At 38.1% G+C, this 72,089-nt stretch overlaps 1 pseudogene; it reads right to left on the bottom strand.

The window, feature by feature from the left end:
* Positions 1–46,426: 46,426 nt before the first annotated feature.
* On the bottom strand, positions 46,427–69,350 carry LOC149211617 (dynamin-related protein 4C pseudogene; annotated as a pseudogene).
* Between the last annotated feature and the right edge of the window lie 2,739 nt (positions 69,351–72,089).

The raw sequence follows: 72,089 nt of genomic DNA, 5'->3' as shown, positions 1-72,089 counted from the left end.
AGCACGTGGGTTGATAGGGATGTCTATTTCTCCAGATCTTCGATTCCATATTGCAGAATTTGATACTCCTGAAGAAGCAATGAAATAGATCACTAAAGTTTTTGGAATTAAAAATGAACTTAAAGCCCATCAACTCGAAAATGAGTTGCTTACATTAGACCCCAATAATTTTTCTTGCATTGAAGATTTTTTGTCCAAGTTCAAGACCCTTAGACTTCTCTTGGAAGGTGTTAAGGTTAAGAAAGAAGATAGTAGCCTTATCTATTCCATTCTTACTAAGTTGGGACCAGCCTATTCTGTGTTCGTTTCCACCTTCCATTCTACAAGAGAAGCCTTCATTTCTCAAGGACAAGCCTACAAGTCCCCTTCCTTTGATTCCTTTTGTGATTCTTTAATAAGAGAACAAGAAAAACTCTTACACCTTGGTCTTCTTAATTTTGGAAACTCTTCTAAGAAAGCGTTAGCCGCCCAAAAACAACCAAATTCAAAGAATCCTAAGAAGTTGTATCCTAAAAGGAATGGTCCTAAACCAAACAAGGGTCCTAAGCAATTTCAGCCTCAAAATGAATAATCATTTCAACAAAATGATAAGACAAATAAAAACAAAGGGAAGAAGACTGATAGACATTACAACTTTTATAATCGAGATGGCCACTTAGAATCCAAATGCTTTAAGAAGATGGAAGCCTTGGAAGCAGCAATGAAGAAGCATAATATCCATTTGGAGCACTCTTCAACTTCAACTTCATCTTCAGGAATGGCACTTTCTGCATGTGTTTGTCAAGCATCTCGGTCTGGCTATGCACTAAAAGTATCGTCTTCTTCTCATTCTCATGAGTGGCTCATTGATTCTGGAGCTTCTTATCACATGGCCAAAAACAAAGCCATGTTTTCTTCTTTAAATGATTGTAACACCAAAAATATATATGTTGGTGATGATAGATTTCTTAGTGTTGTAGGGACTGGAACTTTTCATATAGACAATGGTCAATTTAATGATGTATTATGTGTTCCAACCTTATCCTGCAACCTTCTATATGTATATCAGATAACTCATTCAGGTGAAGGTAAAATCGTTGAACTTTCACCTCACGATGTTGTAATTAAGGACCTAAGAGATCCTAGACAGATTTTATCTACTGGCATTGCTAATGATTCTACAAGGTTGTATAAGTTTCACAACTTTGGGTCATCAAATCTTCCCTCAGTATTTGTTGCTCATAACGATGAAGTGAGCAAACTTTGGCATGAGCGATTTGGTCACTTAAACTATCGCTCCCTTCAGAATCTATGTAAAGAAAATATGGTGACAGGTCTTCCAATGGTATCTTGCAGAGATGGTGTTTGTTCCGGATGTGTACTCGGAAAACATCATCGGGATAGTTTTGAAAAACATGCCTCTTGGCATGCCTCAGCCCCTTTACAGCTCGTGCATAGTGATTTATGTGGTCCACTTCCAGTTGTTTCATTCTCTGGCTACAAGTATTTCTTAACTTTCATTTATGATTTCTCCAGACGCACTTGGGTATACTTCTTAAAACTTAAGAGTGAAGTATTTAACATGTTCTTGGCCTTTAAGGCCTTTGTTGAAAAACAATCTGGACATCAAATTCTTAAACTAAGATCTGATAATGACGGAGAATATGTTAACAACAAATTCATCAACTTTTGCACTGAGAATGGAATCCAAATGCAACTTACTGTTCCATATACTCCACAACAAAATGGTGTAGCTGAAAGGAAGAATCGCACCTTAAAGGAAATGGCTAATTGTATGCTTCAATCTAAAGGACTTAGTCTTAATTATTGGGCAGAAGCAATTAACTGTGCAAATTACATATTGCACTCCTACTAAGGTTTTAAAGAATATCACTCCAGAAGAAGCATGGAGCTCAATTAAACCAGATGTAAGTCACTTTCGTGTTTTTGGAAGTGAAGCATGGGCCCATATTCCAGATGAGAAACATAAAGCTTTAGAACCTAAGAGTGAAAAATGTATTTTTGTTGGATATTCTGAAGATGTCAAAGGATATAGACTTATTCCACTTAAGTCCAAAAATATTATAATTAGAAGAGATGTAAAGTTTGCTGAAAATATATCGGCCTACGAGCCTAGTTCGGTGTATGTGCCACCTCTCCCTATCTCTTCTACTTTTGAAAATATTCCTTCTTCAGATGATGAAAGCGAGGATGAAAATCCTCACCCACCTTCTCAGGATCCTCCTTCAGCTCCTCAGCTTCCAAAATGGGTCCGTGCTACTCGGGATGCAGCAGGTGATCTTGCTGGTGATCCTACAGATCAACGACGTACACGTTCTCAGTTTGATAGAGCCTCTTCTTTACTGGCTCAAGCCTCAGTGAATTATGATCCTGACACCTTTGCAGAAGCTTTAGGCCATCCAGATTGGGAAGTAGCTATGAATGAAGAATATCATTCATTATTGGCAAATGATACATGGGATCTTGTTCCTCTACCAAAGGGACGAAAACTTGTTAGATGCAAATGGGTTTACAGAGCCAAGTATGGACCAGATGGGAAAGTTGATAAACCTAAAGCTCGTCTTGTTGCTAAGGGTTTTTCACAAGTTGAAGGCATTGACTACACTAAAACCTTCTCCCCTGTTGCCAAAATGAACCCTATCTGCCTTGTTCTTTCCCTTGCTGCCTCTTTCAAATGGGAAGTCCATCAGATGGATGTTAAAATATGCCTTCTTGCATGGGGACTTGCATGAAGAAATCTATATGGAACAACCTATTGGCTTTATGCAAACAGACTCCAGCCTTGTATGTCGGCTTAAGAAATCTCTTTATGGTCTCAAGCAAGCTCCTCGAGCTTGGTATGCCAAAATGGAGAACTTTCTTTTAGAAAATGGCTTTTCTAGGTGTCATTCTGACAATACTGTCTACACCAAGAAGTGGGCAAGTCTCTTATCATTCTTGTTCTTTATGTTGATGATCTTATCCTGACTGGTAGTGATCCCAACCTTATAAACCATGTGAAGTCTAGCCTTAAAAGGAAGTTTGAAATGACAAACTTAAGACACGTACATTATTTTCTTGGTCTTCAAGTCTTGTAATCCAAGGAAGGTATTTCCCTTTCCCAGTCCAAGTATTCCTATGATATTCTACGCCATTTTGACATCGAAGACTGTAAGCCATCCCCTTCTCCCTTTCAGTCTGGAGTCAAACTTTCAGTCACTTGTACTTCTCCTGAAGTTGATGCTACCTTATACCTTCAACTTGTAGGAAAATTTTTGTATCTAACCCATACTCGTCCTGACCTTTCCTTTGCTGTTGGCCTCGTTGCTCGGTTTATGCAAAACCCACATGAAAGTCATTGGAAAGCAGCTAAAAGAATACTTCGTTATGTTCGAGGTACAGTTTAGTTTGGGATTCATTACAGTGCCGAAGCAGCTCCTCTATTGGTTGGTTTCACTGATTCCGATTGGGCTGGTGACCCTGATGATCGGAAGTCTACTGCAGGTTATGTGTTCACTCTTGGTTCAGGACCTATTACATGGGCTTGCAAGAAACAAGGTGCCATTTCTCTTTCTTCAGTAGAAGCAGAGTATCATGGTGCCGTAGAAGCTAGTAAGGAAGCCTTGTGGCTTCGTTAGATCCTGTCAGAGTTTGGCTTTCAGCAACAACATCCAACTACACTTTGGTGTGATAATCAAAGTGCCATTCAACTATGCAAAGATCCAGTCCAACATCAGCGCAGCAAACACATTGAACTACACATGCACTTCATCAGAAAGCTCATCCATGACCATGTTCTTGAAGTGCAATATTTTTCAACAGATGATCAAGTTGCAGACATCTTTACAAAGGCTCTCACAGAGGTGAAGTTCACTAAACTTCGATTTATGGTTGGAGTTCAGGAAGTTGTCACTAAGGGGGGATAGGCTCTAGTGCCTCCTTCCTTCTCCTATTGTGTCATATTTGTAAATCCTTCAATCCTATCCCAAGTTGTTCTTAAGGGGGGATGTTAGGATATTCCGACACATAGGAAATAGTTAAGTATAACTTGGTCTAGTATAGAGTTAGGTAAAGTGTGTTTCTTTACTATGTACATTTTGTAACTTACAATCCGACGGTTCATTCTCTCCTCGGTATTACCGACACTTGATCCGTGGCTTAACACTCGATTGGTCCATGATCTCTATTTAAAGAGCATGGAGGGTCATTTGTAGGTTAACCGTCCATGAGAGAAGCTTATGTAAATTTTCATTCTTTTATTAATAAATTTCCTGAAGTGGCCGCGTTGGTTCAGGCCATGGAATGTTTCCCTCTTTGAGGGTTTTAACGACGTCAAAAGTACTGGTGTATTGATCTGTGATCTGTTTGTGAGCGGTGTCCTTTGCTGTTCTGTCTGAGGAACTTACCCTGTAAATTCCTACAATTTTTAGCGTTAAAAATGTTGGCCGCATACATATAAAAAAGAGTCACTTCTTCTGTTTTGTTTTTTTATTTTTTTTAAGGGAGGAGGTTTTTTTTATTTAAAAAAAAAGGTATATATATATTTTTTTGCAACCAATTAAAATATTTTTTTTGGAGAGCACCCTTTTTTTTTAGATTTTTCTTTGGATCTGGAGATAGATCTATCTTTTAAGTGTTGGAGGTTAAAATTTTATGAGGGAGACTTGTCAAGATGAATAACCAGATGGTAGAGGCATATCTAAACAAGAGCAATAAGCTCGACGGTTCCAATTACTCCAATTGGACATTTAAGTTGAAAACCCTATTAGAGGGGCCAAAAGCATGGGTGATTGAAACCAATTATGAGTTGAAGTATACCATAGCTATAGGTGAAACAACAGAAAAAATCCAAGATTGGGAAAAGAGGGAGAACAAAGCAAAAGCGATGTTAAAATTTTCAGTGAAAGACTGTATTATCCCTCACATCCAAGAATGTAAATCACCAAACGACATCTGGAAAACCCTCAAGAACTTGTACGAGATCAAAAACACAAATTTCCTGTTGTTTTTGAAAAGCAAGATTCTTTCCATCAAAATGGAGGAGAATGAATCAGTGGATGCATTCATCTCTCGAATCAAGGAGCTTAGAGATATGTTGGGTGACATAGGAGACACAGTATCAAACACTAATCTTGTCACAATTACCATGAATGGTATGAATATCAAATGTTTATCACAGGCTTGAATGTGTGAGAGAAAGCCCCTAATTTCGAAGAATTGACAGGAATCCTTATGCAAGAGGAAATGTGGATGACTGTAAAACCCCAGAGTTAAGATCTCGCTCTAATGGCGAAGTAGAAGCTCTTCAGAGGGAAGGAAAATGTAGGATAGAAAGGAGGAGGTACACCACAAAGAAAACCCCCTCAAGGTATGTCCTCAAATAGAAGTGATTCAGGACCCAAATTTTTTTGTTGTGGTAGAGTTGGTCACATAGCTAAAAATTGTTAGAAGAAGAAGTTTGATGAAGGTCGTCATAGACATAAGAAGCATGCAGGACACTTTGCTGATGAAGATCGGAATCAGAATCTTAGATTGTTTGTATCTAATTTTGTGCTCTCTGCTGAGAATGATGAAGTGGAAACTTGGTTTGTGAACTTGGGAGCTTCCACTCACATGATACATAACAGACATTGGTTTGAGAATTTTAAAGAAACCAACAGTGGTGCAAATATCTGTCTTAGTGATGATAGAGGGAAAAAATCAAAGAGTATGGTAATGTTCCTTTCATTTTTCCTAATGGAAATATTAGACATATTAAAAATGTAATGTATGTACCTATCATAAAAAATACCCTAATCTTTGTTTCTATGATAACAAATTAGAACGTTAAGTTAGAATTTTTTAAGTTCTATCATGTTATTAAAGATTTGTTGGATCGTATGAAGCCAATTGCATCAAGTATTCGAGTGGGAGGATTGTATAAGCTGAATGTAAGAAGCGCACCACACTAAGCCTTGACCTCATCAATTATGACTGCAGAAGACTTATGGCATCAAAGATTTGGTCATATCAACTTCAATGGCTTGCTGATACTTTAGAAACGAGGCATGTTCAATAGTCTTCCTATTTTAAAGAATTTTCATGTTGATCGTGAAGCATTTTCTCTTGGGAAGATGCATAGAGATGAGTTTCCTGCAAATTTAGATAGAAAGAAGAGAGATATATTAGAGCTTGTGTATATTGATTTGTGTTAGCCGATGCAAACAAGGTCATTGGGAGGTGTGTATTATTTCCTATTATTTGTTGATGATTGCACAATATTTAATTGGGTATATTTTCTCAGAAATAAGTGTCATACTTTTGACAATTTTAAAGAGTTCAGAAGCATGATTGAAAAACAGACAGGAAAATTCATCAAAATTCTCTGCTCGGATCAAGGGGGATCATATCAGAATGGTGGTTTCATCAAATATTGCAAGGACCATGGGATAGTTTAGCAGTTGACAGTACCCCACACTCCTCAACAGAATGTGGTTGCAGAGAGAGAACAAAACCCTTGTGGAGTGTGTTCAAAGCATGTTAAAAGGTAAGAATTTGTCTAATGGATTTTGGGCAGAAGCAATAAATATTGCAGTATATTTGAAGAATAGGAGTCCAAGAAAAAGTCTTGATTTTAAAACTCCTTTCAAAGATTTATTAGGTTTTAATCACGCAGTTAATCATTTAAGAGTTTTTGGCTCCAAAGATTTTCTCATGTTCCAAAAGAGGATAGGAAGAAACTGGATTCAAAGGCCATTAAATGCATTTTTGTTGGGTACTGCACAAAGTTTAAAAATTATAAATTGTTTAATCCATCTATTCATAAAGTTTTTGCAAGTAGAGATGTGGCATTCCATGAGCAGATTGATGATGGAAACCATGAAAGAAGCAATGAAGAAGGACACATGCCTTTGTTGGTGGAAGATGGAAGTGATGATAGGGACAACCATGAGCAACAAAAAAAACAACAATAGCAACAACAACAAAAAAGGGATGATGTGGATGGTACAGATGCAGGAAATAGACCAAGTCCACCAAGGGATGATCAGATCGAATTTGAAGCCAGTCCATTGCTCAGGAGACCAAGTAGGAAAACTCAGTTGCTAGCAAGATATAGGGATCATGCTCTTATAACTAGTATGTTAAATGTTGTTGAACCCTCTAATTATAAATAATCAATTCAATATAGTGAATGGAGGGCACCCATGGAAGGGGAATACGAGTCAATACTGAAAAAAAAACCTGGGATCTAGTTGAACTACCTGAAGGTAAACAACCCATAGGTTGCAAATGGTTATACAAGCCCAAATTTAAATCAAATGGGAGCATAGACAAATATAAAGCAAGGTTGGTTGCAAAGGGGTACTTGCATAAAGAAGGCATAGACTATGAGGAAACCTTTGCCCCTGTAGCTAAATTAAACACAATTAGAATGGTAATTACCTTAGCTACTAGACAACGTTGGATGATACATGAGCTAGATGTGAAATCTACATTCTTAAATGGGGAATTAAAGGACGAAGTGTATTTAATGCAACCTGGGGGACATTTAGTCCGTAGATTGAAGAAAACATTGTATGGACTAAGATAGGCACCTAGGTCATGGTATGATAAAATTGATTCATTTTTCCTACATCATAGTTATAAAAGAAGCATGAGTGACCCTAATTTGCATAATGTGTTTGATGAAAAGGGGAAAATAGTTTTGATTTCTTTATATGTAGATGATCTTATCATTACAGGAAATATTGATGAACTCAATAAAGAAATCAAAGAGCAGATGTCACAAGTTTTTGAGATGAAAGACTTCGGAGAGTTACATTATTGTTTGGGTATGGAAGTCTAGAGGAATTCTAGCCAGACCTTTTTGTCTCAAGGAAAGTATGTTAGGAGTTTATTGTAAAAGTTCATAATGGATTAGTATGAAGCGGAATCGGTGCCTTTACAACAGAATACAAAACTTCAGAATAATGATGGTTCAAAGGAGGTCGATGAAACATTGTATCTACAACTGGTTGGGAGTCTAATTTAATTGACTACAACTAGGCCATATTTGGCTTTTGTAGTCAGTTTATTGAGCCAATTCATGTCAAATCCTCTTAAGAATCATTGGGTTGCAGTGAAAGGCGTCTTAAGGTATCTTCAAGGAACCTTAGACTTTGGTATTAAATATACTAATTTGTTTGATGTTAGATTGATAGGTTTCTCATACTCAGACTGGGCCAGAAATCTAGATGACTAACAATCCATAATAGGTTATGCATTTAGCATTCATTCTAGGGTCATTGCATGGAGCAACAAGAAGCAGAACACTGTATCCTTGTCTTTAGCATAAGTAGAGTAGCGAGCAATGTGCGCAACAACATGTGAGCTTGACCATAGAACAAGGCATAATTGATCACATGTTTGGGTTTAGCCAGGCCAAATTCATATTACAAATTTTACTTTTAGATGATTTGGCCAACATTGACTTACTAAAGTTTTTTTTTTCAGGTTTGACTGGTATTTTACTTGGATTATTAGAAAAAAATACTATACAAATTATTGATTTAGAGAAAGATTTCGGCGAAAATCACATGGAATGTCATTTGTCGACGCGTTTCGAACCAACCAGTGTGGTTCATCGTCAGGACAAGTTGAAGAACAGATCTAGCTTAGCATGTTAAATAGACCGAGCAGAGCCTCCAACGGCTAGTTTGACCAACCGCTAATATTGACCAAAGGACCAGGATCAAAATACTAGTTTAACAGTAAGTAATCAAAAAATAAAGGTCAATTACTATTAAAAGAAAATTAGTTGCAACAAACCACTTCTAAGAATAAATTAAGGGAGAATGAAATAACTAGCTGAATAAAAATAATAAAAAAATAACAAATTAAATAAATAAATAGATATAAAAAGCCCCGAAATAAAAATAAAATAAAAACAAATGAGATCAGATAATAATAATTAAAATAATAAATAAGAGTTAAAACGTGAATAAACAAAAATAGAAATAAATAAATAAAATAAAACGAATAACAATAGTAAAAATAAAAATAAAAATAATAAAATAAATTAATTAATTAATTAATAAAAACTTAGTAATAATAACAATAATGGTTAAAAAGAATAATAACTGAAAAATAATAATAAAGCACTAAAAATAATAAAAAAAAATGAAATAAAATAATTAAATAATAAATAAATGGGAATAAAACCTAACTGAATGACTAAAAACAAAAATAATGGTAAAGAATAAATACCTAAATGGATAAAATAAATAATAAAAACAAAAATAAAAATAAATTAAACTAAATAAATAAATAAATTAATAAAAATTAATAATAATAATAATAGTAGTAATAATAATAATAAATTAATTAATTAAAATTAATAATTAATAATTAATAATTAATAATAATAATAAATGAATTAAAAAAATAACTATAATAACACGAAAAATAATAAAAAAAGGAATAAAATTAAATTGAATAACTAAATGAGAATAAAACAAAACTGAAAAAAATAAAAATAATAGTATAAATAAATAAATAAATAATAATAAAATAAATTAAAATAACTAAATTAATAATAATAATAATAATAATAATAATAATAATAATAATAATAATAATAAAGTAAGTAAGAAAATAAAAGGGAAAAACTAGGTGTATAGAGTAATGTATACAGTTATTATTCTTAGTGAATTAATAAAAATAATGGTAAAGAATAAAAACCTAAATGAATAAAATAAATAATAAAAATAAAAATAAAATTAATTAAACTAAATAAATAAAAATTAATAATAATAATAATAGTACTAATAATAATAAATTAATTAATTAAAATTTAAAAATTAATAATAATAAAAATAAATGAATTAAAATAATAACTATAATAATACAACACACTAAAAATAATAAAAATAAAAAGAATAAAATTAAATTGAATAACTAAAATTATTGATTTGTAAGCCTTGCCGAGAATAATTTATCCTAAAGAAAATTTGTTGGGTTTTCTCCCAAAATTGGGTTTCCTAGGGTAAAAAGGGAGGTAAAAAGGGAGGTGGTGATTATTCTAGGGGAGCTAAAGAAAGAGGAGGACATATCGTAGTCATGTAAATGGGTGGAGATCACATAGATTCCCTCTTTCTTCTGTGAGGAATGGATGAGACAACACTTGATTTATCCATGTGGTTTTATATTTCGTATACTATGGTTGAATTTTGTTATTGCAATGTTGAGTAGGAGTGGGAGATCATGTGTGTTTTATACCAAATTGGATTGACTCATCACAATACGTACAACCAATTTTTTTTGCCTACAATTTAATTGATCACAAGCGGGATTGGATACCCAGTTATCTTAAAAACTATTTAAGTAAGAAAGAACCAAATAAGTCTTGGAGGGAGGAGATAGAAGAAAACTAACCTTGTAGGGAATTACACAAAGTTATAGCCTTTGAACCAAAACTACATAACAAAGTTAAAAAAAAAAATTGATTTGAAGTAAAATTGCTTGAAAATTTAAATTTAGATATTAGAAAATATTAAGTTTAATATTAATCAATTTTAATGAATTTTATAAAATGATATATTATCAAATTAATGTTAAGGAGATATTTGACTTTCATTTCTAAGTTTCAAATTCTTTGTCAAAGTTTTCAATCCTTTATAAAGGTTTATATATTTATGACATGCCTCCATATCTATGGACTTTACCATGACACCCCCAAATCCTTTCCATCCATTTTTTTTATACATTTCATTTTGTAGGATCTAAATCCCCAACAAGGAAACTTTTTCTGAAACTCTCTTTCAAATTAAATATCTTTTACCATAATATTCAATACTCATCTATAAAATTGTTGTAGCGGCTACAATCACCCTCCAAAATTTTTCCTTAGCTTCATTTTGTTATATTCTTTCCACAACTAGCCCACGTAGTTAACCGGGGGGTTAGAAGGGGGCGGAGCCCTCCTTCGTTGTGCCGATTGCGTAGCAGGGGGAGTCACAGGGGTTTTGAGGGGTGCAGGTAACCCCACTCTATGGCGTCTGGGGCAATGCCCTGAATTTTTTTGTTTTTGGACCCTATATTAGGTTGGGCGGACCCACCTATGGTTTTGTGCATGATTTTTCGCACATGGTTTTGGATGCGATGGTTTTCGGTCCATGGTTTTGGATGTGATGGTTTTCGGTCCATGGTATTGGATGCTTTGGCATGTATAAATATGTATTGTAACATTGAAAGGAATATAATGAAAAATCAAGTCGGTAATCCCGGTTTTGGGATCCACGAGAAAATCTCTATGTATATGTGTTTTATGTGTTATGATTTCGCATTGTTTATTTTCTGTGTTTTAGAATTCGTATGCAAGTAATTTCTGTACGGGGTTAAAACCTACATTTGGTATCAGCTTTGTTTTGGTTTCAAGGGGACGCCTTTGTTGATAAGGGGTTTCGCTCGGGCTTGTGGTAGACCCTATTCAGTGGGAGATCTGCGAGATTGATTCTGGTGGTGAAAGAAGATGGCTAGCAGTGGAAAGATAGAGATCGAGAAATTTAATGGTCAGAGTTTTGAGTTGTGGAAAATCAAGATGGAGGATCTGTTGATGGATAAAGATCAGTGGACCACGGTAGATCTGGGTACTAAACCAACATGAGTTTTCGATGAAGAATGGAAGAAGTTAGATTGGAAGGAAAAGAGCACAATACTATTGTGTGTCTCAGATTCAATATTGCTAAATGTATCAAGGGAAGCTACCACTAAGGCTTTGTGGGACAAGTTAGGGACTTTGTACCAATCTAAGTCTTTGGTGAATAAACTATTCCTACGGAAAAAATTGTATAACCTAAGGATGAAAGATGGAGACTTGGTGACAGAGCATCTGAACGCATTTAATACTATGGTAAGTCAGTTATTATCTGTTGATATTAAAATTTCAGATGAAGATAAGTGCATCAGTTTGCTGTGTTCTCTACCAGATTTGTGGGATAGTCTGGTTATTGCAATAGGTAGCAATACAACTGCCTTGCAGTTTGATGAAATAGTCTCATCCTTGTTGACAGAGGCGATGAGACGAAAAAACATGGAGAGCCAGAATGGTGATGCCTTGTTTGTATGAGGATGGTCCCAGAACATAAACAAAAATAAGTCATCGAGTGGGAGATCTAAATTTAGAGGGAGATCTAAATCTCCAGGAAAAACTATAAAGGTGGTGTGTTGGAAATGCGGAAAGCAAGGGCACTACAAAACGGACTGTAAATCTAAAGCTCCTTATAAAGGAAAGGGATTTGATGATGCTCATTCTGTAGAGGCGAAAACCACCTCAGATGAAGGTGGGGATGTGTACTTGGCTTCTTCAAGTACACATGTAGATCATGAGGCATGGTTGATTGACTCAGGTGCATCCTTTCACTTCACTCCCCATAGAGATTGGTTCTGCAAGTATGAGAAATATGATGGTGGTGATGTCTTCTTAGGGGATGAAACGAAGGCTAAAATCATTGGTCATGGAAAAGTAAAGTTGAAGTTGCAAGGTGGAAGGGTTAGAACACTTCCGGGTGTTCTGCATATTTCTGCATTAGCCAGAAATCTGATTTCTACAAGCAAGTTGGATGATGCATGTGTAAAAATAGTGTTCGAGAAGGATACCTGTAAGATGGTTTGGGGGGCACTGGTATTGATGCGGGGAGTTCGAATTGGAACTCTGTACAAGATGCAAGGCAACACTGTTGTTGATGGGTGCAATAGTTCCATGGTTCCTGAAAGTGGAGCAGAAAATCTAGTGGTCTCTAGAGAGAAGACCATGCTGTGGCATCAAAGGATTGGACATATTGGAGAGAAGAGCCTTCAAATACTTCATGGTAAAGGTATGGTAGAAGGTATGAGTAATAGCTCTCCGGATTTTGATTTATGTGAAAATTGTGTATATGGGAAGCAGAATTAGGTGAGTTTCCTCTCTGGTGGTAAGAGGGCGAAACAGATATTAGACCTTGTGCATTGTGATGTGTTTGGACCTGTGAAGGTTCCATCATTGGGTAATTTTGTGTACTATGTATAATTTATAGATGACTTCTCAAGGAATACATGGATATATTTGCTTAAGAAGAAATTTGAAGTCTTTGACAGGTTTAAAGAATTTAAGACTCTGTTGGAAAACCAGACAGAGAAGAAGATAAAGGTGCTGAGGACAGATAAAGATGGAGAGTTTTGCAATAAGGAATTTGAAGAATTCTGTAAGAAGTATGGTATAGCATGGCAAAAGACTACTCCATATACACCTTAGCAATTGGAATTGCAGAAAGAATGAACAAGATGTTGATGGAAAGGGAAAGATGCAAGTTCAGTGGTGTCAGTTTAGGACATGAATTCTAGGTAGAGGCGATGGAGACATCATGCTACCTCGTAAACAAATCACCTTCATCAGCTTTGGAGGATAAGACTCCACAAGAGGTATGGATTGGTAAGAAACCCTGTCTTTCACATCTGAGGGTATTTGGATGTGATGCATATGTACATGTTCCAAAGGAGAAACAAACCAAGTTGGATAGTAAATATGAAAAGTGCATCTTTATTGGGTATAAGGATGGTTTAAAGGGTTATAAGCTTAGGAACCCAATAACAAGGAAGGTTGTGTACAATCAAGATGTGGTGTTTAGAGAGGTGAAAGTTGTTATTAAACATGAAGTCCAACCAAAGGAACCTAAGAAGATAGAATTTGAGCTAAAGGAGGAAGAATCAGACTCTGAAACAGAGGAGGAATCAAAAGATGAAGAGCCACAAACTTCGGGTGTGAGAAGATCAGTTCGAGAAAGAAGGCAGCCATAAAGGTATAGTCCATCTGCTTTCTGTTCAAATTTTTCTTTATCTATTACTGATGATGACCCCAGAACTGTGAAGGAAGCAGTAGATTCAGAGGATGGAAAAATATGGAAAGAAGCCATGGTTGATGAAATGGCATCTTTACACAAAAATAAGGCTTTGGATCTGGTGGAGTTGTTGGCTGGAAGGAAACCCATTGGCAACAAATGGGTCTTGTAGAAGAAGAAAAATGCAGAAGGAAAGGTGGAGAAATACAAAGCTCGGTTGGTAGCAAAAGGTTATTCTTAGGCGTTGGGAATTGATTTTGGTGATATTTTTTCTCCTGTTGCCAAGGTAACTTCTATTAGATTACTTTTATCTGTTGCTGCTGCTTTTGATTTCGAGGTAGGATAGATGGATGTGAAGACAAAATTTCTTGACGGGGATCTGGAAAAGGAGATCTACATGAAGCAACCTGAAGGCTTTGCGGTGAAGGGTAAGAAAGAACTGGTATGCAAGTTAAAGAAGTCTCTGTATGGGTTAAAACAGTCACCAAGGATGTGGTATCAGAAATTTGATACATTTATACGGGGACTTGGCTTCACCAGAAGCAAAGCAGATCATTGTGTGTATTTTAAATTAATTGGTGACCATGTTTTATATGGTCTTGTATGTGGATGATATGTTGCTGGTTGGAAATGACAAATAAATTATCCAGGATTTGAAGACCCATTTGTCCTCGAAATTCGACATGAAAGATATTGGTGCTGCAAACTATATTTTAGGCATGGAAATTAAAAGAGATCGGACAAAGAGGAAGCTCTGGTTAAACCAAAGGAAGTATGTTGAGAAAATATTGCAGAGGTTTAATATGCAGGATAGTAAATCGATGAAGGTTCCTATTCCTATAGGTGTAAAGTTATCTGATGAACAATGTCCCAAGACACAAGAAGAGGAAGAGGACATGTCTCGTGTTCCATATGCAAGTGCAGTCGGTAGCTTGATGTATGCGATGGTCTGCACTAGACCAGACATTGCACATGCAGTGGGAGTATTGAGCAGGTTTATGTTAAAACTAGGGAAGAAGCACTGGATAGCAGTGAAGCGGGTTTTCAGGTATTTGCGTGGCACTAGTGATTATGGTTTGTGCTACCAAGGAAGACCAAGATTGGACAGAGTGTTGGATATTCGTGGCTTTGTTGATGCAGACTGGGCTTGAGATCTAGATTAGGGATGATCTACAACTGGGTATGTGTTTAACCTATTTGGAGGTGCAATCAGTTGGATGAGTAAGAAACAATATGTAGTGGTACTATCAACTACAGAGGCAGAATACATGGCAACCACTCATGCAAGCAAGGAAGCAGTTTGGTTGCAGAGATTGTGTTCAAGTATGGGGTTAGTACATGGAGCTATAAGGATAGACTGTGACATCCAAAGTGCAATTTTCTTGGCAAAGAACCCTGCATATCATTCAAAGACAAAGCACATTGATTTTTAGTATCACTCTGTGAGGGATATGATAGAAGACAAAAAGGTGTTGCTGTTAAAGATGGACACTTTGAAGAATACTACAGATGCATTGACAAAATCTGTGAACTCTGAGAAGTTCTCTTGGTGTAGAGAAACAATGGGCATTGTAGGGTTGGATAAATGACTAAGCTCTCTTGGGGCCTCCTGTGGAAAGAAAACAACAAGTGGGAGAATGCTTCCTTCCAACCTTCATAACAACTTTTCTTGCTTCATGAGGTTCACAAGCTTTAGTGTTTTGCTTGCACAAAGGCAGCCTGTCGATCACAGCTTGATGCATTCCCCTCACAGGTTGTTCACCCAGACTTGGTTGAGTTGCAGGTTGAGCAACTTCCCCAAGAAAATTGCGCATTTTTGAGAGGAACACAAAGCCTTCTGTTCAAAAATTGCTCAATCTTGTATGGAATCTTGTTGGGCTCTAAGATTGCGTAATTCTTCCAGTTAACACTCCTAGCAAGAATTGCGAAATTTTCCCCAACAAGACTTCTTAGCCCAAAATTTTCACAAATCTCCTAGGAAGCTAGCCGAGCTCCTAGCCAGAAATGCACATTTTCTCCTAGTAGTCGAGAAGTCTCTTGCATGTGCATCTGAGTTGACCGGTTCCCTCCAAGACTGAGAAAAAATGACTTTCATGCATGGGCTTCTTCTCCCAAGGCAGCATGCAAAGGCATCCCTTGTTTCAGGGATATTTTTCTAGCAGTTGGAGGTTACATGCAAGGATCATTTCAGAAACCTCCCACCAAGTTTCACTTTCCCTAGATTTGTGGTATGCGCGTCACAACCTCGATGTTATCGAAACTCATCAACCAGATGCTACAGAGCTCATTCCTAAAATCAACCTTGTAGCTCTAACATGCCACATCACATCTAGGAGCTGTTAGCACATTAAGCTCAACTGTTTTGGGTTAAGCTCGCTTCCCATGCCTTGTGTTGCATTTCTATCGATTTTTGTGTTTTCACTTGTGTGAGTACTGTTTGGTTGATTTCAGTGAGCGCTTCCTGTCGTTTACATGTATATTAGCTTTTCCTAGCACTATTTTAGTTTTCATTACTATCTCACTGTTATCGCATGCATGAAACTTTTTTTCACGAACGGTCACCGATTCGGCGACTCGCATCACCCACATGCATGTTGTTATGTTTTCTGAATTGACCATTCACCATTTGCATGCATGATCATTCACTCATGCTTACACTCAGTATCACCATGCATTTGCACTCACATTCACTTTCAGTTTCCTGTTAGCGAGTCTGGGCAACCTTGGCCCACACTCTGCCTCACCAAGACAACATTGCTCAATCCTGAGAGGGAAGGCTCTGCCTTCCTCTCAGGAAATGTTCATTTATGCCCAATGATTATCCCCTAGGACTTTTTTGCGCATTTCTGAGGGACAATGACTGCTGGCCTAGAAAATTGCATAATGCAGTCACTGACCCTGCAACCATTGCCAGCCGAGATTGCGCATTGCGCAATTCTAGTAGTCAACAGCCAGAATGGACTGCACATTGCACAGTTCTAATAGTCAATCAGTCTCCTAGCATCCCAGACCATGCCTTACATAGTCTTGGCAGTTAGTCTGCTGACCTCTTGACTGAAATTGCACAATCTTCATGATTAGTCACACAGGTATGTTGCAAGTCATTTCTCAAGTTCATTTTGGTTTTTGACTGACAGATTGCTTGCCATGAGTTTTTCCATGTCTCCAGATATTGCAGTTGTTCATCTGCCTCTCAGCAGTGTAGGTGCAATGGTTTCCAAGGGGGCAGAGTCAAAGATACCACTCAGAGCACACCTGGAGATGTAGTCAATCAAATGTCTATGAGCTTGCCTACTCACGAAGACATCAAGTTGTTTGAAGAAAAGAACATCAGGATATCATAATGAGAAGCATCATGAACTGCAGCTGAAGGCAACATACCGAATGTAGCGAGCGCAGTGAAAGCAGTGAACGCAATGAATGCAGCAAATGCAGTGAACACAGTGAATGAGATGAATGCAAGAGGAAGGTTGTTGAAAACATAGAGGCAGAACAAAGTTGCAAGATCAAGCAGATCCATTGATGATGAAAGAAACACGGGAGACTCAGGCTATGAGGTGATGGTGCGACATGAAGATCACGGGAAGACAGAGAATGGAACAAAGAAGGAGTTGCATGTGATGAAGCAACAACTCAAGGAAGAACATGAAGCAGCAGAGACAGACGAATGAGTTGTAGCAGGAATATGAACAACACTGGGCGCAACATGAACTCACGGATGAAACTGCGCTCGTACAAGTTAAATATCCACCCCTGTAGCTGGCACAGAGAAAACATGGTGAGCAGTGTTGTTGTTCACATGCAAGAAATTCAACAGCATGCATATCATTTTGTGCACGCATGCAATCCAACCCATTTAGCACACTCACCAAGGCGAAGATAAGAAGCAAGTCCAACTGGAGCTGAACATGTACCTTGACAAGTTGATGTGCATGACCACTAGCACACACTTAAATATCAACACAAACACTATGCATCAGTGTGTGTCGGTTCAGTCGCACCCAAGAAGGCCATGTGCATGTTAGCAGACGAGTTGTATGAAAGAACCAAATCAATGCACCAGATACAACAGAGGCAAGAGTTCGCTTCAACAAGATGTAACCATGGGGTGCATGCACACCATCACGGACGACCAAGCTTGGCATCAGTTCGCCACCTTCACCATCACAAGCATGTCAAATAGTTGGTCTCATCACAACAGACCAAGTGTCAGGGATGTCTTGCATGGCTTGCTCAAGCCATTTTGTCTCACATGGGAACATGTGCATTGTAATGTTAAGTCATGTCAAGTGTAAGTCAAGTGTTAATAGTCGGATGTAACAGTCATAGAGTAGGTGAAGAGTCATGAGGGTAGTTGAACAGTCACAAAGGGGAATGTCAAGGGTCACCCCACCCTTTTCTATAAATAGTCCCTCATAACTCATTGTAAGCGCTTTTGGTCAACCAAGCTTCTTTTAAGACTGTCTTGAATAAAGCTTGGACAGTATTATAATGCGCCCTGGCTTCTCCACTACATCGAGATAGTACATCTCTTTGGAGGAGTAGGCGGATGTGGCTGTAACACTTCACTGTTGGGGCTACCAGGTTTACATGGATGTATTGTATGATTGGGACTTACACTTCTTTATATAATAAGAGCTAGCATATTTTCATGCATATGTTGTTATTGTAGTTGGGCTGCTCCGGTTGCTTAGCAATATATGTTGTTTAACTTACATATTTGTGTATGAACTGCTTCGTATGCGATTATATGAATCTTGTTGCAGATGTGTTGTTGGTTTAACCATCACTTTGGATTGCCAACTGATCTTCTTTCCAGCTTGTGATGCATCTTCACTCGTGTGTTCCCTTCTCAGGTGATTAATGCTATAGGTTGCTAAGGGGCACACTCATTTCACCCCATATGTGTTAGAACCTCTCATTCACCTTCCTTGACTCACTGCAGCGATCACACCCTTGCTATTGACATAGTTATCCTACTTGCCTCTGTGTGACATCGCGGTTAAGGCATTGCTTTATGACCCACTGCTGGAATCCTACACAAACGGTCTGAGGTCTAATTGGGACTTCTTACTGGGGAGATCCCTTACATGTTGGCGGGTCAAGTTGGATGAAGGAACCAAACAATGCGCTAGATACAACAAAGGCAAGAGTTCGCTTCAGCAAGATGTTACCATGGGGTGCATGCACACCATCACAGACAACCAAGCTTGGCATTAGCTCACCACCTTCACCATCACAAGCATGTCAAAGTGTTGGTCTCATCACAATGGACCGAGTGTCAATGATGACTTGTATGGCTTGCTCAAGCCATTTTGTCTCACATGGGAACATGTGCATTGTAATGTTAAGTCATGTCAAGTGTAATTCAAGTGTCAATAGTTGGATATAACAGTCATAGAGTAGGTGAAGAGTCATGAGGGTAGTTGAACGATCACAAAGGGGAATGTCAAGGGTCACCCCACCCTTTGCTATAAATAGTCCTCATAACTCATTGTAAGGAATTTTGGTCAGCCAAGCTTCTGTTAAGACTATCTTGAAGAAATATTAGACAATATTGTAACGCGCCTTGGCTTCTCCACTACACGGAGCTAGTACATCTCTTTGGAGGAGCAAGGGGATGTGGCTGTAACGCTTCACTGTTGGGGCTAGCAGGTTTACATGGATGTATTGTATGATTGGGACTTACACTTCTTTATATAATAAGAGCCAACACATTTTCATGCATATGTTGTTATTGTTGTTGGACTTCTCTTGTTTCTTAGCAATATATGTTGTCTAAATTATGTATTTGTGTATGAATTACTTCGTATGCGATTATATGAATCTTGTTGTAGATGTGATGTTGGTTTAACCATCACTTTGGATTGTTGAGTGATCTGCTTTCCAGCTTGTGATGCATCTTCTCTCGTGTGTTCCCTTCTTTTTTGAGTACTGCTACAAGTTGATAAGGGGTGCACTCATGTCATCCCCTATGTGTTAGAACCTCTCATTCACCTTCCTTGACTCACTACATCGGTCAAACCCTTGCTACTGATAGAGTTATCCTACTTTCCTCTGTGCGACATCGTGGTCAAGGCATTGCTTTACGACCCACTGCTGGGACTCCTACACCAAGCAGTCTAAGGTCTAATTGGGACTTCTTACTGAGGAGATCCCCTTACATGTTGGCGGGTCCAACACCGTCAACACAACTTCAACTATTCAGTTGTTGAATTTAGTAGGGACAACATGGATTATTTTTTATGAAAGTCTAGTAGGGTGTTCCAACATGGACATGGCCTTATCCCATCACTATCAATGGCTAAGTATCTATTGTGGCAGTGTTAGACTACGAGGGGAAGGGATGTTGCTTGGAGGGGTCAGGATCCCCTCCCCCCAGATTCATCATTTTGATGGAGGTCAGCAAGGGTGCTCACTTTCATGAAGGTAGAGTTTTAGGAGGATGAGGGAGTGTTGAGAGCAGTGGACATGAACCATGGCAAAGGTAGAGTTTAGAGTGATGTGAGACTAGAGCGTTAAAAGGCTATGCCTATCTCAATCTTTTTATGCTTATCATGAATAGATTCCTATCAACATTTACCAATCATTTCATTTATATGGGTGTGATAGTATTGCACACGATACACTTCACTCATATAAATGATCTTATTATCTAATGAGAAATGATAAAACAAAAACATAAAAATATGAAAACATTTTTGGAAATAATATAGAAAACATAGAACGCTAGGGTTTGGAAATAATAGAGAAAACATAAAAATATTTGTATATTTTCTCTAATATTTCCCCACCCTCGCTCTTGTTTTTTATGTTTTCTCTATTATCTCTCTCACCACTAGTATGAGGGCAAGAGGTTGGTAAAATAATAGAGGAAACATAAAAATGGCTTTATGTTTTCTAGTAAGAGGGTGGGCAGAATGGGAAGTGATAGGTAAAAGATAAAAACTAAAAATGTTTTTATGTTTTTATATGCCCCCACCCCCTCATACTATCCCCCACCCATGCTAATTTCTTTTATGTTTCCTCTATTATTTCCCATGTCATCGGTCTCATATTAACCCCTTTCCTCACTAACAATATCATAGTAGCCAATGCCTGCGTACTAAAAAAATGAAATAACAGAGAAAACATAAGAACATTTTAATGTTTTCTATATTATTTCCCTACTCAAAAAACAATTTTTATGTTTTCTATATTATTTCCCCCACCCCTTTCCCTCGTACTAGAAAATGAGAAAAAAATAATGTTTCCTTTATTATTTCCCTAGAAAATCCATAATTCTTTTTATTTTTCAATAATCCTCTGACTAGAAATGATAATTTTTTTGTATATTTTCTATATTATTTTCCCCACCCCAAAAACTCACACTATGGGTGGGGAGGGGCGTAGGTGAAGGGAGAGGGGATAATAGAGAAAAGATTGAAACATTTTTTTATGTTTTCTTTGTTATTTCCCTTGCTCCCTACCTGCTAGAAAACATAAAATCATTTTTATGTTTTCTCTATTATTTTCGTCATCCCCTGCCCTCATAATGTTTTTAGTTTTTCTCTATTATTTTCTTTGTCCCCCACTCTTATGCTAGAGAACATAAAAACCTGTTTTTATCTTTTCTCTATTATTTTGCCACTTCCCCACCTTCATTGTAGTATGGTGGTAGACAGGGAAATAATAGAGAAAACATGAAAACATGGCAAAATAAAAGTGAATGTCCATGGTTAAGAACCTTATTACATGTTTTTCAAAATATATATTTGTTTAACTCATACATTAATTATTTTCATAATTAATAATAATTTAAAATAAAACTATAATTTAGTTATAAGTTTTATGATTGTTTTTTAATTTGTCAATTATCATGAGCTAAATGTTTTGACATCTATTATACATTGATGCCTATGACCATTTACCAACATTTAATTTACATGTATTGTTATTAATATACATAATGATAATGAGGTTGACTCATATAAATTATGATCATCTTATAAAAACAGGGAGATTTTCGAAAATGAAAACATAGAAACATAAAAACATTTTAGAAAATAATTAAGAAAAACAGAAATTGTTTAATTTTTTTTTTTTTATATGAAAATAGAGATGAAAAAAACATTTAAAAAAAAAAAAAAAAATATTTTCTATTACGAAAATAAGAAATAGAAAAACTAAATTTAAGAGATATCATTCATCCTTCGATCATAGTATTGCTCTTAAAATAATCGCATTGGAATACTGCAGTAATAAATGAAAACATAGAAACATAAATGGATATGGGAAACAATTTAGAAGAAACAAAATCAGCCACCTGCTAAAGAGATTCCTATTGGAGGAAAATGGATTTTGACTTACCATTCTCCATAACCAACCGAATAGTTTTGATGCCGAAAATTTTGATGGACTTGCAATTACAAAATGAGAAGAGGCAAATCCGACGTTACGTTTGACGTTCCAATTATCCATATCTGTACTATAATGCGACGTTTGACGTTTCAATTATCTATATCTGTACTATACTGCGACGTTTGACGTTTCCTCAAATTCAAAAATCTTCTTCAACTCCCAATTGATCATGTTCAACTGTATATATGGAAATGAAAAAAGCGGCTCTCCTTGTTTTATTGTTCAAAGAATTGCAAAAATATTAGTTCGATTGCTCGTGGAGTTGGTGTATAGGTTTTTTTTTTCCAGAGAGAAAATCAACATATGGCCGAAGTCAGCGGATGAGCAGAATTGCGGCATAGCCGTCACAAATACACCATAGCACGGGGCCTCAACCACCGCCACAGGAATCGATCCTGACTGGGGGTAGCCAAAGCCATCCGCCCCAGCCATCATGTCATGCACGTCAATAGCATCATCAATTAAATATAAAGATTTAATAAACTTTAAATTAAATGTACAATGCTTGTGTTCTTAATTATCTAATTGGGCTTGTGATTGCCCAGAATAGAAGGTATAGTGTTGATTCCTTGTATTAAGGCCATTATGGTGAGAAATTCATTAACTTGGGTTTTGATGTAAAATGATTCCTTCCCTCAACAATATTTCTTCTTTTGATTAAGTGGGTTTATCCCATCAAAAAACTATCTGCATTTGTAATTATTTTAATTGATTTCTTATAATCGTGTTTGTGTTTTAACTCGTTAAACTCAGATTTGATTCATTTACGGAAGCCGCCGTTAAATATTTTTAAATTCGTAATTAATTTGAAAGTAGAGACATTATCTGCATTTGTAATTATTTTAATTGATTTCTTATAATCTTGTTTGTGTTTTAACTCGTTAAACTCAGATTTGATTCATTTATGGAAGACGCGGTTAAATATTTTTAAATTTGTGCATAGTATATTTAATTTGGAAGTAGAGATATTATCATGTTGCGTAGAATGTGAGGTTGGAATGCTGAGTATCAAAATAATTTACCCATGGATTATGTTTTATGCATTAGATTTAAAACTATTTAAACTCTTAAACAATGCGAAAAAATAACAGACAAGATCTTCTTTTAATGCAATATTTAATGTATGGTGATAAGCGGCCTCCTGGAAGGATGAACACCAAAATACCAATTTATTTAGAAGCTATTGTTCCCTGATTCTAATGTTCTTGGTTGCTTCTTTTTATATCAGACATGATCTAAACAGCCTATGGTCCCGCCATAAGGTCTGTGAAAAAGGTGGCGACAAGGCAACTGTCTAATCTCAATTCCTTCTACTATGGCGATGGAGTCCTGTTTCTATAACTGAAATATGTTCAGGTTCAATGGACCACTATGAAGTAGGCCCACTCCTCAGACACTGGGCTCACATACTGAATACTGAAACTGTGTTAGTGTCACTGCTAGCTTTGTTCGAGCCAACAGACCCATGAATTCAATTGCAAGTTTCATATGTTCTTAGAGTAGTACAAACATCCCTTGTGAGAAGAGATGGGTGTTGCGGTTAAATGTTTTTAAATGCAACAGTAATATTGGTAAATCAAACAGTTGGAGCACGGCCTCTATACATTTTTCTCAACGAACACCCCACAGGATGTGTACTGTATCATGAAGAATATTCTCTAAGAGAAGTATAAGATTTCTACTACAATATGGAATAAAAGATTGCAATTTCCATGTTTAAAGCAAAAATTTCAGCAGAAGTATCAACACCGAGCTCAGATGTTTCCGTGATGATTCTTCTCCATCCATTGAACTAACTGTCATCTGCTCTAAATCCATCTCTATGGGAGCAGGCCCAGAATGGTTGGCAGAATCTTGCAACCAAAAAGACAATTCACTGCCAGATCCAAGTTTTGCAATAGTATTTAAAATTTCAGTGAATACATCCACCCAAGGCCCTGACACAAACACCCTGTTGCATCAGCTCATCCAAGGTAGATGATAAGGATTCAAGAGTGTCACCTTCCAAAGCCTGTTAATAGGTTTTTGATGTAAAAATCTTCACAAAACATCTTAAAGAACCACACTCATTTATAGCTTGAAGGCCAAATTCAGATACAAAGCATCCACGCATTGTGGTATGCAAGCTACCACCTCTATAGCGGGGAGGACATCTCAATAAGCAAAAACATTAAGCAGACCAGCAGCATCTAGAATAGAATGACAAGTTGGATCTTTGTGAATAAGATCACTCATAATTGACATATTTGCTCTGTTGCACAGTAATGCTCTCTAGAGGTGGGAAACCTGTATCAGTGGTTCCTGTGCTCCCCAGAGCTTTGGAATTGTATGGGAACGTTCCCTTTTCTGTGGGCGCTGCAATGGGAGCTTGGCAAAGTTACGGGAGCTTTGAAGACTATTTTTTTTGCAGTTCTGCGTTCCCTTGGGTTTGGGAATACAAAGCATGTAGACAAATATGTTGAACTGCCCACAAAACATGAGGCTTTGTTGAAACCTTCGCACGAAGAAAGGCCAAAGACATCCTTAACACCAATATCCTCAATTAAGAAACTGGAGCAATCTCTTCATGGGTTAAGGAAGCGTGTGATGCCTCAATGTAAGGGTGATATCTAGGATGTCAAGCTGATGAGTATTTATTTTTTTGTTTATGTATATGTATCGCAGAGGATTGTGTGCATATTATATGTGGCAGTCAATGCTTAACCATTAGAATCGCTTTACTTTTTCTCATAAGAATAACTAGAGAAACATAAGTAAAATTGTTCCTTTGTATTTTAACACCCAAAGAATATATTTATATATAAAAGAGACACCCATTTCTGACATTTCAGCTAACTTAATTAACGAATTGAGTCCTGGACCTGAGCACCCTTTTGGATGGCACGCTGCAGCACTACTGCTCTTAACCTAGCCGTAATATTGATTATGGTTAGCTGCAGTGACTGTAACCTCCGAACGCATCCGCAACCCGCCGTTCTCGCCTGAACCTACTTCCAACTGTTGACAGTAATGGTCGGTCTACCATTCCTAGGTTAGCATGGAGGGTATGGAGCTGGACGCTATGGATTATTTGTTGAATCCTTACCCAGAGTAGCCTATCTTCTGTAACCCTAACCCTAGATCGGTTCCCGTTTCCTCTGCACCATCCAGCTCGAATCCAGCGCTGGTTGTCTCCCTCCCTGGGCTTATGGCCTCCACCCTACACATTGGCACCCTCTCCATCAACTCACCCACTCTAGACTGCCCGCCGTTGTCTCCTGTTACCCTAAACCTTCTGGCTACCTGTTCGTCCCCTCTTTCTCACCTTGCGCCCCCTACAGACCATTATTTTTTCAAGAATCCTTCATCTCGCTCGGGAACCGACCCTGATGCGGCCACAAAGACACAGAAGACCTTCGACCACCACGGATGCTGCGAGGCGACTTAGGACACAACTCCTCCTTCCGGCTGTTTTGACACCCTGGTAATCCACGTTGGGTCGGTGGAGACACAGCTAGAAGCAATTAGCCCCTCTGATCCATTACAAGATCACCCTACTGTGCCGCATATAAGGAAGAAGAAATCAAGGTGTGTCAAGGCATCTAGCAAGGATTACACCATAAAGTTTGGTGAAGGACTCAATATGGGTGAAGTTTCCGACAAAGCTGGGAAAGTCTTGGTGGGCAGGGTTCGTGGAAGAACCTAAATAGTGGAGAAATTGGGGTTGTGGATTAAAGAGATATGGGGACAAATTTTCATACAGCTCCCAGATGTTTAGACATTGCCTCATGGGTGGTTTGCGCTTCGTTTTTCCCTTGAAGAATACACAAACCTGGCTCTTGCACGATATTGGCATATTGAAATGGCTCCAGTGCTTCTCAAAAGATGGAGCCCTCTCTTCGATCTGGAAAGAGAGCAAATAGGAGCGGGACCTCTATGGGTATGGTTACCAAGCTTACCACTCTAGTACTGGTATGAAGAAGTGTTCGTGTGAATCGAAAATACCCTTGGCACCTTCTTGGATTACGACAAATCCATAGTATCATCTAAAAATTGAACCCTAGCCCTCATTCTAGTGCATTTGGATACCCGAGAGGGTCTGGAGGAAAAAATTACCCTGTAATGGCATATTTTCACTAGGGTTCAAATCCTTGATTATGAGGGGGTGCCATTTAGATGCCGACGTTGCCACAAGGTCAGACATCTGTATAAGGAATGTCCTTTGGTCTCAAAACCCTTGGAAGCAGCTATGGAAAAGGAGGCTGGCATTGGTAGGGATATCCCTGGTATCCCTAGGAAGACTCAATCTACAGTACCTGCACCATCTCGGAAGGTGTCCCCATCTCAACCAGTCCAGCAATCTACTGGCAACTCTTCAAGTCCCCCATCTCCACCTCTGACTTGAGCTAGGGCAGCAGCTAAATCGGCTCGCACATCGGGTACTCCTCTCCCCTCTTCCCCTATTCTATCTTCTACTTATGCATTTTCTGCACAGTATCAGCATAATGCATCGGTATAGGATCGATCTACCTCTCCCTCACCTATTCCTTGCCCCCTTCTCTCCCATCACCTAGTTTACTCCACCACTTCCCCTTCCATTCATCCAGAGGCCACCTCTTCCCCATCATCACCTCTCCCGACTCCCCCTCATCCTTATAAATTGCGATCTTTCCCTCCCTCTGTGGGTTCTTATACAACTCTTTCTGGTCTTAGCTTGTCCCTCCCCTCATCGACTATCAAACCCCTTCGTGGGCGAAAATGTTACCTTTCGCATGCAATTCTTCAGGTTGGTGCTGAGGTAGTCTCGGGAAGGTAAACTTCATTAGATTGGGTTCTTAGAGTGAAGAATACCCATGACATGGTTCTCCCATGGAATGCCTATCTTTCAACTGCAGGGGTATGGCTAGCTCGCCCAAAAAGCTAGCCCTATGCAGGTTGTTTACTGTTGAGCCTGTAGACATTATCCTTCTTCAAGAAACCCTCAATGAAGCCCAACACATCATTCAAATTATGTAGAATATAAGCCCGGGATGGGAATTCCTTGCACTAGACGTTGTTGGACGTTTAGGTGGATTGGCTTTGGGATACAATCCCCGAACCATAAACCTTAATTCGGCTTGGGGAGGAAAGGGGTTCATTGGTGTTGAATTTATTTCTTTATTTTATTTTATTTATTTATTTATTTTTTCTTCTGAGTTGGGTATGGATCTCCATGTTATGAATGTTTATGGGTCGTGTCAAGAACGGGAGGCTTTCTAGAATCAACTCCTAAATCTCTCTCTTACCTCATCAGATAATCTCATCTTGGGCGGGGACCTAAATTTTTCCATTGGATATAGTGAGTCCTGGGGATCATCGGCATAGATTGACCCATTCTCTGATATCATGGAAAACCTTCTTGATCAAGCTCACCTCATAGATATACCTATGAACAAAGCCCTACCAACATGGAGGAACAAAAGAGTTGGTGATGCAACCCTCGCTCGAAGACTAGACCGTTTCGTCCTTAAAGATCTGATGATATAGAGATTATCTCATTATAGGCAATGGGTTGGAACCAGAGGCATATTTGACCACTCGCATATCTACCTTGAAATATCTGGTCCTCCTATTAAGCCCAAAGCCCCGTTCAAATTCAATTCATCTTGGCTTCAAGATCCCTCCTACACAAAACTGGTTTCATACTACTGGATGCAAAACCCTCCATCCCAAGGACACACTTGGGCTGAGGGGTTCTGTCAAAACCTTCTGCATCTCAAGAAGGTCACTATCAAGTGGGCAAAGGAAAAACTCCAAAGGGATACCCATACCCTCACCTTTGTTGAATCATCCTTGGTGCGCCTTATGGATGACCACAACAGGGGATTCTTAAGTGTTGAAGCCAAGTCGAATTTGATTGAGTTAGAAAATAAAAAAGCCAGAATTTTGAAGGAAAGTGAGGAAACCTGGAGACTTAAGAGTCGAGTGATTTGGCTCAAAGCAAGGGATGAGAACACAAGGTACTTCCAGAACTTTTCCAAGGGAAGAAAATCCTCCAACACCATATGGAAAATGGCCACATCAGATGGAAGTATTGCAAAAACTTTCAATCAATTATCTCAGTTGGGTATCTCACACTTCAAACAGCTCTACAAGGAGCTTCCTGTCTCAAACCTTGCTGATATCATTCGAGTAGCAGGGCACTTCCTAAGCTTTGTTGATCCGGAAGCAACAGCTGAGCTAACCTCTCCCATCACCAGGGATGAACTTGAAGGGACTTTAAAATGGTTCTAAAGAGATAAAAGCCCTAGCCCAGAGGGTTGGCCCATTGAATTCTACTTAGCCTTTTTTGACCTCATTGGGAATGATCTTTTCAATGTAGTTGAAGAGTGCAGTGCCTCTGGAAAGATGTATGAGGCTATCAATGCCACCTTCATTGCTCTTATACCAAAATATGACTCACCTGCATCCTTCAATGATTTCCATCCCATTTCTCTTTGCCATACCCTATACAAAATCATTGCAAATATCATTACAAATTGGCTCCAGCCTATACTCTCCCATCACATTTCTCCTGAGCAATTTGCCTTTCTCCAAAATAGAAAGATACATGACGCCATAGGCACAACCCAGGAAGCCATTCACTCTATCAAAACAAGAAATCTGAAAAGCATTATCCTCAAGATAGATCTTGCCAAGGTTTTTGATCATGTTAGCTCGCTCTTCATTAAGATGATCCTGATCCACTTAGGATTCCTTTTGGGTTTCACAAACTGGATTATCTGCTGCATAACCTCGGCATCCTTCAATGTATTTATTAATGTATCTACATCTCACTTATTTCATGCCAAATGTGGACTCCAGCAAGGATGCCCTTTGTCCCTCCTTTTGTTTCTAATAGTGATGGAAGGTCTCAACAGGCTCATTGGCACTGCAGAAAGGGAAGGCAAACTCAAAGGACTGAAAATGAATGAACTTTGCCATCTCACACATTTCCTCTTCGTTGATGATGTTATGATCTTCCTGGATGGTAACATCAAGGATTCTACCTCCTTCCATGACATTCTTATTCTCTTTGAAAAAGCCACTGGTATGGCTGCAAATCAGACCAAATCTACCATTACTCTGTCTCACACCACCCCTCAAGAGGATAGAGCAGCTCTCCATTTTTTCCATTATCAATTGCATAATCTCTTGGATGGTTTGAAATACTTGGGTTTTAGGATCAAACCCCACAGTTACCGGATTGTTGACTGGATCTGGTTAGTGATTAAAATTGAGAAGAGATTGAAATTTTGGAATCATAGATTTCTATCAAGAGTTGGGCGCCTTGTCCTGATAAAATCAATACTGGAAGCCACTCTTGTATATTGGATGTCACTTGCCTGGATCCCTCGGGGAATACTTGGATGCATCCAACAGATATGCTGTCGATATCTATGGAATGGACAAAAGGAAGGAAAAACTTTTGCTTGGGTGAGTTGGAAGAAAATTGCATTGCCAAAAAAATGGGGGGGGGGGGGTGGGGGTTAAAAGACCTATCTATTTTTGCCCAAGCTCTTGTAGCCAAGATGAGTTGGTCCCTTCTCACTTCACAGAATCTATGGACGACTGTGTCATACCACAAATATATTTGGCCGCAATAATTATTGGACTGGGTACATCTACAAGACTGGCCTCGTGTGGGCATTTCCATAGTATGGAAAGCAATCCTACAATTGATGCCTTTCATCAGATCAGGCTTGGCATGGTGCATTAACAATGGAGCATCTGTTCACATTGGTATTGATCCATGGATAGGAGGGGGAAACAGATATCAATTGCCACCTGATCTCATTCAATACCTTCATCATAAAAACACCACGATGATTTCTCATATTGCTGATCATGAGCACAACACTATTTTCAGACAGAATTGAATGACAACACCTAAGATGGACATTCCTGTTCAATGGAATCAGTCCTGGGATTCATATCTATTGGTTTTGTCTGAAGCTCATGTGAATCAAAATAATGACCAAGATGTACTAGTATGGACACCAGTTGATCATGGGAAATACACCCCAAAATTGGGCTACACACACCTTCTCTTGGATCGCAAACCTACACTTACTAAAGCATGGTGGCAACAGATCTATTCACGACCCAATCTAGTGCATTCTTTGCAAGCAGGACTCTAAAACCAATGAGCACCTGTTTCTACTATGTCTGACTGTCATTCAATTTTGGCAAGCTACAACTCAACATCTCTCTATGCAGAATGCATGGCAAGGCTCTTCTATTCTCCAAGCATGGAACGATTGGATTGCAACACACCAGGGAGCAAAGGCACAATGCCTACCTCTTATCATCTGTTGGACCATATGGCTTACCCGGAATCATATTATTTTCAAGAATGAAACTGTCCACTAGCCTTTTATCATTGCAAAGGCTATGGCATCTTATCATGACATTCCAAAAGAGGCAAATCTCCACAGCCGCAGAACCTTGGCCCCTGGTCAGATCGATAAATCTAAGCCATGGGCTTACTTCGATGGAGCACCTCAACCACATGGTTGCAGAGGGGTTTCATGTTATACATCTCTGATCAGCACTTCTATAAGGTCCAATTAGGACTAGGGGAGGGAACAAACAATTTTGCCGAGCTTATTACCCTTAGACACTTGCTCCATTTTGCTTGAGCTCATGACTACACTACTGTCCAGATCTATGGGGACTCAAAAATTATTATCAACTGGTTCAGCAATAAAAATCATTGCCGTGCTATTTCTCTACAGAATATTTTGGATGAAGTCTACAATTTCAAAGCAGTATTTAACTCAGCCTCTTGTCATCATATATGTTAGGATATTCCGACACATAGGAAATAGTTAAGTATAACTTGGTCTAGTATAGAGTTAGGTAAAGTGTGTTTCTTTACTATGTACATTTTGTAACTTACAATCTGACGGTCACAATATGTAGTGATCCGACGGTTCATTCTCTCCTCGGTATTACCAACACTTGATCCGTGGATTAACACCCGATTGGTCCATGATCTCTATTTAAAGAGCATGGAGGGTCATTTGTAGGGTAATCCTTCTATGAGAGAGGCATATGTAAACTTGTAAGGACTCTAGACACCACATATCTCCACAATGGTATGATATTGTCCACTTGGGGCCTAAGCCCTCATGGATTTGCTTTTGGACTTACCCCCAAAAGGCCTCATACCAATGGAGATATTTGTCCATCCTTATATACCCATGATCCTCCCCACTTCTAGTCAATGTGGGACTTTGGTCGTATACCCAACAATCCTCCCCTTGAACAAAGGACCATCGAGCCTCCCCTCAAACAATTATCCATCCGTCCACTCTCTACCAACCAGGATTCTCTGCTCCAATGCATTGGAAGCACACACCTTACATGGAGCACCACCTGTCTCGAGGACTTGCTCTATCCCAGGTTAACTCATCTTCACTGTGTTGGGACCAGGACACGTCCATGAAGAATCCGGAGCACACCCCCTGTCTAACCGAGCTCATCCACGGATCCCATCGTGATATTACTGGGGCACACCACCTTCGTTTGGAATCATTCCGAGGATTCATCCACTTGGTTAACTTTGAACTTGGCTCTGATACCACTTGTAAGGACTCTGGACACCACATATCTCCACAATGGTATGATATTGTCCACTTTGGGCCTAAGCCCTTATGGATTTGCTTTTGGACTTACCCCCAAAAGGCCTCATACCAATGGAGATATTTGTCCATCCTTATATACCCATGATCCTCCCCACTTCTAGTCAATGTGGGACTTTGGTCGTATACCCAAAAATTAGAGCTATTTGAGGGCCGAGCTTATTACCCTTAGACACTTGGTCCATTTTTCTTTAGCTCATGACTACACTACTATCCAGATCTATGGGGACTCAAAAATTATTATCAACTGGTTCAATAATAAAAATCATTGTCATGCTATTTCTCTACAAAATATTTTGGATGAAGTCTACAATTTCAAAGCAGTATTTAACTCAGCCTCTTGTCATCATATATACAGAGAATATAATGAAGATGATGACAGACTTTCCAAGGATGGCTCGCTACTACCCCGAGGCTTGTGGATGATCACTGAACAGACGAGCCCAGATTTCTACCAATACCACCACAGGCCATATATCGACCAGGATTATCATAGGGTGGAAAGGACCTAACTATATATATATCTATATATATATTGCTGTTATATCATTGTTTTATCCAAAACATGTATATATTTATTTCTGCTGCTATATAGATAAATAGTATGAATATGTATAGGAAATGGCTTGGCCATTTATATTTTGACACAGCTTGATTAGAAATGGCCGTGGACCAACAATACTCGCATATGCCTCAGACATCTACTACATGTAATTTTTCCACATAATGAAAGATTACGATTTTTCCATTGGAAAAAAAATAGGAGAGACACCCAGAGAATATATTTATATATAAGAGAGATCATGTATTTAAATTGATTTTAATATTTGAATAATTTGATTTAATATTAATTTTGATTATATATATATATATATATATATATATATATATATATATATATATATATGTGGTAATATGTGGTAGTCTCTTCCAAGAGTGGTCTTTCTCATGAATATCCCTCTCATTAACACCCAGCGAACGTCAAATCTCAATCCAACGATGATTTTGCAAAAGAATGGCATGCATGGCAATTTTTTCTATAAGGATCCTCTAGGAATTTATTTTGAGTTTGTAAGTAATCAGGCATATGTCGGAAGTTGTTCTCGATACCACTTGTCTTCCCATATTAAAAAGAAAATAATAAGAATCACAATTGCAATAACAGTTAATGAACCTGCTACTAAAATACCATCAAACAGTTACCCGTAGGAAAATAAAAGCATAGGCCTTGTAAGGAACTCCTGGGAATCCAAGCTCCCATCATGTTTCCTTGTTACTAAGAAAATGATAAGAAACACGATTGTGATAACAATTAACACACCTACTACTAAAATACCATCAAACATTTGCCCGTAGGAAAATGAAAGAATAGACCTTGTATGGAACTCCATGGAATCCAAGTTCTCTTGAAGGTACAACAAACATTAATTGAAGATTTTTAAAGTGGGAGTGTTTCCATGGCTCTGACATTTTCATGACAAATGAACTGAGATTTCTCTAGGATGCAAGAGAAGAACAAAAATATGTAACTATTATCAGATGTGATAACAAGAGCTCAATCAAACTTGCAAATACTCAAGTGTTTCATAAAAACACAAAGCATATTGATACACATTTTCACTTTGTTAAGGAGAAGGTTCAGTCAAAGGAAATCCATATTGAATATTATAATACTTGTGACAATGCTACAAATATTTTTACTAAGCCTCTTGGAAGAATTAAGTTTGATTTATTTAGGGAGATGTTAGGGGTTCTTGTGAACCCTTTCTCCATTAAGGGGGAGTGTTGAAGATAATGGAGAAATGTATTTTAGGAGAGAGTCGGTTCCTTGGTTATGTGTATGCGTGTAAACCATATATTCATGGTTTGTAATGATGAGTATGTAGAGTGTTTTTCCAGTGGCAGTCTCCAAATGAAGCCCTCACTTGAGAGCTACCCCAATTTATGAATATATTCTTTGTCTTCCATTTTTAACAATAACACCCCTTGCCTTATCATAAAGTTGTATTTTTTTTTTCTTATCTTATTGTTTCCTATCATAAATTAGTTGTGAAAGTCAGAGTTTTAATTATCCATATATGTTTTATAAATTTTCCAGCCTACACTATAGTCCTTGTAGTTGTTCCCTGAAATATTCAATTTATATTAATCAACAATCTTCTTCAGCTCCGAATTAATCATGTTCATTTGTAAATATGGAAATGAAAAAAGTGGGTCTCCTTGTTTTATTGTTCAAAGGATTGTTTGTTGAATTTTAGGCAAAAATATGAGCACGATTGCCTGGGGAGTTAGTGTATACTTATAACATGATCTCGAAACAGTGGAACAATTTTCTTTCGTCAAATTAATTTCTATCAAAGTGGGACGAGGCTTCACTCAACATGAAGCAACCATGACTGAAAATCAACCATGATTGCTCCCTATTGAGTGAAGCCTCATCCCACTTTGATGGAAAGTAATTTGACGAAAGAAGATCGTTTGCTAGTGTTGGGATGGGGTCCCCTGGGTCAGTTTCGGGGTTAAAATAACCCAAGTTTTGATACAGTTTTTGTAAATAATGTGAATTCTCTGTGATTTGTGGATGCAGAGTGCATAGATGAGTAGGATTTAAAGGGGTTTAGCCCTTTGTTTTATGTAAAGTTTGAGTCGATTTTGAAATTCACCTATGGTCCACAAACCATGACATTATATGAAAAAGGCTATAAATAGGTGTGTCTTAGAGAGTCTAAGGCATAAGGGGATAATGAAGAAATAGGAGGAAGTGATAGTGAGAAGAAGTGGGTAAGATAGAAGAAAGGCTTTGCAGCTGAGTGCGTAGAGGCCTAGGTAGAGGCATGAGTACCCTGTGTGGGACGAACACTAAGTTGAGCAAGTCATGGCGCAGAACATGGAAGAAAAGAAAAAGACATGGTTTGCTGATAATGATCGTGCTATTTCTTGCTAGAATAATGGATTTATAACAAGTTATTCACTTAACGCTCATTGGTTGGTAACCACAGCTGAGTGCGTGGACACCTGGAGCTGTGTGTGCATGGTAGTTTTGGGTTTGTAACCTTGAATTGAAGACAGTTTCTGAAGAATTATTGTGTATTTCTGTTTATTTTTGTTAATGCTATATGTTGTCGATGAATGATGTGTTTTATGAAATATTTACTGAATGTTACACGATTCTCATGAATAAGTGTTAATGATGTACATAACGCATGTTAAGTATTTTCGTGAAGACTCTGATGAATTCTTCGGTGTTTACTAATAACTTAAGTAAATATGCTTGAACCCTAATTTAGGACTGCTCTCTGATGCACGTAAGAAGACATATTGAATATTAAAGGTTCACAAGGACCGATCTTAGACCTTCGCGAAGGTCTGAAGGCTATTGTAATAGAGTTGCAACAATGTGCCCTAAGAGTCTATCGATCTATGCGAAGGCAGATTTGAGGCACTAGAAGACATCACACTTGTCTTTGGATGTAGAAAATTGGTTCTTGCATCCCCCCATACTGCTTCGGGTGAGACTACGACCTGCGCTATGTTGATTGTTTCTGAAAGGGCCAGTAGTGTAGGGTTTTGTTGGTTGGTGTAGCTAACTCTGAACTTGGTTCAGGACCCCCTAAACCAGCAAAGGGTTCCATTGCTGGGACCAGAATTTGCTTGAAAGAGATGTGTGATGTCGCATCACTAGAATCCAAACAAGAACAAAATTGATAAGTGGCTGGACCGAAAGATACATGAGTTTGCGGTGCAAGAAAACAAGAATATGCACTTGTCAAAGGAAGAGTGGTTGAACAGGTATCTGTATACAGAGATGCACGAGATTTTATTTTGCACTTTTCCCATTGAACTATATGAATGGTTAGCTAAATTAACAGACAATCAAGTAAGGTGGAAGCTCAATAGTCCTATAGTGTGGACTTGAGAACTAGTGCGATCGTTAGAAACCTTTGAAAACAATATCGCATGGGTTGTCGATCATTGGCTCAATTGGATTCTAGGAGAATTTATTACAAAATTTTCAGTTGATACCTTAGTCAGCTACATCGAAGCGGAGCAACCATTTTTCAAAGGACCTAGGGGTAATTATTTAAGATCATTGAATACTTGGATTAAAATATTATTATGTGAAAAATGGGTGATGTCATTACCTTGATGTTTGGAGCTACGTGAAGTGGATGATTCTTTAGAAATCATGAAGGATCAAGACCAGAGTATAGTCCATTGATTGGACCTTCTTTAAGTGGTGACCAAGGGGCGAAACGAACTGATGAAAAGAGATTTGGTACAAGCCCAAAATCCCCTTTCTTATATAAATTCCCAAACCTTGGACCTGTGGATATGGCCACAAAGTCCTATCGGAAGCTTCAGCTTAGGCTCTAAGCCTTTTATAAACCATGGACTTATTTAGAATCACAACCACCTTTTTATCGGCGCTTTATAATCAACCATCATCGAGCACTTTAATCAACCCGCCACACATATAAACATATATGGAGATACCATAAAACCCCTCATGGCCATATATAACCATATAATATCAATACATAGAACCAACATAAAACCCGCTTAACTCAATGTACGCGGATCTCAAGGATTATATAGCCGCTTTCATAAATTCGGCAGTTCCGGATTTCGCAACCAGAACAAAACTCTTAAGGCCTGACCTCCGATGAGGTGCGGACCCGAGGTACTTTTATACTCCTTTATATATCGGTTTCAGGTCCGATATATATCGGCACTCGCTGTAAATAATAGATTCAGTCCTCCGACGGAACGTGGACCCGATGCCTCCTTACACTCATTTCTAAACTAATTTCGGATCCGTCGTATCGGCGGATTCCTTATCGGCCAGTCTTGACGGGGTTGCAGACCCGATCTCCTTTAGGGTGCTCCTTAATATAAATTCGGCTTCGGATTTCGGAACACTGCTAAGGCTTCTCTTCAGACCTGACGCTATTTATATGTTGCGCTTCATAACAATTCAGCTCAGGTGTATCGGAGCGTTCACAAGGTTGAGGCCCTCTCTCCCTTCTGATGCGATATGGGTTTCAGACCTGATATGCTTTCCATTCTGCTTTATAAGATTTCGGCTTCGGTAATTCGGGCTTCCACTTCAGTGATCCCAAAGGCTCTCTTCCGATCCGATAATAGGGTTCGGACCCGATAAGGGTTTAATCAACCACTATAATAATTCGCGTCCGCTACAATGCCACTTAAGGAAAAATATCGCAATTCTCTATGTAAACAGAGTTATACGCAGAACATTATAAAAAGGACTTAGAGAGTCCACGGAAGCAGCAGTTAAATGGAAACGCCATGAAGGCTCCAACCAAACATTATGCAGGGAAATAAACCACTTCCAATACTTTCAATATACAGTAATTAAGCTGTCTGATACATGCACATTAACAGAACCATTAATTCTCATCCATACCATAAATAATCACAGGCAGACACTTCATACGTGCCCTTCATCAGAAACTATGCATATATTAATCTGAAAGCAATAAATCTATATTGAGACTTCGGTCTCATACACACACACATATACAGGCACGCAGGCCTAACAGTCAATGCTGCACTCTCTCACAGGCCCGACTATCAATTATGGTGCCTCTCCTCTCACAAGCCAAATTCTCTCCTCTAGTGGCTCCCTCTTGCCCTTAGGCTTACATACATATTTATAATAAACATTGATATCAAAAGCCTAAAGCTTTTACATGCATGCATTTATGGAAAAAGCCTCTTGAGGCTTTATTCTATCTTTTCTCTGTTTTAAAACAGAAAAGCCTCCTTATCCACATCTATTTCTTTTATGCCTAAAAGCTCTCCCTTACTTCTAAAATCATGGAACTACTCATGCTCTTATTTATTTATTTGAGAGCATCTAATTTAAATCACATTTAGAAGTCTAAATATTAAACTAACTTGAAACTTAGGAAAATAATTCTAAGAATGCATGACCCCCTATGTCTACTATTTACAATAGTTTCCCTTGGTTTAATGCTCCTGCATCAGACTCCCAAGGTAGAAAAATTTCATGATCTCCTGATCATGTGTCTTGTGGTCTTGGTCTTCCTGGATCCCATATCTTGTTCTGCAACTGTCCAAATGCTTTATTCCTTTGCTGCCACTGCATTTCTGTTGTCCTTTGCTCCATTTTCTTCTCCCTGTCAATCAGGTTCAACTTCTGATTGATCTTGCTTGCTGCTATTTCTATTTTCCTCCATTTGGATTGCTGCATCATCAGCTGCCATATTTCTTCAATTTCTTTGTCTAACAGACTTCCTCTAGCATCTTCCATAATACCTGTTGTTACCGCTGCTTTCACAGATGTTGCTATCGTTGCTTTCACAGATGTTGCTATCGCTGCTTTCACAGATGTTGCTGCCATTGATGTTGCTACCTCCCAAACTTCCTGTCCCTCTGCAACATTCTTTTGCTCATCATATTTCGGCCACTTCTTCTTAAGCACTTCATCAACATGCTGTAAATTATAACCTTTGTCTTCTTCTTCAACCACTATGGCTTCATCCTGTATTCCTGTATCAGCTTCAAAATTTTGTACACCAGTCTTCTCTTGGTTATTTAAGCAAGCCAACTCTTTATTGTCACTCATGGAAACAATCCTCTGGTTATGGGACATGACTGTCTCATCTTCTAACCGCAACAGTTCTCCTTCTCTTGAGACAATTCCAAGTGATGGACTGTTTTCTACATCACCTGCACTCACAAAACACTTGTTAAAATTAAAAACATAAGGCTGTTGTGCCTTATCTCCTTTCGGCAATAATTCAATTTGATCCTCTGTTTTCTCCTTCTCCTTGGTCAGCATATCAGCATGCTGATTCCAATCCTTCTTGAGATTATCATTTAGTCTCTCCTCAACATCTTCTTCTTCGAGAATACCTCTGTGTCCTGGAACCTCTTTATTTTCACTCATCTCTGTTTTTATACTTTGAATACTTATCCTCTGTGCTTCTAGTCTCTGCTCCAGAACCTGTAACTCATGCCATAAACCTGTCATCTCCTTTGAGAAACTTTCTATGCAATCTTCAATACTTTCACCAGCCAAGCTTTCTGTTGTCACCATCTCATCATCTGTTATCAGAACATAATTCTGATTCTCAACTCCTGCAATAACCTCAGTTATCTGTCCATCACTTAATAAAATCAATGGATCATTATCATCACTGCTATCTTCCGAGTACTTATCTCCTGAAAGACTTCTTTTCACACTTGCGACAACTTCACAAGATTGTGCATCCTCCTCAGTCCCTGTAACCACATTACAATTGTCAGCTACAAAAATACAAGAGTTCACATTATCCCGCTGATCTGGATCTACCCAATAACTCAAGAAATCATCAATGATCTCCTCTTCTGTTTCACCAATGGAAACCTCCACTTTCAACTCTTCTTGGACAAACTCTAAAGCTTGTTCATCTCCCTGTTCTGTACCTGCCAACATGCGCAATTCATTAGTTTTAAAACCACAAGGCTTTTCAATCTTGACTGCTTCCTCCATTACTTCTTTATGAACAAATCTGCATTTGGAATCTTCAATTCCCATCTCTGGCACATGAACTCTAAGTTCCTCTTTTAGCAAGGCAATCACAGTTTTCCCCAACCTCTGCAATTGTCGCCAAATCACTCTCTTTCCTTTCAGTGGAAAGATCCATTTTCTATTTTGATTTTTCTGCTCTTGCAGCCATTCTTCCAATACTTGCAATTGTACCTTCATTACTGCAATCTCTCTTTCTCGAACTTCTGCAGTCATCTTATCTCTGTGCCATTTCTCTAGACTTCTTCTCTGATTCTCCATGATCAACTTCTCCAGCTGTATATAAGGCCTATCTACCTCATGCTCTTCCAGAACAGAATTTTGATTCTGCTGGTCTCTTTCCTTCTTCATGACAATATCAGCCAATTGTCTTTCACCTGCAAACATCCACAAATTGTCAGATTTAAAACCATATGACCCTTTGGTCTTACTTGAAGTTTCAGTCTTCAAGTCTTCATCTTCACTATCTCCCAGAAATTCTCCTTGTTCTGGTTCACAAATGTATTCTTCCATTTCAACTTCCTTTGGACTTATCTTCTTGCCATTTACCTTGGCATCCTCTTTCTTATGTCTTATACTGTGGCTTTTTCCTGAACCTTGGCTATCTCTTTTATGACTTTCAGTAGTCATCTTCTTCGCCATGAGTTTCTCACCCATGAGTTGCATCAAGCCTCTACAACAACAAACTCTTTTGCTACCACTTACCTCACCAATCCTTCCCTCCGAAACAACATCATGTTGATTCTAAGGTGGATCTCTCCCCTTCTACGCCCACTTCTACGTCCTCATCTTCTACTTCACCTGGTGAAAGTCTAGATTTGAGTAACCAGGTGGCTAAGAAGAAAAAGAAGAAGACGAAGAAGAAGAAGGCTCCTAAGGGAGAGGTTACAAGTGCAGCTACCCCCTCGAGTACACTTGAAGTCGGGCCCCCTTCCGCTCCTCCGCGGAAGGTCAAGTTTCCTTGTCGATTATGCAAGGAGGACCATCTTCTTCGCGATTGTCCTGGCATTCCCAGGGTACTAGAAGTATGGTCTCGCGATCCGGCCTGCCCCTCATCGTCCACTGAGGCTCACGGCGATGTTCCCCTATCGACTCACAAAGGTAAGGAGAAAGGGAAGATTCGAATCCCCTGTAGACTTTGTGAAGGAAATCATCCCCTTCACCTTTGTTCGCTCATGGATAAAGCCTCTGGTGTTTTGGCAAGTCTTACAGCTCCTTCACCCCAACTACCCGTTGGATATCGACGTCTCTCTGTAGCTGCAGATCGTCCCCCTGCTAACAAAGAGATTGCTTCAAATTCTTCTCTTGTCCAGGCCCCTCTTCCCGAACCCAGCTGTCCCCAGCCTGTTCCAGACCAACCATTGGTCGAAAAGAGTGTCGACTCGAGTCCGCCGCTCGGTCACTCTGTTTCGGAAGAGAATCACGCCCATGTTCTTCTCGTCTCTTCAGATTCCCCTGAGTCCCGAAATGACTCTCCTAACCCAGCTGCTCCCGAAGGTTCTCCTGCGGTTCCTTTAGCACATGGGGGCAATCATACGATTCCCCCACCAAGTAGTCTAGTCGCTTCCTTTGATTGGAATCGCCTAATCGTCGGTCGCCTTCCATCCCATATGCCTTTCCAGATCACAATACATGCTTGTGCTAAGGCAGTACCTGGCACTGTTTTGGATGAAGGGGCGTCTGTCAGTCTTATGTCGTACACTACTTGGCAAGCTTTAGGTTCCCCGCAGCTTGGGCCAGTCACTCAGAATCTGTTGGCCTTCGACGGAGGAGCCTGTCCATCTCTAGGAGTTCTCCCGAAGTTCCCTATTACTTTGGGAGGCAAAACCGTCTATATAGACGTCTTGGTTACCCAAGGTGTTTTAGACTTTAGTCTTCTCCTTGGTCGCGACTACATTTACGTCATGGGGGCCCTCGTTTCTTCGCTTTTCCGTGTGGTTTGCTTTCCGCACGATGGAAGAATTGTGACTATCAATCAAGTGTCATTCATTAGTCCCCCGATGCCTCCTGCGCCGTTGTCGTCCCCTCCTAGTTTTCATCCACCAGTTGCATCTACCCCACCACAGATCAACTACGTGGCCACCTATCCCATGCCTGGATCCAGTGATGCCGCCATCGTGCATAGTGTCCTGGGGGCATTGGGCCCTGACTTCCAAGATGTTTCCCTTCCACCGGGAGTGGCAATCTTGGAAGCCCTGACTTTCTATTCATTATGATGAAGTTCGGGCGGAGCATAGTTCCTTTCCTATGTCAAGCTCCTTAAAAAATGAAACTAGGCTTGGTCGGAGCATAGTTCCTGATCTTGTGTCAAGCTCGTTAAAAAATGAAACAAGGGTTATGAGGATAGTTCTTTTACTATGTCAACCTCATTAAAAAATGAAACAACTCCCTTTCCAAATCGAGTCTTTTGATTAAGATCTCGTAAACTACAAGTCGAGTCTTTCATCGATCTCAAGAGTGAACCTTCATTCCATCCAATTTGTTGAATGCAATGAAGCTTGGGGGGCATGTACCTTGATTTGCGTCATTATGATAGGGGCATGCGAGCTTATAACAAGCATAGTTTTTCATTTCAAGCTTGTGTAAACATGAAACCGAATCCAAGCAGAGTTTCCCATGGTTCAAGCTTGTGTAAAAATGAACCCATACCTGATTTACATCTCGTGATTGCCGTTTATCCGCTAAATTCTGTCTGATGAGCCTTGGTTGTTTCATTCCATCGTCACCATCTCTTTGGCCGATCATATGCTCTCACTTGGTTGTCTTTCCTTTCCTCAGGAACCGCAACGATGAGTGGTTTTATTAGTCAGCCTCTTGACCATTACATGTTTTGAGCAGTTCCACCATTACCGGAACCAGTTGCTACCCTTTATACCACTCATTCCTCTAGGATGAGTCACCTTTAAGCTCTTTTCTGACTCGTAAAATATGAAAAGATTGCCGAGTATTTTCCTTTTTTGACTCGTTAAAGAAAATAAAAATAGAGGTCTGCTTTCAGCTCTTTTCTGACCATTTAAAGATGAAAAGATGGCCGAGTTTTCCTCTCGACTCGTTAAATGTAAATGAGAGGCGGTCGTCTTTAAACTCTTTTCCGACCGTGTAAAAAATGAAAAGATTGTCGGACCCTTGTCGTTTCAGGTTCGTTAATGGTTACGAAGCGACCTGGTTTCGATCGCTTTTTTACTTTTTCAGGTCAATGTCACTACATATGAAAAGTACTCCTCGATCGTAATAATCGGGCGGTTCTTTCGAGCATTGTTTTATACTTTTTCGGGCTTGCGAGACACAACTTTACGAAAAAGGACACCCCTGGAGTTTTCTTTTCTGTTGTCTTTTCAAACTCTCTAAACATCAAAAGACGCCGAGTTTTTCCTTTGTCAGGCTCGTTAAAACCTGATGACATCGGATCCCGTCAGAATGACGCCTCACAAGCATATGCTATCCCCGTCAAGCTTGTTAAAAATAACTGGGGTACTCGCCAACAATGGTGGGGAAAATGGAACCACAATTATTGTCGTGTCGGCAGTATGTCGCTCTTGAACATGGCACTTGTCTGCATTTGTGTCTGGGTGGGGACATCTCATCTTGTTTTTACACTTGCCTCCGTGGGTTTGGGTGATCTTGTTTGACCTCTCATCTACTCATTGCCTCGTCACCATGACCTTTGATCCGTTGATGTCAAATACTGCCAAGTCCACTGTCGTGCCGCCGATATGTTCGAGAGAAGTTGACCTCTGCAGAATTACAACCTCCCTCTGATACCTCACATAATTATGATTCACCACAACATTCTTCCTCTGTCTCGTGTCAATGATGTGGGAAACATAATGGCCCACCTTTGATCAAGGTCACTTCCTGTCGACTTCAGCTCATTATCCAGGAAGCTGATCTAGAGACTCCCTTCCAGTGCCTTGGAGCCTGCATGCCTCAATGGCAGGTTCTTCGTGTTCGATGCAAGGTTTTTATCATTGGCCTCTGATCGAATGATTCTACGGGTGTTCGACGCCGGCTCAATGATTTGCACGCCGTAGATTGTACCTATAGTACCTTGAGGACCATTGGCATTATTGGTGGTACCTCTCGCGTCTGTTAACAGTTTTCATCATTGACTGGTAATCAGACGATGTTCTTGCATGTTCGACTCCAACTCATGTATTCACATGCCTGAACTTGTACTCTGTTCGCGTCGAGATGGAGCGCAAGACCTTGAATTTTGTTTGTTGGAATCCAGGCTACGATTTGTGGCTTATTATGATCATTACATGACTCATTCACTGGATGGCCGCGACCATGCCTGAGTCTATTTATCGATCCTCACTGGATGGTTGTGCCCATACCTTGGATCTAGATTCTTGTGTGCTCTATCATGGATGGCTGCGCCCATACCACATATATCATATACTTGAGATATCAGTTGTACTTCTTTACGCAGGTTCTCTGGCGGCAGTGTTTTCAGTTACACATGTTCTTGTAAAGAATTTCACCCTTCTTTCTCCCTCGGGCCTCATGCTTTAGGGGGACATCTGTTACACAGTAATTTGTCACCGTTTATCACCGTCCCTGTTTCCCCTCTCCCGTACATTGGAGGACTCATTCCGGGACTTGTGAGAAGTGACATAACCTGAAACCACTTGCATTATATTCCTCTAAGTGCGAGTTTCATATGCCCTAAAGACATCTCCTACAGAATACTCATAAAAAGACCTCTTTTTGCATTGGCGCGGTTCCACAGTGTACTGCTCGCGCCAATGGGGGAAATCCTCTAAAGAGGGCGCGCCAGTTGGTGCTCTGTCTCAGAGTCGCACTCGCGCCAACCCAGTTGGGTAAAGTTTTTAACAAAAAAACTTCCGAAGGTTCTCCTTAACCTATTCACCAACTGAATCCATGTTGAGATAGGATGGTTTGGCTTCGAATCTCCATAGAAGGGAAGTGGTTTGTCACCTTTCATGGAAGCTTCTAAGTGATAAAGCCAATCCCATGGAAATTGTGATTGATCTTATCTCCTTCCCCTCTATCTATAAAAGCTTGTTCTTTTGCCTTGAGCAAGTTAGTTCCAGCAGAGTGCTAGTGATAGTAAGAGTTCCAGGAGTTCAAGAGATTGAAGTTGCAAGAGCCTTCTTTGCATCCATAAGGCCAAATCTAAGTGAGGAGATTCTTGTCAACAAGGAGAGAGAAGCTTGTTTCCCATCCCAACAAGCTTTGCAAGACTTGTGTAGCTGATCACCCAGCCAAAGGAGGATTTGACGTCAAAACTATGGTTGTATTCTTCTTTGTTGATTATCAATAATAGATGACTATCATTATGGTTCCACTCTCATTGTCCTTTGTAATGATTGATGTTGAGTTATATCTTTTCTGACTGATATATAATTGCATCTATTAGATTTTATGCTTGTATTTGCGTTGTTATTTGCATGTGCAGGTGTCCAATCACGGAGATCGTGGGGATCGTGACCAGCCGAAGCAAAGGAACGAGAGCGACGTCTCTTCTATGAATACTAGCGTTGGAATCCAAGTAGGTTCTCATCATCCACCTTTAATTTGCAATTAGGAACTTACGTGATAGCATTGTTTGATTGTTGCTAGACCCGGCCTGGGCTAGTAGGGATCGCCTCTGTCCGCAGAGGGGATTTACCTCCACAACAGTAGGTTTGACAATCTCACCCAAATTGGTGCTGAGGTTATGATTGTTGTTGAGGGATCGAATGATGGGTTCCATGGCTTCATAAATAGGCGTGAGTTTTCCCAAAACCAAGGGCCGAAATCTAGAATACATTGTCTGCTTTCAGGGTTTTCAAAATCTACTATAAAGAAACCCCTAGCACAGGGGTAGATATTAATTGCATCAGAAATGACAGGTTTCCATACCCCCGAGATACAGCTGTGGAGAGCTGTAAGCCGTGGCCAAAAACCATTGAATCGACAGATTAGGGCACTTTCAGAAAACTTCAAAGCCTCATCGAGTGAGGCTTGGTCCACCTGGATAGTGGGAGCTGGAGCTTTACTAACGATATGGGCAGGAGCTTGCGCCCCATAGGCGGACGGATCTGAGCCAGCAACTGTTTTTGCGAAGTTGGGAGCCATCTGGAGAATGCTCTCCTGCTGAGTACAAAAATGTTTCTGAAGAATTTTATAAAAGGGAGCCACACAGGCTGTTCAGATTTGTGTCTCAGATCTGTAATATTTTACTTGCCCATAGAAGATTAGACCCAGCGGCATCATACAAAATGTCCAAAATTAATTGGAATTAAGAGAAAAAAATGAAGATAATTATGTGCCGAATCATACAGATCCCATAAACAAGGCTCTTTGTTATAGATCCAATAAGCAGTTATCTACGAGAGATGTCTATAACACGCAAAATTTGAACTTACAGATCACCGCTGTTTCAAGTCTTGCTGATGGTTCCATTGCCCACGATCGCTGGAAGTTGCATGAATTCGAACCAACGTATCTGGAATATGCAATCCACTGGCCGAAGATCCTACCAGAAAGCCGCAGAAGAAACCCTCTGGCCGCAGAAGAAATAAAAGGGCTTCAGATCAGTCACCCAGATTATTACATGTTTTTCAAAATATATATTTGTTTAACTCATACATTAATTATTTTCATAATTAATAATAATTTAAAATAGAACTATAATTTAGTTATAAGTTTTACGATTGTTTTTTAATTTTTTAATTATCATGAGTTAAATGTTTTGACATCTATTATACATTGATGCCTATGACCATTTACCAACATTTAATTTACATGTATTGTTATTAATATACATAATGATAATGAAGTTGAATCATATAAATTATTATCATCTTATGAAAACAGGGATTTTGGAAAAATGAAAACATAGAAACATAAAAACATTTTGGAAAATAATTAAGAAAAACAAAAATTGTTTAATTTTTTTTTTTAAATGAAAATAGAGATGAAAAAAAAAACATTTAAAAAAAAATAAAATTATATTTTCTATTACGAAAATAAGAAATAGAAAAACTAAATTTAAGAGATATCATTCATCCTTCGATCATAGTATTGCTCTTCAAAACAATTGCATTGGAATACTGCAGTAATAAATGAAAACATAGAAACATAAAAGCATTTGTGAAACAATTTAGAAGAAACAAAATCAGCCACCTGCCAAAGAGATTCCTATTGGAGGAAAATGGAGTTTTCACTTACCATTCCCCATAACCTACGGAATAGTTTTGATCCCGAAAATTTTGATGGACTTGCAATTACAAAATGAGACGTTACGTTTGACGTTTCAATTATCCATATCTGTACTATAATGAGACGTTTGACGTTTCAATTATCTATATCTGTACTATAATGAGATGTTTGACGCTTCAATTATCCATATATGTTTTATAAATTTGCCATACTACACTATAGTCCTTGTAGTTGTTTCCTGAAATTCAAAATCCTTCTTCAGCTCCGAATTGATCCTGTTCGGCAGTAAATATGGAAATGAAAATAGCGGCTCTCCTTGTTTATTGTTCAAAGAATTGCCTGCTGACTTTCAGGCAGAAACAGTAGTTCGATTGCCCTTGGAGTTAGTGTATAGTTATAGCATCATCTCGAAACCCTGGAACGGTTTTCTTTCGTCAAATTACTTTCTATCAAAGTGGGACGAGGCTTCACTCAACCGGGAGCAGCCACGGCTGGTTATGTTCCGCGATTCCTATTTTTGCCACAGTTTTTTAATTAATGTCCACTGACATGGGGCGCGATAAGGAAATATAACGCGAAAAAAAAAACTGGAGGAGAAAAAAAAAACTGTGACGGAAATAAGAATCGCCGTTGTGTTCAACAGAAATCATATCTGAGGAAAGAAAATCATTCCAGTGTTGAGTGAAGCCTCGTCCCACTTTGATAGAAAGTAATTTGAAGAAAGAAAATCGTTCCATTGTTAGGAGATCATGCGATAACTATATACTCTCTCCAAGGGTAATTGAGCTAATATTTTTGTTTGCAAGTCATCAGTCAATTCTTGAAGAATGTTCTCAATCACTATTGAGGGCATTTTTCTCAAACCTTCTCTTTCAAATTAAATCTCTTTTACCATAATGTTCAAGACCCCTCAATACTATTCAAATGCTGAATCTGGCAGGGACAATATAGATTATTTGGGTGTTCGAAAATGGATATGGCCTTATCCTTTCACTACCAATAGCTGATTGCTTACAACATTTTTAATTTCACTATTTTGCATATTCTTAAATGTGTGGCTATGTTTGCTTCACCATTAAGCTTGCTTTGTGTTGGTGTGAATTATACATGGTACCAGAGCTAGTTACAATACTAAGAACTGTTAGACTTGCATGCACTTGCTCATAGCTTGATTTTGACATATATCAAAGTGTGAAATGATATTTATTAGACATAATTAATAACCATATTTATTTCTCAAAAGCAAAATGTGTATATAAAACCATCATCAATTAAAACTTTTAAATTAAATGTACAATGCTTGTGTTCATAATTATGTAATTGGGCTTGTGATTGCCCAGAAGTTGTGATGCCAGTACTTGCCAGAATAGAAGGTATAGTATTGATTCCTTGTATTAAGGTCATTATGCTGAGAAATTCATTAATTTGGGCTTTGAAGTAAAATGATTCCATCTCTCAACAATATTTCTTCTTTTGATTAAGTGGGTTTATCCCATCAAAAAACTATCTGCGTTTGTAATTATTTTAATTGACTTCTCATAATCGTGTTTGTGTTTTAACTCGTTAAACTCAGATTTGATTCATTTATGGAAGCCGCGGTTAAATATTTTTAAATTTGTAATTAATTTGGAAGTAGAGATATTATCATCTTGTGTAGGAAATGTTTTTAAATTTGATATTAATTTGAAAGTTGGAATGCTGACTGTCAAAATAATTTACCCATGGATTGTATTTGGTGCATTAGATCTAAAACTATGATAAGCTGCCTCCTGGAAGGATGAACACCAGAATACCAATTCATTTAAAAGCTATTGTTTCCTGAGCCTAATGTTCTTTGGTTGTTTCTTTTTATATCAGACATGATCTAAACACACTATGGTCCCGCCATTTATCAAGACAGGTGGCAACAAGGCAGCTGTCTAATCTCAATTCTGTTGAAATATTAATTTCCAACTGGGGTAAAACCCTGAGTTGACGCGTGTCCTCAGTACTTTTCCAAAACCATTTTTTCATCGGAGATAACATTCATTTGGTTTGGGCAAGTGATATCTATCCCATTAAATCAACAGACCTGCATCCATTAAATCAACAGACCGCATCATTTGAACTTGCGTGAAGTAAATTTTTGGTTGACCGCCTGTTTCTCCGTAGAAGTAATTTAATGAATTTACTTGTTTGGTAAAATTATAGATAAAGATTTTAATTCATTTTGTACGAGTATGGCACGATTAAAATAATGGGCACAAGTAAAAGTTGGTAAAAACCATTTAATTTTAATGTTTTTTTTATGCATGGGAATATGGTATAAGTCAACTTATTGTTATGTTTAATTTTTGTTCATAGTATATGGAATGCTCATAGTTTATTAAGAGAAATCTGTGGGACTCAGCAGCGAAATGATGTTATGGGGTTCTTTGGTTGAACCCGCATTGTAAAGTAATGCGCAACAGCACAATTGTAATAATTTTTTGATGTTTCATATGAAATGTAAAGGGAGAAACTTGCTGCAGCAAATGTAAGGAATTTTTTTTATTCCAGTAGTGAATGTAAGTGATTTTTTATAGCAGTAAATGTAAGTTTTATTTTACACACAGTAGTGTAAAAATAAATTTTGGAGCTGAAACAGAGTAATTTGTTTTGTGGAAGTTCTTGGAGAATCTCTCTGTGAGAGGAAGAAATTTGTATCAAACAGTTTTAATGAATACAAGTTTTTATGTGTGTTGCTGAAACTCCGTCTTTTGGAAACAATTTTTTTTATGCTTCGCTGTGTTAAGATCCTGAGAAACAGAGCATCATTCTCTGTTCAGTCTTTTGTTTGAAATTACCAGAAATTTCCAACATGGTATCAGAGCTTGTCCAGGCTCTTTGAAGGTGTCAAAGAAGTTGAAGGAAGGATTTTTTTGGTGCAACAACTTCTCCTGCAGAGTGAAGACACAGTGAAGAAAGGATCCAGGTATTTCTCAAAGTTTTTTTTTGTTTGTTGTTGTTGAAGAAACAGTCAGTTATTCTAAATACACAGTCAAATATTTGAAGCATAGTTAAGAGTGCAAGAATGGCTGGAACCAGCACCAACACTAGCATGGGTATTTTTAATACTCAGTTCCCACAACTTAATGGGAAAAACTATGACTATTGGGCAATAACCATGAGAGCCCTGTTTGCTTCTCAAGATTTATGGGAATTAGTTGAAGATGGATTTGAAGAACCAACAGATGAAGAAGAGTTTAATAACTTGACATAGGCAGAAAAAGATCCGTTGAAGAGCTATAAGAAGAAGGATTCAAAAGCCCTCGTATTTTTGTATCAAGCAGTGTATGAGAGTGTGTTTAGAAGGATAGCAGCAGCCAAGACATCCAAAGAAACATGGCAAACTCTCAAGACAGCCTATCATGGCATGGAAAAAGTGAAGACAGCAAAACTACAGTTGTTAAAGAGAGATTTTGAGAATCTTTGCATGAAGGAGTCAGACAATATTGACTCATTCTTTACACAAGTGATTGGTCTAGTCACACAGATAAGGTCTCATGGAGAGATTCTTGAAGAAAGGAGGATTGTGGAGAAACTATTGAGGGTCATACCTTCAAAGTTCGATGTGATTATCACCACCATAGAAGAGACAAAGGATCTCACAAACTTTTCAGTTGATGAACTTCATGCATCACTAATAACACATGAGCAGAGGTTGAGTAGAAATGAAAACTCATCTCTAGAACAAGCCTTTAAGACCCAGATGTCCTTTGGAAGAGGAAGAGGTCAAGGCAGAGGAAGCAAGAGAGAAAGAGGCAGAAGCCAAAACAGAGGTAGAAGGAACAGTCCAGCAAATGCTCAAGGAAGAGGCAGCAATCCAAATCAGAACCAAGGCCAAGGCAGCAGTCAACAAAGTGGACATCATGCTCAAGGACAAAGGTATGAAAAATCCAATGTCCAATGTTATTATTGTAAAAAATATGAACATTATGCAAATGAATGTAGGAAGAAGTAGCATGATATGAGTAATAGATTTAGTGCAAATATCACTAGAGAAAATATCAGCCAAGATAATGTGCTGTTAGCTTGTAATATGGCTGAAACAAAGAGTGATGATATATGGTTTCTAGACTCCGGTTGCAGTAACCATATGACAGGAAACATAGCCTTGTTTTCCAATTTAGATCAGAGTGTGAAGTCACAAGTCACACTTGGGACTGATAGTAAAGTTTCTGTTATGGGTAAAGGAGAATTAAAAATATTTACAAAGAAATGTGAAAAGAAAACCATAGCAGATGTCTATTATGTTCCTGGAATGAAGTGGAACCTCTTGAGTATTGGACAGCGTGTTCAAAAGGGTTACAGTGTTTTCTTTGAGAATGATGTATGCACCATCATGGATAGAGCACCCAACAAAATATGTATTTCTGAAGTGAAGATGACAAGGAACATGATGTTCCCTCTCAGAATAAAGGAAAATTTAAAAAATAAAGAAGTAATAGCAGCAGTTACACAAGAGGCTTTCCAAAGCGTACCAAAGGATGAAAATTGGTTGTGGCACTTGAGATTTGGACATCTCAACTTTGGAGGTCTTAACTTGTTGAGTAGAAAATGAATGGTAAGAGGATTACCATTGATAGAGAAACCGGACAGCCTTTGTGAAGGTTGTATCTTGGGGAAACAACACAGAGAAAGTTTTCCATCAGGGAAAAGCATAAGGGCAAAGGCACCCTTAGAGATTGTCCACTCAGACTTATGTGGACCGATGCAAACTCCATCACTAGTAGGCAGCCAATATTTTCTAACATTCATTGATGATTTTACAAGAAAAACTTGGGTTTATTTCTTGAAGAACAAAAGTGAAGTGTTTGAAAAATTTCGAAATTTCAAAGCACTTGTAGAAACCAAAGCGGGCTGCATATCAAAGTTTTAAGAACTGACATAGGAGGTGAGTATATCTCCAACGACTTTCTACGGTTTTGTAGAGAAAATGAAATTCATAAGCAATTTACAGCTAGGTACACCCCGCAGCAAAATGGAGTTGCCAAAAGGAAGAACAGGACAATCATAGACATGGCGAGGAGTATGTTAAAGGAAAAGAATTTTCCAAATGATTATTGGGCTGAAGCTGTACACTGTGCAATATATATTTTGAATAGATGCCCAACCAAAGCAGTCATGAATAGAGTGCCGGAAGAAGCATGGAGTGGGACAAAGCAAGGAGTCACCCACATGAAAGTTTTTGGTTGTGTGGTTTATGCACACATTCCAGATCAGCTAAGGAAGAAGTTGGACAACAAAGGGGAGAAATGTATTTTCATTGGATACAATGAGGAATCCAAAGCTTACAGGTTGTATATCCCATCTACCAAGAAGTTTTTTGTGAGCAGAGATGTTCAATTCATTGAGGAGGAAGCTTGGGATGGAAGCATAGAGAAAACATTGAATGTTAAAAATTGTTTGTCTCATGATGAAGATGATGAGGAGATGGCTGAAATACATCCCCAAACAGCAGCGCCAACACAAGGGTAGCAAGAGACACCCTTGAGGAGAAATGAAAGTGCTTCTCCAAGCACAGCACAAGGAGGAAATTCAAGTGCGTTTTCAAGCACTTGTACACCAAATGAAAGAGGTAAGAAATTCATAAATTTAAGTGACATTTATGATGAGGGTATGAATTCTTTGTTTGCTTTATATTGTCATGTTGATGACCTTATTCATTTCGAAGATGCAATTAAGGATAGGAAATGGATAGAAGCTATGGATGAGGAGATCAATGACATAGAAAGAAACAAGACATGGGATTTGGTTGAACTACCAAAAGGAAAGGAAGTCATTGGAGTTAAATGGGTCTACAAGACTAAAAGTAATGCTGAAGGAAAAATAGAAAGACACAAGGCAAGATTGGTTGTCAAAGGATATAAGCAGCAGTATGGGAGAGACTATGAGGAAACTTTCGCACTGGTTGTTAGAATAGAAACTGTGAGAGCAGTGTTGTCCATAGCAGCACAAAACAAGTGGAAAGTTTACCAAATGGATGTGAAGTCAACATTCCTAAATGGAGTATTAAAGGAGGAGTTTTACATAGAACAACCTCTAGGCTATGAAAGAAAGGGCAAGAACACAAAGTGTGCAGATTGAAGAAAGCTATTTATGGGCTGAAGTAAGCACCAAGAGCATGGTACAGTAGGATATATTCCTATCTACTGGAAAATGGATTTGACAAATGTGAGGGAGAACCCACCCTTTACATCAAAGAAAAGGATGGTAAATTACTAATTGTTGTGTTGTATGTTGATGATGTTATTTTCACGGGCAATGATGTTTATTTTATTGAAAATTTCAAAACAATCATGAAAGAAGAATTTGAAATGATTGACATGTGTTTGCTGAGATACTTCTTAGGAATAGAAGTAGAAAAAAATGAAAATGGGATTTTTATTTCACTGGCGAAATATGTTAAGGAAGTGTTGGAAAGATTCCATATGCAGGAGAGCAAGGTAGCAATCACTCCCACAGTGATGGAATTAAAACTCAGCAAAGAGGACAACAACAAGGATTTTGATCCTAGTTTGTACAAGAGCATAGTTGGCAGCCTCATGTATTTAACTGCAACTAGGCCAGATATAATGTATGCTGCTAGTTTAATTTCCAGATTCATGGAGAGGCCAAAAGAAGCACATTGGCAGGCAACAAAAAGAATTCTAAGGTATGTTAAAGGTACTAAAAGGTTTGGCATTTTATATACCATCTCAGAATGTTCAGATTTAATTAGATACACTGATAGTGATTGGGCTGGAAGTGTAGATGATCGGAAAAGCACATCTGTTTATATCTTTCACATGGGTTCAGGAGCCATTTCATGGGCTTCTAAGAAACAACCTATTGTAGCGTTGTCTACAACAAAGGCAGAATATGTGGTAGCTACAACAGCAGCATGTCAAGCAGTTTGAATGAGAAGAATGTTAAGGAGCTTAGGCCAAGAGCAGGCAAAAGGAACGGTGATTCTTTGTGACAATAGCTCAGCTATTGCATTATCCAAGAATTCGGTGTTTCATAAGAGAACGAAACACATTGACACAAGGTATCATTACATCAGGGAATTGGTAAGCAATGGAGAAATTGTTTTAAAACATTGCAGGACTCAAGAGCAGGTTGCAGACATTCTGACCAAGCCATTGGACCAAAAAAGTTTTGAGTTTTTGAGGAAATGTTTGGGTATGACTGATAACCCAGCAGTTGAAATTAAAGGGGAGTGTTGAAATATTAATTTCCAACTGCCGCGTACATTCCAGAAAACCGCCAACCTTTTCATTGCACCGCTTTTGCTGAGCAAGTAGTTTTCCTTCGAATGGACGCGATAAAACCCTGAGCTGACGCGTGTCCTCAGTACTTTTCCAAAACCACTTTTTCATCAGAGCATAACATTCGTTTAGTTTGGGCAAGCGATATCCGTCCGATTAAATCAACGGACCTGCATCATTTGAACTTGCGTGAAGTAAATTTTTGGTTGACCGCCAGTTTCTCCGTAGAAGTAATTTAATGAATTTACCGTGGTTGGTAGAATTATAGGTAAAGATTTTAGTTCATTTTGTACGGGAGTATGGCACGATTAAAAGAAAGGTATGGGCACAAGTAAACGTTGGTAAAAACCATTTAATTTTAATGTTTTTTTATGCACGGGAATATGGTATAGGTCAACGTATTGTTATGTTTAGTTTTTGTTCATAGTATATGGAATGCTCATAGTTCATTAAGAGAAATGTGTGGGACGCAGCAGCAAAAAGATGTTCTGGTGTTCGTTGGTTGAACCAGCATTGTAAGGGAATGCACAACAGCGCAACTGTAATAATTTTTGGATGTTTCATATGAAATGTAAAGGGAGAAACTTGCCGCAACAAATGTAAGAATTTTTTTTTATTCCAGCAGTGAATGTAAGTGATTTTTACAGCAGTAAATGTAAGTTTTATTTTTACATATAGTAGTGTAAAAATAAATTTTGGAGCTGAAACAGAGTAATCTGTTTTGTGGAAGTTCTTGGAGAATCCCTCTGTGAGAGGAAGAAATTTGTATCAGGTAGTTTTAATGAATACAAGTTTTTATGTGTGTTGCTGAAACTCTGTCTTCTGGAAACAATTTTTTTTATGCTTCCCTGTGTTAAGATCCTGAGAAACAGAGCATCATTCTCTGTTTAGTCTTTTGTTTGAAATTACCAGAAATTTTCAACAAATTCCTTCTGCTATGGCGATGGAGTCCTATTTATATAGCCGAAATATGTTCAGGTTCAATGGACCACTAAGAAGTAGGCCCATTCCTCAGACACTGGGCTCACATACTGAATACTGAAACTGTGTTAGTGTCACTGCCAGCTTTGTTTGAGCTAATAGACCCATGAATTCAATTGCAGGTTTCATATGTTCTTAGAGTAGTACAAACATCCCTTGTGAGAAGAGATGGGTGTTGCGGTGAAATGTTTTTAAATGCAACAGTAATATTGGCAAATCAAACAGTTGGAGCACGACCTCTATACATTTTTCTCAACGAACACCCGACAGGATGTGTACTGTATCATGAAGAATATTCTCTAAGAGAAGTATAAGATTTCTAATACAATATGGAATAAAAGATTCCAATTTCCATGTTTAGAGCAAAAATTTCAGCAAAAGTATCAACACTGAGCTCAGATGTTTCCGTGATGATTCTTCTCCATCCATTGAACTAACTGTCATATGCTCTAAATCAATCTCTATGGGAGCAGGCCCAGAATGGTTGGCAGAATCTTGCAAGCAAAAAGACAATTCACTACCAGATCCAAGTTTTGCAAGCTTTGTCGGTGAAGTTGCCGACAAAGCTGGGAAAGTCCTGGTGGGCAGGGTTCATGGGAGAACCTAAATAGTGGAGAAATTGGGGTTGTGGATTGAAGAGATATGGGGACAAATTTTCATACAGCTCCCGGATGTTTAGACACTGCCTCATGGGTGGTTTGCGCTTCACTTTTCCCTTGAAGAATACACAAACTTGGCTCTTGCACGATATTGGCATATCGAAATGGCTCCAGTGCTTCTCAAAAGATGGAGCCCTCTCTTCGATCTGGAAAGAGAGAAAATAGGAGCGGGACCTCTATGGGTATGGTTACCAAGCTTACCACTCTAGTATTGGTCTGAAGAAGTGTTCGTGTGAATTAGAAATACCCTTGGCACCTTCTTGGATTACGACAAATCCATAGTACCATCCAAAAATTGAACCCTAGCCCTCATTCTAGTGCATCTAGATACTCGGGAGGGTCTGGAGGAAAAAATTACCCTGCAATGGCATAATTTCACTAGGGTTCAAATCCTTGATTATGAGGGGGTGCCATTTAGATGCCGACGTTGCCACAAGGTCAGACATCTGTATAAGGAATGTCCTTTGGTCTCAAAACCCTTGGAAGCAGCTATGGAAAAGGAGGCTGGCATTGGTAGGGATACCCATGGTATCCCTAGGAAGACTCAATCTCCAGTACCTACACCATCTCGGAAGGTGTCCCCATCTCAACCAGTCCAGCAATCTACTGGCAACTCTCGGGTCTCCCATCTCCACCTCTGACTCGAGCTAGGGAAGCAGCTAAAGCGGCTCGCACATCGGGTACTCCTCTCCCCTCTTCCCCTATTCTATCTTATGCTTATTCATTTTCTGCATAGTATCAGCATAATGCATCGGTACAGGATCGATCTACCTCTCCCTCACCTATTCCTTGCCCCCTTCTCTCCCATCACCTGGTTTACTCCACCACTTCCCCTTCCATTCATTCGGAGGCCACCTCTTCCCCATCATCACCTTTCCCGACTCCCCCTCATCCTTATAACCTGCGATCTTGCCCTCCCTCTGTGGGTTCTCATACAACTCTCTCTGGTCTTGGCCTGTCCCTCCCCTCATCGACTATCAAACCCCTTCGTGGGCGAAAATGTTACCTTTCGCATGCAATTCTTCAGGTTGGTGCTGAGGTGGTCTCGGGAAGGAAAACTTCATTAGATCGGGTTCTTAGAGTGAAGAATACCCATGACATGGCTCCCCCATGGAATGCCTATCTTTCCACTACAGGGGTATGGCTAGCTTGCCCAAAAAGCTAGCCCTATGCAGGTTGTTTACTGTTGAGCCTGTAGACATGATCCTTCTTCAAGAAACCCTCAGTGAAGCCCAACACATCATTCGAATTTTGCAGAATATAAGCCCGGGATGGGAATTCCTTGCACTAGACGTTGTTGGACGTTTAGGTGGATTGGCTTTGGGATACAATCTCCGAACCATAAACCTTAATTCGGCTTGGGGAGGAAAGGGGTTCATTGGTATTGATTTTTTTTCTGTTGAGCTGGGTATGGATCTCCATGTTATGAATGTTTATGGGTCGTGTCAAGAACGGGAGGCTTTCTAGAATGTGCTCCTAAATCTCTCTCTTACCTCATCAGATAATCTCATCTTGGGCGGGGACCTAAATTTTTCCATTGGATATAGTGAGTCCTGGGGATCATCGGCATAGATTGACCCATTCTCTGATATCATGGAAAACCTTCTTGATCAAGCTCACCTCATAGATATACCTATGAACAAAGCCCTGTAACCATGGAGGAACAAAAGAGTTGGTGAGGCAGCCCTCGCTCGAAGACTAGACCGTTTCATCCTTAAAAATCTGATGATATAGAGATTATCTCATTATAGGCAGTGGGTTGGAACCAAAGGCATCTCTGATCACTCACCTATCTACCTTGAAATATCTGGTCCTCCTATTAAGCCCAAAGCCCCGTTCAAATTCAATTCATCTTGGTTTCTGGATCCCTCCTACACAAAACTGGTTTCAGACTACTAGATGCAAAACCCTCCATCCCAAGGACACACTTGGGCTGCGGGGTTCTGTCAAAACCTTCTGCATCTCAAGAAGGTCACTATCAAGTGGGCAAAGGAAAAACTCCAAAGGGATACCCATACCCTCACCTTTGTTGAATCATCCTAGGTGCACCTTATGGATGACCACAACAGGGGATTCCTAAGTGCTGAAGCCAAGTCAAATCTGATTGAGCTAGAAAATCAAAAAACCATAATTCTGAAGGAAAGAGAGGAAACCTGGAGACTCAAGAGTCAAGCGATCTAGCTCAAAGAAAGGGATGAGAACACAAGGTACTTCTAGAACTTTTCCAAGGGAAGAAAAGCCTCCAACACCATATGGAAAATGGCCACATCGGATGGAAGTATTGCAAAAACTTTCAATCAATTATCTTAGTTGGGTATCTCACACTTCAAACAGCTCTACAAGGAGCTTCCTGTCTCAAACCTTGTTGATATCATTCAAGTAGCAGGGCACTTCCCAAGCTTTGTTGATTCGGAAGCGGCAGCTGAGCTAACCTCTCCCATCACCAGAGATGAACTTGAAGGGACTTTAAAATGGTTTCAAAAAGATAAAAGCCCTGGCCCAGATGGTTGGCCCATTGAATTCTACTTAGCCTTTTTTGACCTCATTGGGAATGATCTTTTCAATGTAGTTGAAGAGTGCAGGACCTCTGGAAATATGTATGAGGCTATCAATGCCACCTTCATTGCTCTTATACCAAAATATGACTCACCTGCATCCTTCAATGATTTCCGTCCCATTTCTCTTTGCCATACCCTATACAAAATCATTGCAAAGATCATTGCAAATTGGCTCCGGCCTATACTCTCCCATCACATTTCTCCTGGGCAATTTTCCTTTCTCCAAAATAGGCAGATCCATGAAGCCATAGGCACAACCCAGGAAGCCATTCACTCTATCAAAACAAGAAATCTGAAAAGCATTATCCTCAAGATAGATCTTGCCAAGGATTTTGATCATGTCAGCTCGCTCTTCATTAAGATGATCCTGATCCACTTAGGATTCCTTTTGGCTTTCATAGACTGGATTATCTGCTGCATAACCTCGACATCCTTTAATGTATTTATTAATGGATCTGCATCCCACTTATTTCATGCCAAATGTGGACTCTGGCAAGGATGCCCTTTGTCCTCCCTTTTGTTTCTAATAGTGATGGAAGGTCTCAACAGGCTCATTGGCACTGTAGAAAGGGAAGGCAAACTCAAAGGACGTATAAAAGTAAATAGTAGTGGCATTTAGACTTGCACACTTTCATGGTCTTTTTGTTTATGGGGTTCATATTCTTTCATTTTTTTGACCTTCTCTTATTCTTTTTGTCCTTTGATTTATCTTTTAGGACATACCCTCTTCACATTTTTTAATTTTTATAATATGGAAAACATTTGTAGAAAGAAAAGGTATGTACAATATTACAAGGCTTAACATTAGTCATTCAAAATTATGACTCCTATTGGTATAAGAACCTAACAGGAGGTAGCCTATGGCTCACTTGGACAATACATGATACACAAGAGCATATAGGAGCACATGAATCTTTATCGTTGGTGAGTGTACCTCCCCGGACATATGCTAGTCATGTCACACTGGTTTATTCCATCTATGATTCTTCTATTTGTTCAATGGAGGAGAGGTGTGGTACCTTGATGAATGATGATGTTGTGATTGATTTCAAATTTTCAATCGATGAGAACACTATAGAGTATAGGGGCCAAATTGATGGATTCTATCAAATTGAGGGAGTTTCCCATATATTCCCTCAAACAAAGGGATTTCCCATGACACTAGTCTTGCTCTAGGATTCTCTCAAGATGAGGAATTGAACCTAGTTCAAGTTGATGTTTTAGTTTTCAAAGGATTAGAGGTGAATGAGAATTATTTTAATGTTAATAGGTTGTTGATTACCTTGCACATATTGTTTCTTATGCCATGAGATTTGTATGAACCAAGATCCAGGAGTTGACTTGGGTGGATTTCTATTTTTTTGACCTTGATAGATGTGATCCACTTGTCTTAGTCTTGTATGGAGATGTGATATTCTCTACAAGATTTCCTCGACAACTCATGATGTGGTGTCATTTGATCTTGGACTATGACACGCACATGGAGGATGATGGAGTTGGGCCATATATGTTTCTCATCTATTGTTATTTACAACTATATATGTTTTAGTGATTTGAAATATGTAAAAGGAATGTATTAAGTGATTTGACATCATTCTTAAATAACCTAAGAGATGTTTCGATCTATGAAATTACTTAGATTTGTATTGGTTCCTCTACATGGTTTAGGTTTTATATTTAACTTCTTTATTTTAATTGTTTTTCTCAATGATCAATATTAAAAATATCCCCATAACACTAATTTAAATTGCCCCCAAATTCCTAGCCTCTGTTACCAATAGACTTGACTGGCATTGTAGAATTAACCTTGACTCATTAAGGAATATAAAATTTAAGGCTATTACAAGTATCTACAAACAAAGTGAATATGTGAACTTATTGTCTATCATTTTGATTGTATTACAAATAAATCATCATCTTAGATTTCCATTGGTTAAATCACATCATTAGTTTTTGTGGGTTTTACCCTCAACCATTACAATTCTTAGGTGGTTTAGAATTTGCAATGGACTATTAATCTCACTTCTTAAGTGGTTTCTAATTTGGAATGAACCATTAATCACACCAAGTGATTTTTCATTGACCACAAACCTTCATTTATCATGACAAGTGATTATTGGTTTACCATGAACCATCATCATTGCAGTTGTGAGGATATAGTTTCTTTCTCATTTGACTATTGTACATACAAAAATAAAAATTTCTTATGCATGTTCATCTCAAAATAATCTAAGCCATCTTAAAAATGGGTCCAGTGATTGAAAACATGTTAGAAAATTATATATTATAGAGCAATGGAACACATAAATTATTGCATATGCCATAAACACAAATACAAAAAATGCATAAAACAAGAGAGACACAGATATACATTGTTTACCCAATTTTGACTACATCAATGGAGAAACAATCAGTTCTTCCTTTTATATTATCCAACAAAATGAAGAGATACCACTGTAATTTCTTCTTCGCTCTCACACAATTTCCTGACTCTCTTTCTCGCTCAGAATACACATATACATAGTCACAATACAATTCCCCCATATATAGAAAGGGGGTGCCTTATAGGGAAAAAAAAACCCTAAATTAAACAGAACTTTTACTGTCATATCATCCGCCTAATGAATGGCCCAGATTGAATACGAAATTACAATATTTTACAAAGAAATTTTATATCTATTTTTAGCAAAACCCTAAATTAAACATAACTTTTACCGTCATATCATCTACCTAATGAACAACCCAGATTGACTACGAAATTACAATATTTTACAAGGCAATTTTACATCTATTTTTAGCTTCGAGGGTGCTGCCCCCGAACCCCCGCCAAGGGGGGTCTCATAAAATAATCATCATGCACAACCCCCTCCCCCCCCACCTATGATGGCAATCAAACGGGCAGCAACAAACTAGGGGCCAACGGGGTGATACCTCTGAATAAAGGAGATAATTAAGCTCCACACCAATAAAACCATTATCAAGGATATCATCAATTTTCTTGGGGATTTTATGCAATTTTATTTTTTTATGGATTCTTTAGTTGTTGCTACAACTTTATTTTTAAATATGTGGCATCACTTTCACTACTTATTTTATCTTGGTTCTATTTTTTCATTCTCCATTGTTTACATTTTTTTAATCATATTTCTTGGATTACCAATATTCATTGCATATTTTGTTCATGCCTAGGTTTATATGGTCATTCTTATTTCATCTTCTTTCATTTTATTTCATTGTCTTCTTCTATCTTCTATAATTTGTACATAATATCTTTGGAATCACTATGTAATATAATTTTGTCTAGTTTATACTAAATAATACATACAATTTAAAATTGTAATGGGAAAAATGAGATAAGAATAACTTATATTTGCATGATCAATTTATTGAATTGGATCATCTTCTTGTTGTTTTTCTCTCAATCTTGCTCGCCTTTGTCTCATCCTTTCTCTAAAAATTTGTCGGGCTTCCTCTTGGTTTGACACTTGAGCCCCTTTTCGAGAACAAATCCTCCAATTTTCCATGTTGTTTGTTGTCAATCTCCAAATTGTAATATGAAATAGAAGTTCAATTCTTCACAATTATACTTCAATTTCAATTGAATACAACTCAATTGTGTTATCAACCACATGCATTTTAATTCACATTATAGCAATTGAGGAAAATGCTGCCAATTTTGTTGTTATTTCCTTCAACCTTTGTTGTCGTCTCTGTAATTTCCACATTCTCTGTATTTTTCTATAAATGTTCTATTATGTTATATTTTTTTTTGGTTGGTAGAACAAGCTCGATTCTTCACAATTATACTTCAATAGAAGTTCAATTATTCACAATTATACTTCAATAGAAGTTCAATTATTCACAATTATACTTCAATTTCAATCAAATACAACTCAATTGTGTTATCAACCACATGCATTTTAATTCACATTATAGCAATTGAGGAAAATGTTGCCAATTTTGTTGTTATTTCCTTCCATCTTTGTTCTCGTCTCTGTAATTTCCACATTCTCTGTATTTTTTCTATAAATGTTCTATTACGTTCTATTTTTTTTGGTTGGTAGAACAAGCTCAATCGAGCTCATGGTTACATGCATCAATGAATATTTGGTTCATGGAAATTTGAGACTAGCAATGCTCAATCGAGCTCGTAGCTACGTCGTCAATCGTAGCAATATAAATTAATATTTTATTAGTGGGGATTAATGATTAAAACATATCGATAGCACTTGAGTCTTGGTCAGTCAGTGCTCAAGAAAAACAAGGGCTTGATCAAGCCACATTTCTCGATTGAGAGATTATTTTTAACCTTGACAATGATTTGATTGAGGGTTTGTTAAAATCTCGATCAAGCTATTTCAAATTTTACATAAAGTTCTCGATTGATCTTTTTAAGTGCTTGATTGATCAATATTTTTAAGTGCTTGATCAAGCTATCATAGTCCTAAAAAATAGAGTTTTTCCTCCCTTTCGACAGATTTCTTTGCAGCACCATTTTGTAGCATATTGAACTTAAGGCAATACTTGTCTTTAGATGACGCAACTGATCATGTTGGATTCATGAAGTAATCTTCTATCCAATGGCATGTGAGTTTGACATTTTTTGAATTCATATGATATTTTTCATCTAATTTATTTTAAACCTTATGCTTGAATTTTTTAGGACAAATTTGTAGGGGCTGAATGAAAAATCAATAACATAAAATATACAAAATGAAAAAATTTCAAAAAATTGCATTCACTTCTTTTATGAGACCTCTTCAAAATGGTACTCTTGGTTTTTGAATTTATTTAAATAGTAGAAAAGAAATCATGCACTAACACGTGTTTGAAAAATGTAATTCAAATAATAATTCACCAACTTCGAAAAAAAAATTGCATAAAAGAATAAAATTTCAATATGCATAATCTAGTGCGCGCGCTCTCTCTCTCTCTCTCTATATATATATAGATACAAGTTATTCCGCTCTAACACAAGCATGCTTGTTAAGATGTACGAAAAATTACAAGAACAAGCATTTAATTTAATGCAAATTTAATACATTATATGACACTAATCATTTAAAAAAATTATCATTAAGACAAAAACATAATTCTTAACAAATTGCCTTTTTATTTCAAATCAAAATTCACAAAGTTATATGGCCTTTGAAAAATTTAATTTAATAAATGAATTAAATTTTCAAACTTCATCATCACAATTAATCCAAAAATATAACCTATCTTCATAGATTTACACATATAACTTTATCAACAATTCTTATTGCATATTCCTTAAACCATTCGCTATAAGTACCATTGAGAGTTCTCTCAGAAACTAACTTTATCAACAATTCTTATTGCATATTCCTTAAACCATTCGCTATAAGTACCATTGAGAGTTCTCTCAGAAAACACACTTCTTATTGCATATTCCTTAAACCATTCGCTATAAGTACCATTGAGAGTTCTCTCAAAAAACACACTCTTCTTTGTCTCAGTAAATTATGCATTATCCTTAATCTAAAATTGAAATCACTATATTAAAAATTTTGCACCTAACTCTTGACATTTTACATTCTATTCTCTCCACTTCTTATATTTATACCAATATAAAACAAACATTTTATTATTATGAGAAAATCAATATCTAAAAATTTGATTTTAACTTTTTACGGTTGTGCTAGGTCAGGACATTCAATCAATGGAATTTATAATGCAAATATATATCCTTTGACACCCTGCATTTTACTTGCCAACATAATGATATATTTTGCATATAACTTTTTATACATATAAATATTAAATGATCATAGTCTAATTGATTAAAGACATGTGGTTACAAATATACTTCAATGCCAACCCAAGGATAAAGCACTACTACTCTTGATCGTTTCTCATTGCAGCTCAACCTGATGTACAGCTTGGAGAACTAACTTTTTTCATAGTGTTTGGAACATCTCCAGTGATGGTTTTGTTTTTAAAATAGTTTTCCATTTTCCTATTTAATTCAAGGAAGGGTCAAAGTTGAAATTTTGACATTATTTTGATAAAATTTGGTAAATTTTTTTGTAAATTTATTTGCCAGGAATTTTTTTGTAAATCTAACATTAAAGCTATTTCCACCCTTAAAAAATATTCTTCTTTCGGAAAAAATATCAAATCACCGGATTCTAACGTGTTTTTGGGCTGTACGGGCTGTCCAAACAAATTTCAGGCCTAGGTAGACCATGCCATATCCAGATAACCATGTAGACATAGTCATATCATATAATTCACATATATCTGGATAAATGGATAACCGTTATTGCTATAGTTACTATCATTTATTGTGGAAGGAATGTGAAATAAGATAAGATAAGATAATTATATTTATGTCCAATTAATGACCACAAAGTAGGTCAGAGTGACTGTTGAGTACACTGAGGTATATACAAAGCGGAAGAACCAAACGGTCTCCTATAAAGAGACAATGCATGAAGTAAATCAACATCTGGCCCTAGAAGAGAAGATCCAGGAACTAACGGGTCTGAGGATCGGACCCATCTCTCCTAACATTTGAGGCTGAATGAATAACACTGAAGAAACTCAACAAAGTTTGTTGGCCTGATGAAGAGCCGATGGCAAGTGCACACTGTCCACTAAATCGTTTCCTGGGGGGTTGCACGCCGCTGAATGCTAGAGGACCTAGCCCGTCTCCCAGGAATAGATCTGAGATGACATTGCTGCTGAGATCTCCTCTAGCAGGGTGAGGTCCCACGGAAACTCACTGATCTGGAGTCTAGATATGTACTTGTATCAATCGATCTTTTTGTGTCCCTATCTGAAGGTAGTACCCTGAAAAATGTCATGATCCTTCATGTGGGGTCTGCTCTAATGGGACGCTGAAGAATATGCGCTCAGAACCTAAGAGCCTCCTGCATATATAGGGCCAAACATCTCTGATTGGGATACTTGAAAAAGGGTGAGGGTCCGAGAATCTCTAAACAAACAATGAAACCTTCCTCTGATCTCGTAATAGACAGGGAATCTAGGAATGAAGTGCACCTCAGTCTCCACTTCTTGTAAATGACATACCTAGCAGAGTCTATCTAGTCTATCCACCTGGTGCTCTGTCTTTATCTGAAGTCTATAAAAACCTACTCTGAACTAGCCTAGAAGAATACGAAGAGCATGTATCCGGTGGTGAAACTTATACTCTGATCGAACAATGAACCCGTCTCTCAACTCCAAAAAGGTTTAGCGTAGAAAGCCAATTACAGAGTTTAATAGAGGATGAGATTTCAATTGGGCTATAGCTAACGAACCAGGAATTCTATAGTGTTCGCATAGCTAACAATTGGCTAACCCAGCGAACAACATCCATTGGAGTCAATGCGTTTACTAAACAGCAAGGTAATAAAAAAAACGAACTGATTGAAATGCATATACATATTTATTATGCCAGCCAACAGATTAGGGATGAATTGACGCAGTTCTGGAGTGATTCTTCTGGTTACAACAATACCCAAACAAGTGTGAAAACCCAGCACTGAACAAGCATACCAAAACAATTTACACAGCCAAAAACCAGCATTTGGTAGGGGTTTCATTAAGCTCGGGAAATTGTTACGGAGAGGTGAGCTATACACAGATTCCTTGTATTAATACTTACTGCCATTATTACAGATTGCTTTTGCTCAGGGACAATTTTCGAACTTTGGCAAGTTTTTTTTTTCCAGTCCTTAATTCTGCAGGTGGCCTTCTTTCCCAATTCCTCTCCATCTCCCTTGGTTTTGTAGTGGTTCCTTCATCAAACAAGGGAGTCCTTTGTTATAGAGTTGCCTTGGAATTCCAATCATCAAGGTGATTAGTTTAACCTTATTAAGGCCTTTGGCCTTTTATCTTCAAGCCAATCGTTGACTTCAAACTTTGTTAACAATGTAAATTTCTTACGAAGTTTGGAATGAGAATTTTAGATCATCTACCTCTTTCACACATTACTATTCAAACTCTCCTGCCTGATCAATGATCTTTTTAACCTCCTCCTGTGATTCTGTTAACAAATCAGTGCTTTTCTTCAAATTCTTTCTTCTGACAGAAATAGGAGGATTGTCTTCCATTATCATCCCCGTTGCCTTACTGGGCTCTGTCTCTGAAAATTCTTTCATGATTTCTCCATAATCAGATTTCGATACACAAATTGTAGGTACAAAGGGATTCATCACCGAACCTCTGAATGACTACTTTCCAATAAGCAATGATCGTCATTTTCATGTCGAAGGCAACTTCCAATCGATCACAAGGGGTTTTCAATTTTATCAATTCTCCTATTTCAACTTCTCAGCTTCTCCAATCCCTTTGATGGTAACTGTCTCTGTATCTTTTAGAGATTTAGCACTAGCTGGTTCTGTTGCCATACTGAAATTAAACTGTGTGATTTATTTTCACTTTGTGTGGTTGCATGCTTTTGCATGTGTGCCTGTGTGGATCAGCTAGCAAGGTAATGTAATTCTATTTCAGTTTAATAACAACAAACGATGTGGGTTTTTATTTGCCTCCTGTTGTTTGTGAATGAATATGTTTTTATTGCTTCTGTTACTTGCGGAGTTCTATGCACTGCGTGTTGTCTAATTGACAGAGCAAGGTTGCAATCGGGGTACAATAAGGGAGTAGGGCAGTGCATGTGAGTTTAATTGGATGCTAGTCTCCGGTGCACTGTTCAAGGGTTTAGGCAGGGGTTCATAGCTTTGCTCCCCAATCATAAAATCTTTAAAATTCCCGAGAGGGTGTGAATGAAGCCATGTGCAAATTTTGGATGCTTTTAACAGCACATCGACCTCCCTCATAGTGCAGTGGCTTAGCAAAAGGACCATTGTAAGTTAAATAAACAGCTTTAGAAAAAACCATCATCAACAAGCATAAAAAAGTCCAACAAGGATTTACAGAAAAGAGAACAGGTGTACTTAAACTAAAGTTATTTACTTCAAGAATGCAAATAGGAGCATGCTACATGAGATTGCTGCCAAAAAAAACAATTACAGACACAAAGCATACAAACGTGGCCCATTAAACATCCTTTCTTTTTCTTATCTTAAACAATTCTAGATATTAAATGCCAAATGTACATGGATATCCCAAACAGATTGTATGCAAAAGAGTTTCTCGAAGTTTGCATTCATGAATACTAAAGATTTTGCAGACCTCTCTCCTCCACACATATTACTACTCAACTTCCCTTACCTGATAAACGATCTTTGCAACTTCTTTTTGTAATTCTATTAATGATTCAACGATCTTGTTCAATTTCTCTCTTCTGACAGAAATCTGAGGGCTCTCTTCCATTATCCTTACCACCAGTGCGTTACTGAGCTCGACCCCTGATAGTTCTTTCATGATTTCTCCATCCAAATCATTCTTAATCAGATTTTTATAAGAAAATTGTAGGTACAAAGGGATTCCATTACCTACCCTTTGAATGACTATTTTCCAATAAGCAATCAACCTCACCTTCATGTTGAAGGCAACTTCCAATTGGTCAAAAGGGGTTTTCAGCACCTCTCCTACTTCAACTTTCCCAATCCCTTTGATGGTAATTGTCTTTGTATCATTCGGAGATTTAGCAGTAGCTGGTTGTGTTGGCATACTGAAATTAGAAGTGGTTTGTTTTGTGTTACCGAAGACGAAACGATCAGGCTGTGGTGGCATACTAATTCTAGATGCAAGTGCACAAGCTTGTTCTTCAACAATTCCACGCACCCCTTGAATGAATTCGTCTTTTTGCTGCAACAGTTGGGTCGAAGTTTCCCGGAAAGTTGGATTCAATGTGAAGTCAACAGACTTTTCCATCTTTATCATTTGATTCACATACTGAATGCACTCATTTTTGCGCTTTGAAAACAGAGCACGAGAGGCTCTTGTCGCCGTCTTTAGGAGGCAGGGATAACTCTGAAAATTCAAATCAATCACCTTAATAACCACCTTCTTCACATACTTCCAGACTTCACCAGTTAACCGAAGGCTTCTCCTCAACAAATTCTCAATGGGGTTCTGCAACAGGTTTACAAAGACGGAATGGGGTAAGAAATTGGGAAGATCAACCCCTTTTGCTTCTTCACACATCTTGGTCTCCTGCACCAGAAAGTGCTTTTTGTCTTCCACGGTGTTATCGCTCAGCAGCTCCTGGTAATAATTCTCAAACATCTCCCTCAAACGGGCAGCACAATGCATGTTAGACGCTTCTGAAAATTCTCTGTAGTCTCCTTCTATGAGAAGCTTGGTTAGTGAATTCTTCAATGCATTAATCAGTTTCATTAAAACAATCATGGCCTCACCAGCATCATGTATAGACTGTGGCAGATCACGCAATTCTGATTGCTTCTGCGAAACTGTTTTGTCGATTTTTTGAACTATATGAGGAAAACACTGGCTGATGTTCTTGGCTTGAATCTGCATAAGTCTCTTGGCCAGCATGGGTATACCCACCATGGATTTATCGATCATATTCAGCCCAGGATGTGATCTAAACAGGTCGTCTTCTCTCTTCCTGGCCTCTTCATGCGATTCACCTCCCACTCTTTTACGAACAAAGACACAGTTCAGTCCTCTGTTCACAGCACCCACAAGCTCTTCAGGAACCTTGTCAACTGCAGTGACCACAGCCAAAGTTCTTTCACTATTTTCGTCCACCTGCTGTGACATTTTCATGGACTCAGACGAATGGAAATCCTCAGTAGCTGATAACACATTGAGGATTATGTTTTCTTGGGGAGAAATATACTGCATAATAATTTTAGAGACTTGTTGGTACATATCTTCTGGTTCCCTAGAAATGCTGGGTAAGTCCACCATTGTCAAATCCAGGCCATCAATCTTTTTCACATGAAGAGTTATGGGTGTATCACAGATACCCTTACTAGTCCCTGCAATTTTCTCTGTAACCGAATTGAGCATACCGGTTATTTGAGATTCTGTGATATGCTTCTTCTTATCGTTATATTCAATAAAAATTCCACAATCATCTGCCTCGGTTTTCTGTAATCTTATAATAAGAGGAACTCTTGTACTACAGATGCCCAAGGTTACTCCTGCCAAGGACTCCAACACACTGGACTTGCCACTTGATTCATCTCCCACCACCACAATGCTGGGCAGTTCAATACCTTCTTTCATAATATTGAGATTACGAAGCTTCTGTACAACATTCAACAGGGGACGAATGCTGTAACTGTAACTCATATTCAAACTCGATGTCTCTTGGTCCTCAAACCGCCAATCCCCGAGTGTTTCAGAAATGGTTGGAGTTCCCAGAATGCCATCCATCTCTGTAGCTTCTGACATTGTAGGCTAATGGGGATTAATAAAAACCCTTTTGAAGGAACGAGGGACGCAATAATGCGGAGAGGCGTGAGAGCCAAGTGAAAATCACATCCAAATTCATGGAGAGAAAAGCGATGATATACTAAAGTCCCTGTTCATTTTGCCTATTCGAATTCCAGTTCGATGAGAGAAAAGCATGCTGACACTGAGGGGAGGAGGAACGTCCTTCAAAAGTTGAAACGGTCAACTTTTTGCCTTTTAGGTTTATGTAGGCTTTTTTTCCTGGGTAGATATTGTTTGTAACCGGTAGTTACTGATTTATCATGTTGTTAAAAAAAATAATGTTTTTGGTAGATATTGTTTGTGACAGGCAGTGATTGATTTATTATGTTGTTAAAAAGAAATAATATTTTTGTTTATTATATGATGATTAGGTAATTGTTTGGACTAATTTAAAGGAGATTTAGGATCAATTTTATTTGCTGCTACCATAACACCAAGAATATATTTAACAACTTGCAAGCCAGATATATTATTTACAATATTTAATAAAAGTATTGATCAAATTTAAAGAAATTGTACATATATTTATATCGTTTTTTAATAATGAAAAGTAAAAAATAAAAAAATAAAGTTTAATTGACAAAATTATATTATCTATATATTTCATTTTCAATTAAATTTATTTCTAGCAAATAATTTAAATTCCTAAACCTTGTATATATATTTTTGTTTTTAGAAACGTTTACTGTGAATTGTATGATTGTATGATTTTCTTAATATAACACTCTGAATTGTATGATTTTCTTAATATAACACTGAAGTGAAGAAAAAGTTGATAGCCTGAAAATTCAGGAACAATTAATGAAGCCATCGATTAGGTGGCAGGCTATGCAAAACACAATCAAAGAATAAAGAAATTCTATTTACAATTTAGGATTTGGTTGTGAAGATTGTTATTGAAAAGAAAATGCATTAAAAACTAGCATTTGCACCAGATGTTGCAAAGGAAACGCCGTAAGGCATAAATTGAAGAACACAAATACAACAAAAGAATACTTTGATAAAGAATAAAAATATATTGAACGCTCAAATCAAAGCCCCATTAACTGAAACCAGTTAGTAGACATATCTATCAACATTAGGATTATCCACAATGATCAAGAAATTTCCCATATACAAGCAACACCTTCCACAACAACCTTTCGTCACATCCACATTTTAAAAAATGCCTTGGAACGTGATTGGAATCTCCCATATGGTCTTTTTAATTATGCAGATAAATCTTCCATATTGCTATTTTCATCATGAATATTGTTAGTTCATTGTTGTAAAGTGTTAATGTGTTAAATTCAATACTGTAAGTTTGACAAGCGACAAAAATTCCTCAATTAGCATAATATGCATTTTTCTCTCACCATGTATTTTTCAGTCATGCATTACAAAACTTTCATCAAAGAGCACAAGTAACAGATTAACATGTATTTTCCCTTCATTATTTTCATCACAGAGCCAAGAAATCTACGCCTTATCTATAAAGTAACAAAAAAATTTTGAATTAAGTTTAATATTTCAAGCCAGTGTCTAACCTATAAAGTAACAAAAACTTTTTGAAATAAATTTTATAGTTTAAGCAATTGACTAACCTAATTTAATAATTGAAAAATTCTCAAAGATGAATTATACTCCATAATAAGAGAGCCAACATTGGAGCCCATACTTTCACTAAAAGGAAAAGAAACACAACCACTTGTTAAGAAGAAATTCAAGTAATAATAATAAAACAAAAATAATAAACATTAAAGTATAAAATGGTATTTCCAACGCACAGGTATAAATATACATGCTCTATGTCCATTGTTAGATTAAATGGGTGTGGAGAAAGGGCAAGAAGCATGTTCAATTTGTTTCTAAATGAGTGGTTATCTAAGCTCGTAAACATAATAAAAAAGATATTTATTACAACAACTTCTATATGATTATTCTTTTTGAAACATAGTTAAAACCGTAAATTAACAATTTCAGAAACCTACACATGTTAGAAACAATCAGATAAGCCATGATGATTGAGTTTCCCGTTACTTAAAGTCTTTGTTGATTGAGTCCACTGAATGAGCCAAGTTCATGTTAGCTTTGGCTGAGTTGATGTAAAAATGTGTAGTGGAGTTGATCTCAACTAAGGTCTAGTTGTAGAATCACCAAACTGAGTTGAAGTTGGCTTAGCTAGACATACAAGGTAAAACTAGCTGACCGATAAAGTTTGTCATAACTATAAACAGAGATTTATTCAAGCTTAGCAACAATTACTATCATCATCGGCTAATGTTTAAATACTAAATTGCAAAATGCAGTTAATGCCAAATAATGTATACATTTTTTAGGGCATTGGGCAGTAGCAACACCAGAGCTATGTTGTGGGTTTTGTATTGGGAAAATTTGTATTGTGGAATTTGGGTTTTGCATGAGTATTGTTGTTTCCAGAGAAAACGATGTTGTACATAATGGTGGAGAGATGTTGTGCAATTGTTTCAGGTTCCGTAATTTGATGATATGCACAGAATGGGTAATGCCATGAGGCCCTAAATGTTTTTGGTCAAATGAGGAGAGTGTTTCTAAGCCAAACAACTTCAACTTTGGCACCATTGTCAAGGCCTGTGTTGGGTAATGCCATGAGGCCCTAAATGTTTTTGGTGAAATGAGGAGAGTGTTTTTAAGCCAAATAACTTCACCTTTGGCACCATTCTGGAACATCTAAAAGCT

The sequence above is a fragment of the Pinus tabuliformis genome, chromosome 1_1 (assembly GCF_031772625.1).
Source record: "Pinus tabuliformis cultivar Carrire ecotype Pingquan chromosome 1_1, CPIR1, whole genome shotgun sequence".
Lineage (NCBI taxonomy): Eukaryota > Viridiplantae > Streptophyta > Pinopsida > Pinales > Pinaceae > Pinus > Pinus tabuliformis.
Note: the sequence above shows the minus strand (reverse complement) of the source record. Positions and strands in the feature narration are given on the sequence as shown.